The sequence below is a fragment of the Paroedura picta genome, chromosome 1, assembly GCF_049243985.1.
Source record: "Paroedura picta isolate Pp20150507F chromosome 1, Ppicta_v3.0, whole genome shotgun sequence".
Taxonomy (NCBI): domain Eukaryota; kingdom Metazoa; phylum Chordata; class Lepidosauria; order Squamata; family Gekkonidae; genus Paroedura; species Paroedura picta.
The window spans coordinates 5,843,636-5,909,896 of NC_135369.1; the positions used below are offsets into that span (position 1 = coordinate 5,843,636).

The 66,261-nt window shown below is 50.4% G+C and overlaps 2 protein-coding genes, 1 long non-coding RNA gene and 1 other non-coding gene across 9 annotated transcripts; 2 read left to right on the forward strand and 2 right to left on the reverse strand.

Annotated features, from left to right (window-relative positions):
• Nucleotides 1–7,905: 7,905 nt before the first annotated feature.
• Nucleotides 7,906–24,009, reverse strand: LOC143829566 (acyl-coenzyme A thioesterase THEM4-like). 6 transcript variants are annotated; one of them, XM_077320751.1, is made up of 7 exons: nt 23,872–24,009; nt 22,793–22,987; nt 20,218–20,377; nt 18,862–19,030; nt 16,252–16,362; nt 15,146–15,270; nt 7,906–8,674 (listed from the first exon to the last, which is right to left on the reverse strand). In XM_077320751.1, exons 2-7 carry the CDS (start codon nt 22,901–22,903, stop codon nt 8,616–8,618), a joined length of 735 nt encoding a protein of 244 aa, XP_077176866.1. In that variant the 5' UTR covers nt 22,904–22,987; nt 23,872–24,009; the 3' UTR covers nt 7,906–8,615. The 6 variants fall into 6 exon arrangements, with proteins under 6 accessions (XP_077176866.1, XP_077176856.1, XP_077176847.1 ...); XM_077320741.1 differs by lacking the exon at nt 23,872–24,009 and adding an exon at nt 23,736–23,859; XM_077320732.1 differs by lacking the exon at nt 23,872–24,009 and adding an exon at nt 23,545–23,834 and having other exon boundaries at nt 22,793–22,984.
• Nucleotides 24,010–26,874: 2,865 nt separating this feature from the next.
• Nucleotides 26,875–38,101, reverse strand: LOC143829595 (acyl-coenzyme A thioesterase THEM4-like). Its single transcript, XM_077320761.1, has 4 exons — nt 37,936–38,101; nt 29,820–29,930; nt 28,729–28,853; nt 26,875–27,271 (listed from the first exon to the last, which is right to left on the reverse strand). Exons 1-4 carry the CDS (start codon nt 38,073–38,075, stop codon nt 27,219–27,221), a joined length of 429 nt encoding a protein of 142 aa, XP_077176876.1. The 5' UTR covers nt 38,076–38,101; the 3' UTR covers nt 26,875–27,218.
• An 11,586-nt stretch (nt 38,102–49,687) lies between these two features.
• Nucleotides 49,688–49,851, forward strand: LOC143827919 (U1 spliceosomal RNA). The gene has a single exon (XR_013227440.1). It is a non-coding gene; the product is annotated as a U1 spliceosomal RNA (small nuclear RNA).
• Nucleotides 49,699–55,793, forward strand: LOC143830136 (uncharacterized). Its single transcript, XR_013228365.1, has 3 exons — nt 49,699–49,738; nt 51,757–52,191; nt 54,918–55,793. It is a non-coding gene; the product is annotated as an uncharacterized LOC143830136 (long non-coding RNA).
• Nucleotides 55,794–66,261: the final 10,468 nt, after the last annotated feature.

Sequence of the window (66,261 nt, forward strand, 5' to 3'; positions counted from 1 at the left end):
CAGATCCTCATGAAGATACGTATGTAAAATGGTTGTCCCCCATCAGGAGGGAACAACGTCATGTATGACAAAAATATTTCAGGGTTAGTACAGAAATGGTGTTGGAGATGAATGCTGCAAATACCATGGACAGCCAAAGTTACCAACAAGACGGTTTTAGAGAGGAGCAAACCAACTGTGTCATTAGAAGCCAAGATGTTACAGCTAAGGCTCACTTACTTTGGGCACATCATGCGATCAAACTCGCTAGAAAAATCATTAATGCTCGGCATGGTCAGCGGCAAAAGGAAATGTGGTCGCCAAAGGATCCGCTGGCTAGACACGATCAAGGCCGACACAGGGATGACCATGGACCAACTAATAGAAGCAGTCAGAGACAGAGACATACAGTGAAGATTTTCCTATAGAATTGTCCGAATGGATGACATCATCACAGAAATTCCCAGATTTGTGCTATAAAAATATCTAAATAATTCAATAATGGCGCTTTACTTTATTCAAATGGGAGTCCCTTGTAAGCTTGATGGCATGGTGACAAAGAAAATTAGTGCCACCTTCTGATTGATCATACAGTTATTAAGGATTGGCTATAATTCTACATCCTGGTCCGTCCTGGTTAAAGTCTTACCAGGCAGAGAAAACAGCCTGTTCCTCTCTGGAAGTTAGTTTTTGATGTTCTCTCACAAAAACAAACTTTATTTCATAGTTGAGGTAAAGGTAAAGGTATCCCCTGTGCAAGCACTGGGTCATGTCTGACACTTGGGGTGACACGCTCTAGCGTTTTCACTGCAGACTCAATACAGGGTGGCTTGCCAGTGCCTTCCCCAGTCATTACCGTTTATTCCCCAGCAAGCTGGGTACTCATTTTACCGACCTCGGAAGGATGGAAGGCTGAGTTAACCTTGAGCCGGCTGCTGGGATTGAACTCCCAGCCTCATGTGCAGACAGCTTCAAACAGCATATTGGCTGCCTTACCACCCTAGCTGAGATAGTCCTTCTCAAGGCTAGAGAAATGGGTGAAGAGTGTGTCATTACTGCTTATTGGAGGCTGCAGGGGAAGCATGCTAGCCACCCTTCCTCCCCGCCCCGCTTTCCGAGACTGGTGAGGACAGAGAACCCGACAGGGGCTAGGTCTTTAAGGGCGACAGTTTCACCCTCCCTGGTCCAGGTTTCTGTCACGCACGCCAGGTCCGCTCTGTGTTCCGCAAAGTAGTTTTGCAGAGTAGAGGTTTTGTTCCTTATTGACCTGGCATTGCACAGCACCAGTGTCAGAGGCGGGTTGTTTGCCTTTGCCTCCACCCTAGTGTCACGAGGGATAGGGCAGAGTTTATAAGGGGCCAGGAGTATGGTTGGTTTTTGGGCCCCTTGCTTCTGTGCATCTCCATCACCTGCTGTCTCTGCCTCTGCCCCTTATTATTATATTTCAGGGCCCCTGCAATTTCCTCTCCCTCAGTTCCTTTTTCTTGCTCCATATTTGATGGTATATTGTTCTGTTTCGGACACGGTTGGCTTAAGTTCTTAGTTCCTGTGAATTTGGCTAGGGTTATTACAACCCTGGTTCTATGCTTATCGGGTTTTTTTGTTTGTTTTTGGTTTCTAATTTGTGTGTTTTTGTTTGTGGAAGGTTAGCCCTGATAACTATTTAAGGCATCTCAGGGCTGCCCAATTCCAGCTGTGGACAATTATGTATTGCGTGTAGGGTGTGATTCGTTTTGTGAAGTCTGTTAGGATCTGGAGGAATAGCCCTGGTCGCATATTGTGGCATCTCAGGGTTGCCCACTACAGGAGTGTGTAGTGTATATAGTGTATGTGCAATCTGGTGTTATTTCATATTTGGTTTGGGATTGCAGAGGTTTGTTTTATTTGTTTTAGTTTTATTGGGCTGTGGCTAGATAGAGGAATTGTCCTTCCTTCCCTCTCCTCCTTTCTTTGGTTGTAGATTTTTCTTCCCTTCTGCCCTTTCCCTCCTCTTTTTTTGTTGTTGGGTAATTGATTTCCTTATTTTTTTTCCCTATTTCCTTCCTAATTTTAACAGCAGGGTTGGATGGGAGCCAACTCAGGTTGGGTACAGGAGTGATAGGTTGGATTTGATTGGGTAGGAGGCTGGGTTGGATAATAATCAATGGTTCAGACTAATTAAGTAGAGGAGTGATAGCCTGGATTAAGTTAGGTAGGTGGTTAAGTTGATTAGAGGGTAGAACAGGTTAGGGTAAGGGGGCAGTTGATTTGGGTCCAAATGGGTAGGTGGTTAGATTGATTTATTCAGGCTACCTGAGTAAGTGCTTGATATAATAAATCAGATATGGGTTAGTTAATTGGTAGGTGGGCAATTTGATTTCGTGATTTCTCCTCCTTTTCCCTTCCCTTTTTTCTCTCCTTTACCCCTCCCTCCTCCCCCTTTTTCCCCACCTTTTTTCCTTCCTCCTCCCCTTTTCCCCTCCCTCCCCTCTTTTTTCATACAGTGTTTCCTGTTTGATTTCTTCCCGCTTAATTTACTGTTCCCACCCAACCACAGTGTTTCTTGTCTGATGTTTTCCCGCTTAATGTACTGTCCCCGCCCAAAGTTTCTAGTAAACTGTCTCTAGTCCCTTCTCCTTCTTGGAGTAATTGTCCGTCCTTAATAGTCTGTCTGACGTCCTTCCCCCCCCCCTTCTTGGAATAAATTATGTTTATTGTGCCCCCCCAAGACTTAGTACTTCTCTTTTTTCTTTCCTTCTTTTTGGTAGTAATCCAGAAGTCTTCTGGGTTGGTGGTGCGGTGAGGTGCGTCACGGGCTGAGCAGTAATTGGGTTGCGGAGCTGGCAGGCCATGGCAGGGCTCCAGCCGTGAGGTTTCCTCGATCAGTAGCGCAGGCAGGTCTTGGCAGGGGCTCCAGCCGTGATGATTTCTCCAGTCGGCCAACGGTTGCAGCATGGGTGGAGAGTGTGAACGGAGGGCACTGGATCGGCGGAGGCCACAGAGATAGCTGGTTGCAGCAGATGGCAGCGGTGGGCACGATGGCGATTGAGGCCACGGGGCTGCGGAGGGTGGTGGGCGCGACAGTGATGGAGCTGTGGCGGTGGCTGGCCGTGAGGGAAGTCCAGCCTTGATACGCCGTACGGGCAGATGCAGCAGCAGAGGACGTTGCGGGGATAGCTGGTCTCAGTGACGGGTCCGGCTGCTGCGGACGGTGCAGGTGACTGGCAGTTGCTGCCAGTCTGGTGGTTGGTCTCCCTCTAGTCGGGCTCCTGGTCGCAATGGAGACCAGCAGGTAGCCGTTGGGTAGTTCTTGTATGGGCCCTGACGGCGATCTTGGAGTCTCCGCTTGTGTCCCACAGTTGTTGATGGATTAATTTATTTTCTCTTTCTCTCGGTTTTGTTCTGGCTGGTTCCTTTCCGTTTCTCTGTTTTTCTTAGTTGGCACTACTTACTTGCTCTTGCTTTCTGCTTGGACGTTGTTGGGTCTCTGGTCTTGAGTTTTCAGTCTGTTGCGTTCTTTCAAGTTTTCTGTAGTTTTCATTAGTTGATTCAGGCAATCAATGTAGCTGTTTTTTTTGTTTCTTTTTTTGCTTTAGACTGGCCAATTTATGGTGATTTTTTTGGCCGCTTTTCTTGGGCTGAGCCTATTTAGTTTCGGGAGCAGTCCAATTCTGGACAGCTCCGGCCGCCATCTTTGCCAGACAGACATTGGAAGTTGGCGATGTCATGTGAAACGTCAAAAATGTAACATCTCCATCAGGTAAGTATGACACTACATTAATGGCATGTGGAAAGGCCTGAAGATCTCCACCAGAGTCTGTTCTCACCTCCCCACAGTATCAAATATTAGATCCAAATGGAAAATAAGGACTCCAAAAGAACAATCAGTTCATGTTGAACTTCAGAAGTCATCAAACAAAGGCTGGAACTATGAAATTGTGACTGGGCTTGATCCCCCATGGTCTGAAGTAGTCTGCGTGAGTGGCAGGGGAAAATGATCTTGAAATCTCTGTTAACACTTTAGACCTTCTATCATGGAACGTAGCCAGCTGGTACAGATATCTTGCGGAATGTTCTAACATCCCCTTCTAGAGGAAGAAGCATGACGTCAGAGCGTTGCAGGAGTCATGGACCGATACCTCTCTAATTTTAGATGGCTTCCATACTTTTGCTTTGGCAGCCACCCCTGGGAAAGGCCCACGCAGACTCAAGGGAGGGCTGGGAATCTTGATTTCAACTTAGCTAAATGTAAAATGCTCAGAAATAGCTGCTCTCAAACCATATGCATTGTCGGTATTGCTATGTTGGGAGAGAGGGTCTGTCCGAGTGATGTTTACCTCCCCCGCACCCTCCCGGGGAAAAAGGAAAGCAGAGGTGACAGAGATTTGGGCTAAACTAGAGAATTATGTATCATCTTTGATGCTGAATTATCCTGACGCTAGAATGCTAATGGTAGATTTAAATAGACGCAAGGAACCTAATGATCCCTTCCTTGAAAAATAGTATACAATGATCCCGCCAATTATAGGCTTATTAGTCTGTTAAGCGTCACCAGCAAGTTGAACGTGAGACGCAAGACAAATTTATTTCTTGGCTAGCAGAGGAATCATAGTGCCAGCAGAAGCAGATTTTAGCGTGGGTAAAGGGAGCATTGTTTGGTACTACAACAGCTAATAGAAAAATAGAGTGCTAGATCTGTAACTTCATTGGATGCATCCTTTGTTGACTTCAAAGCTACTTTTGATTCTGTCTCAAGGGCATGGCTATGGGCTAAACTGGAGGCCTCTTCAACAGATAAAGGACTCCTCTTTTTGATACAATCCCTGCGTGAGCAGACCTCATTCAGAGTCAGATGCAGCAGACAAGGCCACCTAACCGGACAGAATAAAAACTTACAAAAGTGTCAGATAAGGCTGCCTACTAGCCACTCTATTTTTCATCCATTATATTAATGATCTACTAATCTGTTTTTAATCTGCAGATTACCTGCCACCTAGACTAAAGGTAAAGGTATCCCCATGTCTGACCCTTGGGGTGACGCCCTCTAGCGTTTTCATGGCAGACTCAATACGGGGTGGTTTGCCAGGGCCTTCCCCAGTCATTAAAGTTTACCCCCCAGCAGCAAGATGGGTACTCATTTTATCGACCTCGGAAGGATGGAAGGCTGAGTTGACCTTGAGCCAGCTGCTGGGATCGAACTCCCAGCCTTATGGGCAGAGTTTTCAGACGGCTGCCTTACCACTCTGCGCCACAAGAGGCTCTCACCTAGACTAGTGGGACAGTTTACATCAGTCCTTCTCCTGAGGACATTGTAACCTGCCACCAGCCATTGTATGGGAGTGGTGGGCAATAAATCAAATAAATAAATAAAAAGGGTCCTTGGGGGTTGGATCTGGGGGACCTTATGGGAGGTGAACAGGAGATAAAATGGAAATGTCACGTAATGCAAAATGATAGACACTATTGCTGGCTTGCCGGTTTTTGGTGGTAGCCAGCAGTTAGCTTGTTCTACAGCAGGGGTAGTAAAACTGCGACCCTCCAGATGTCCATGGAATGCTGGCAGGGGCTCCTGGGAATTGTAGTCCATGGACATCTGGAGGGTCGCAGTTTGACTACCCCTGTTCTACAGCTTATTCCCTGGGAATTGTAGTCCATGGACATCTGGAGGGGCACAGTTTGACTACCCCTGTTCTACAGCTTATTCCCACAGTAGGCAACCTGTGAGGTCGGGGAGCTCTGAGAGAGAGAGCTTTGAGAGAACTGACTGGCCCAAGGAGACTGTCGGTATGTGAGGAGAGGGGAACCAGACCCTGTTCTTCAGATTAGAGGCCACTGCTCTTAACCACTACACCGAGCTGGCTTTAAATAATATGGATAAATAAAGGTAATGATTATTTCTTTACAGGAACTGGGATCCAACCTGGGAAAGTGATCAAAGGCTATCGCTTCACCGTATGTTGCTTGCCCCATCTGTTCCCATATCTGTGTGAAACATTCTTACAAGGTAATTGCAGGTAACTATCTTTGGGATAAGATAGTGGATAAGGGATCAAAGGGATAAGCCTTTGATCACTTTCCCAGGGAGTTTTATTTCTCCCATGTTTGTGTGAACAACAACTGAATTTCAAGGGGATTGATTGGCTGTTTTGGCAAAGAATTATCATTGTCTGTATTTGGATGCGTGACACAGATTACTAATGTAACAGAATTAAATTTTGCTATATATTCCCACGGTCATGTAAGGAGTCTGATGAAGAGTGCTTGCATTCGAACGCTCACGCCCTGAATAAATCTTAGTTGGTCTTAAAGGTGCTACTGGACTCTTGATTCTATTGTGCTGCTTCAGACCAACACGGCGACCCATTTGAATCCACTCACAATAGTCACCTTGTGAGGGAGGTGGAGCTGAGAACGTTCAAGGAGAACTTGGAATGACCCAAGATAGAATCATAGAGTTGGAAGGGGCCATACAGGCCATCTAGTCCAAACCCCTGCTCAACGCAGGATCAGCCCTAAGCATCCTAAAGCGGTGGTCCCCAACCACCGGGCCGTGGCCCGCTGCCAGGCCGCGAAGGCCCTGGCAATGGGCCGCGGCTCCCTGCCTCCGCAGGGCTGTGCCCGGTCGCGAATGCGCATTTGCGCCATGCATGGCCGCAAACGTGCATTCGCGGAGCTCCTGCGCACGCTCGCAAGATCACCCAGCTGGCTGCATGTCAACTGCCTACTTGAGCTGAATCCTAGTAAAGTTCTGGGTGGTGGGGAATATGGTGACTAAAATAACCCCCCCCCCCTTTTTAGAGGTCTAGGCTGACCCCAAACCAGCGCTACGCTGGCCATTTCTGCTTCAAAAAGGCCCTATGCCCAATTTTGATGAATAATCTCAGGTAAAGGGGGGGGGGGGGGAATCAGTCCTAAGGATGACAATCTTGGGAACATTCAATTTCCTGGGGCTAAAACCTCCGATGAAACTGCAAAGACGTGTCTGAGCCCCATCTGAGAATTTAATCCCAGCTCAGTCGGGCAAGTTCTCCCAGCAGGAGCTAAACAATGTTGTCGAATGCAGGCAGGAAAACTCCTGGAGATTTAGTTAATAGAAAGTGCCTCGGCAGAGTGGAATGCCACATTCTCTCCCCTCCCCCCCCCAAAAAAAAAGCTCCAGGGGAACAGATCTCTGTTGTACGAAGACCATTTATAGTGCTGGGTGATCACCAGGCCCTGCCTTGAGGTTGACATCCAGACTACCTGAGTGGTGACATTCTTCATATGCTCGAGCCCACACTTTCCATGCGTACAAGCTGGGCTCAGCATCCCGTGTTAATACAATACTACTACCACTATTCATAATAACAGTTGGATTTTATACTTTACGTCACTCAAAGGGGTCTCAAAGCAGCTTACAAACGCCTTCTCTTCCTCTCCGCGCAATAGACACCCTGTGAGGTAGGTGAGGCTGAAGGACTGCTCTGCAAGAACAGCGCTATCAGGGCTGCAACTTGCCCAAGGTTACCCAGCTGGCTACATGTGGACGAACAGGGAATCAAACCTGGCTCGCCAGATTAGAAACTGCTGCTCTTAACCACTGTACCACGCTGGCTTAACAGAAGCAGCAAATGAGAACTACATACCTGTAACAGCAGTAAGCACCTTTTCTGATACTGTAAACCAGGGGTAGACAAACTGCGGCCCTCCAGATGTCCATGGACTACAATTCCCAGGAGCCCCTGCCAGCGAATGCTGGCAAGGGCTCCTGGGAATTGTAGTCCATGGATATCTGGAGGGCCGCAGTTTGACTACCCCTGCCGTAAAAGAATGTCCCTGAAGCCTTTTTGAATTCAGCCTCTTGCTTTCAAGGCTTAACACTCCCAGGCAAGGCTTAACACTCTTATATTGCAGTGAAACTCTTATATTGCTTGATGAAGTTACCTGCCATGAGTCTTTCGAGAAGGGTGGGTTAGAAAAATAAAATAGTTTATTATTACCATATGACTGTCCTTTTTTGGAATTTTCTCAGCAGGCCTAGGCAAATTTGTCTTTCGTGCACAGAACTCAACTTCTTCATCCACACTTGAAGCAGCCAGATCAGGAAAAGAGCTTAGCAAACAAAAATACTTTTCGGGCCAAAGGATTTTGGGTCAGAAAGTGTGGGTTGGCTCCACAGACGGCAGATTTTCCTCCTTTGCCTGCTCCTTAACCTTCTTGCAACAGAGGAAAGCTCCTTGCAGAAATAACAGCGAAATGTGGAAAACTTCTGAATGCTTAAGGTACCTGAACTTACAGGAATGGTCTTCCTGTATTCCCCCAGAAGGCTGGGAAAAACAGTATCGCTTCCTGGGAGAGAAACCCTATCTCTGAAGGGGAGAAAAGTGCAGGCAAACTAATGGAGGTGGAACCAGAGATGCTCCCAGGAAACCACCCCGCTGGTCGGACATGGCATGCCAGAAACGGGACTCCAGCTCCAGGAATGCTCGCTTTGTATAAAACCTGGAGGCCGGCTGACAAAAGAGGCACGGACGGTCGGGATCCAAGGCATCTTCTTTGCCACGCCATGCAGGGTCGGATCCGGGAGGACTTCTGCAGGGGCAGAGATGCTGACAGAGAACGTGCCTCGGTCTGTTCACGACCACCTGTTCCTGGTCCCTCCGTTGTACTCGATTGGGTTACTTGGAGCGCTCTGGCGGCTGGGGACTCGCCTGTGAAGCTAGCTGGATGAACAGTGCTAAAATCAGAGAGAAGAGGCAGAAAGAAAAAGTGTGATGGTCTGTCCCTAGCAGTGGAAAAGAGCAAGAATCCAGCAACATCTGGCTTTCTCAACCAGGGTTTTGTGGAATGAATGAGTGGGAGTTAGTTAATCCTTATCCATGGTTCCTCTATATATTTGTGAAACAGCTGGGGGGGGGGGGGGTGAAATGTATCCGGTTGTCCAAGTCGGAATAGGGCTAATCAGGGTGCAGCCAGCTTTGCCCCTGCAGCTCCTGCCCCCCATCCCTGGACTCTAGCCTCTTTGCTCTCAGACGCATCTCAGTGCCTGGAGCCAGCAGCAGGTAAGGGGAGAAGGCCCTGGGCACTCATGGTGGAGGGCCTGCTAACGAGGGCCTCTTGGCCTACTAAAAAGGGCCTCCCAGCCTGCTGATTGCCTGCTAAGGAGCTCTGTCCCGGCCCTGCTAACAAGCTGGCCAGCCCCTGCCCGACCCACTTGATCTGGCTGTGAGCTGCGACCCAAAGCCACCTTAAGCTGCCTGACCAGGGAAAGGGACCCATTTCAAGGCCCGTTCTTAGGAATGGGCTTTGAAGCTAGTTTTTTATATATTTTAAAAATCAGAATCCTAGAATCCTAGGGTTGGAAGGGGCCATACAGGCCATCTAATCCAACCTCCTGCTCAATGCAGGATAAGCCTGAAAATTTTAAAACATTTATTGGGTGAGGTGACCATATATGGTTATGTCGACCAGCCCCCCCCCCCAATGGCCAATTTGGGGTATGGAGGGGGTGGGGAGGTCCCAGGTGGGCATGTACACAGCTATGCTTCCCAACCATATTATGCATGACTAGTAATAAAGCCCGCTGTATGCCGAATACAGCAGGCGCTAGAAACTGACCTTGTCGGGCGGCGGCTCTCTTGGGCGGCTCTCTTTTGGGGCAGGCGGCGGCTCTCTTGGGCGGCTCTGCGCGACTGCCGGGGGTTCCCTCGGGCAGCGGCCTGACGTTATGCTAAGTAGGCAGCCCTGCCTAGCAACTGAAATCATTGGTGCCCTGCCATCCATGGAGGGACCATCCAAAATGACTGGTACCCTGCCATCCGTGGAGGGCCTAACCAAAGGACTGAGATGATGTCCATCAGCGGCCACACTGGAGAATTTTATCTGGCAGTTCCTATCAAGTGGGATTCATATGGCACTCACCTAGGCTGTTTCTAGGAGCAAATAAGATAACTGAGCTCAAAATGAAGTGTGACACCCTGCTCAGCGCATGAACCAATGTCAGCGGAACCCACCACTTCTCAGGATGTCTTGTTTTCCCCAGACTGTTCTAAGGACGATTCCTCTGGCACTGCCACAACTGCTAGCAGAGATGCACTGGTTCCTACTGGCTGGCTCATCAATACAACGTCACTGTTTTCAATGGGTGTGCTTGCAGCCACAGCACCTTCAGTGTGGATAAAGTTTCATTTTTACTTATGAGGGGAAGGATATATTCTAAGGATATGCACGTGAGGCCTAGACCTGGATTCTAAGGCCGCTGTTGTGATTCTCCAGAATGACTAAAGGAACCAACCATTCGAGCGGTATGACCCAGTCCCAAACATACATTATAAACAATGGAGTGTTGATTAACCAAGTATTTCAGGCCTAGCAGTTCTGCCTATTGCAGTCCAGTTCTTTTGTGTGCAACTGAGCTGCCTTGTGGTTTGGAGCTGGAGTGTCCGTGTCTGAACCCAGAGACTTAATGCAAGCAGAATTAGAAATATCTTAACTTGTATTTTTGGAAAGAAGACCTCTCTGGCTAATAGTGCTCAGAGGAAACTTAAAGAGCCGTTCTGTCTCACTTGGGAGAATACTGGGGAAAGTGCAATCTTCAGCGGGGCATTAGGCTTACTGTAAAACCGACCAGGCTGTCGTCTCTGTGCAGTCTGTTAATGCAGTGGTCCCCAACCTTTCTGAGGCTGGGGACCGGCAGGGCACGCCCGCGCATAGGGCCTGCGAACATAGCCCTGCGTCTGCCCCAAGAGGGGTCCGAGTAGAGGCTGGATTACAGCGGGGGTGAGGGGGTGGGGCCGCCGGCGGACTGTTTCTCCCCGGAACCTTGTTGGCTGCACGATCAAGCGATAGGCGGCGCCACGGAAGCCTGGGCAGGAAGCGAGCCGGGAGCGGCTGCGAGGACATGGCGGAGACCATTGTAAGTTGGGGGCGAGGGGGCGGCGCGCGGGGGCTGCGGCCGGCGTGGGAAGAGCGGGGCCCCTTCCTCCAGGGAGTCCGAGCGGCGCCCCTTTGCCGTGCGAGTTTGCGGTCCCTCCTGGGCTTTGCCGTGCCCCGAATCCTCCGCTGCGTGGCTGACACTTTTGCCCTTCTCTCCGCTCCAGCCCCGGGAGAGAGGCGTTTGGCTCCTTTGGCTCTCTTACCCCCATGGCCATTCTAGGGAGGAAGGGATCTTTCACACTCCTTGGAGGGTTCTGGATTGTGAAGTCCGCAGCTCAGTTTTGTTTTTCTTTCTGCGACGGTTCGAGCGGGCTTTAGGCAGAGAGGCTGTTTGCCTTTCGCCCCCCTCTCCCCCCCCCCCCAGTTTTAAAATGCTTTAATGCCTTAAAGTCAGCAATGTGAGGAATGTTGAGTTGCCGGAAAACACAGAGGACATCGCTTGCATCTCTTTTGGCTGTTTTGGGGCAGGCGGTGGCTCTCTCAGGCAGGGAGCCCCGGGCAGCCGCGCTCCGCGCGGCTGCCGGGGGTTCCCTCGGGCGTCAGGCCAGGAGCAACTGCGAGCCGCGCACAGCGCAGCTCGCAGTTGCTGGGGCTGGGAATCAGAGGGACCAATCGGCAGGCGCTTCGATTAGTCCCTCCGATTGTCTGTCATGAGAAAGGGTCCAATCCGGATCCTTCCTCATCCTGGACACATCCCGCCCCAGAATGCCTTACTCTTTTATTTAGTCCGTGGCGCCCGCGGTTTCCTGAACCCTGAAGAACATTTCAGGGGCTTCTCAATGGTAAAAAGTTCTGAAATAAGGTCAGGAATGTAGCAGTGGAAATGACCAAGAGTCTAGGAGCACCTTAAAGACTCATCAAATATATTTTGTGAGTCTCCGTTCATGTCTTCAAATTCAAACTTAATCTGTTCCAATTCCTTTTGAAGATTCACTGCAGGACTAACGCTGGTACTAGTCAACCTGCTGGTTCTTGGCCAGTTTTGTCTCCCTCCTCTCACGTCCCTCGGCAAAATACCCCCCACCTCGGGCCTCAGTAAAACTGTCAAGCGTTGACCGGTCCCCGTTGATAAAAAGGTTGGGGACCGCTGGTCTACGATGTCAATATGAGGGTCTATTAACAAGAGACGGTGTGTACCTCACAAGGGACAGAAAAAATATTTTTGGGAGAACCCTTGCACACTTGGTGAAGAGGGCTTTAAACTAAAGAGAGCCAGTTTGGTGTAATGGTCAGGAGTGTGGAGTTCTAAAGGTGGGCTTCCAATCTGGTGCGCCGGGTTCGATTCTGTGCTCTCCCACATGCCGCCTCACAGGGAGGTAGAGAAAAGGGGCATTTAAGAACCAAGTCTTCTTCTTCTTCGAAATCCAAAGGGGGAGTGAGACGTAAATTCAGAACCTGGTGTGATGGCAGGAACTGAAGATGGGAAGATTGCAAAGCTATAGAGAACAGCACATAAGCAGGGAACTACTAGCTTACAGAAGAGCCTCTTGTGGAGCAGAGTGGTAAGGCAGCGACATGCTGTCTGAAGCTGTCTGCCCATGAGGTTGGGAGTTTGATCCCAGCAGCCGGCTCAAGGTTGACTCAGCCTTCCATCCTTCTGAGGTCGGTGAAATGAGTACCCAGCTTGCTGGGGGGTAAACGGTAATGACTGGGGAAGGCACTGGCAAACCACCCCGTATTGTGTCTGCCATGAAAATGCTGGAGGGCGTCACCCCAAGGGTCAGACATGACTCGGTGCTTGCACAGGGGATACCTGTACCTTTACCTTTACTAGCTTACAAGGAAGTTCAAAAACCAAAACCATGGGGCACACAAAGGATGGACTACGATGTCTCTACAGACACTGGATACCTACTGACATTTCACAAAGACCTCACCTGTGTTTGAGAAGAAAAAAACCTCTTACTGGCTTTTGAGGTGATCTTTAAACAGTCTAAAACTCATAATAGGGCCAGAGACACCGGATACCTACTGACATGACATCACAAAGACCTCACCTGTGTTTAATTGAGAAGAAAAAAACCTCTTACTGGCTTTTGAGGCGATTTTTAAACAATCTAAAACTCATAATAGGGCCAGAGACACTGGATGCCTCCTGACATGACATCACAAAGACCTCATCTCTGTTTAATTGAGAAGAAAAAAACTTCTTACTGGCTTATGGGGTGATCTTTAACAGACTAAAAGTAAGAAAAGGGGCCAAACTCCAGAGAGACACAGAAGACCTACTGAGATGACATCACAAAGAGGTCACCTGAGTTGCCTTGACAGGAAAAAATCTCTTACTGGCTTTTGGGGTGATCTTTAAACAGACTAAAAGTCAGAAAAGGGCCAGAGACACTGGATACCTACTGACATGACATCACAAAGACCTCACCTGTGTTCAGTTGAGAAGAAAAAAACCTCTTACTGTCTTTTGAGGCGATCCTTATACAGTCTAGGAGTCAGAAAAGGGGCCAAACTACAGAGAGAGACTGGAGACATACTGAGATGACATCACAAAGAGCTCACCTGTGTTGCCGTGACAGGAAAAAAAAGTCTTATTGGCTTCTGGGGCGATCTTTAAACAGACTAAAAGTCATAAAAGGGCCAGAGACACTGGATGCCTACTGACATGAGATCACAAAGACCTCACCTGTGTTTAATTGAGAAGAAAAAAACCTCTTACTGTCTTTAGGGGGCGATCATTAAACAGTCTAGGAGACAGAAACGGGACCAAACTCCAGAGAGACACTAGAGACAGAGTATGGGGAACAAGCAGGAGGAACTAGTAGTCCTAATAGAGAAATGGGACTGTGACCTAATAGGAATCATAGAAACTTGGTGGGATAATATTATTATTATTATTATTATTCGATTTATTACCCGCCACTCCCTTGCGGCTCACAATTGAAATACTAGAATTGAGAGGTACAATCTGTTCAAAAGGGACCAACAAGTAAAGAAGGGGGGTAGCAATATATGTTATGAATCGTTATACTTGTGAAGAAATACCGGTACCTGAGCATGGAAGTTCAGTTGAATATAAAAGAAGTAGGAAAGCAGAGTGGTATTATTGTGGGGGTTTGCTATAGACCACCAAGCCAGTCAGAGGATTTGTATGAGATACTCCTAGGCCAAATTACACAATCCTCAAAGAGGGGGGAAAGAGTGGTCATGGGTGACTTCAATTACCCAAATATCTGTTGGAAGACCAACTCTGCTAAAAATACAAAATCCATTAATTTCTTAAATTGTCTTCCTGACAGCTTCATTTCCCAGAAAGTAGACTTGATTCTCATCAATAGGGAAGAACTGGTAGAGGAGGTGGAAGTAGTGGGCACACTTGGTAGCAGTGACCATGTGCTTTTGGAATTTCCAGTCGTGGGAAAGAGAAAACCTTTACGTAGTTAAGACATATAGATTGGACTTCAGGAAAGCAGACTTTAACAGACTTTCATAGAATCATAGAGTTGGAAGGGGCCATACAGGCCATCTAGTCCAACCCCCTGCTCAACGCAGGATCAGCTTTCCTGAAACACAGGGCAACGCTATGTCTTAAAGCTTTCCCTGCCGGTAATTTTACTAATCAGCGCTCAAAGTTTGGTTACTCATCAGGCTTGTTAAAAAATAATGAACTAATGGGAAAAGTGAGCAATAGTGGAATTTGTGCACCAATTTTGTGTGTGTGTGTGTGGAGGGAACATTCATGTTCCGCTAAGATGGCAACCCGAGAGCAAATACACATTGAGGAATCTATCCTGTTATTTAAAAAACTCTCCCAGTGCGAAATTGACCAATGCGGAGAGACCAACCACGGTGAACAAAAAGGGAAATTTTGGTGTCACAACACAAAGATCTGGTTTTTCTCATGGATACGCAGAATATAGACTCCCAGATGCCTAAGCATTCAAAATACATAAAATACACAAGATCTACACACACAGACACAAATTGGAAGCGTCGTTGATGACTGCTAGTAAATTAATCAAATAACACTGTCTTTGATTGCTTCCAAAAGCAGAAAAAGAGGGGGCTCAGCAAACTTCTCTGGGGAGGTTGTTCCCCAGTCATGCGGCTGCCACCTAAAAGGCTCTTTTCTCCTACGCATGCCAGATGAGGATGCTTTGGGCTGATCCTGCGTTGAGCAGGGGGTTGGACTAGATGGCCTGTATGGCCCCTTCCAACTCTATGATTCTATGAGCTTCTCTGATAGGTGGAGCAGTCGGGAGGTCCTCTCCCTGTGATCTTAATACCCATCCAAGCTTGGGGGGGGGGGAAGTCAAGCACTTACCTGTGGCTTCTGCGTGAAGGGTGCCTCCATCGACGCTCCACATCTGGCCGGAGACTAACACTTTCCTCCCCTCCACCTTGTCTAGTTTGCCCTCAGTCCGGATGACCGAACCCAGCGGGACGGGACTGCAAAAGGAAGACATTCCCTGGTCAAGAAAACATGGCTTCCTGCCCTGGTTGGCACAGGGATGGACAAGAGGCACAAGCACTAGAGGAGGAGAAAGAGAAGAACATCCAGGATTGGGGCCTGGGTTTAGCCAGGAACATCAGCTCAGGAAAACGCACAAAAAAGTCCGGAAAAAAAAGCACGCGTCCGTTTTTGATTCTGCATTGCGGCAATGTTTTCGGCATGAAAAGCCATCAGAGTATTTTTGACTATGCATTGCACTCATCCCTCATGGCATTTTCTGTGTCGTTTCCTCGCAGTATTGTAAACTTAATATGCCACAATTCTTTCCTGTAAGCTGCTCCCAGGGACGCTGTTTATGGCATGCAGAAACGTTGCTGCATTTTCTGTCTCCTCCCCTGAGCTGTCTTACACCAAGGGCTAAACGGGAAGCCCGTGAACTACAATTCCCACGAGGCTCTGCCAGCAGCGTGTGCCGGTCAGGTGACACTGCTGCTGACCACCGCCTACCAATGAGCTCCAAGAACGAGGGATGAAGCACTCTCCCACTTGAAGAAAGCTGTGTTTGCACACCACTTCACGCTCATGCATATCCACAAAAAAGCAGGGAAAGATGCTTTAGGATGCTTAGGGCTGATCCTGCGTTGAGCAGGGGGTGGGACTAGATGGCCTGTATGGCCCCTTCCAACTCTATGATTCTATGATTCTAAGATGGGCTGTGTTCAGGTTTTGCTGCTGAACTTCCAATGTACACTGAATGCAGCTCAGTTGGAGCTGGTTTACAAAAGGCCGTCCTTCCTCATGGGCAGCCTCTCTTGCCACAGTGACCCAACAGGCACAATGGAAGGTTTTTGCCACTAAGAGCATTGAGAGAGGAAATTCGGAAAGCTGACCGAAGCAGCTCTTTCCTCACTCCTTTTTGCCTGGTGTGGCCCCAGTTCTTGCCTCGTCTTGGCCCCCTTCTCCCCAAAGGCACTTACTTTTTGTAATTTATGTTCAGGTTTGCAGTCATCACACGGCCCATCAAGGACATGGCGCAACCCCCAAGGGTGGTGTCCAGAATGGTTGCAATGGAGCCCCCGTGCGCAAACCTGGGAGGGGGGGGGAGGAGGAGAAAAGAACAAAAAGGAAGAAAAAGAGCATCTAAGAAAGAGAAAATATCATACCCTAAAAGCCACCACTGGGGCAACATGTTTAGTAAACACTCTGGGGATTGTCGCCAACCCAAATGGCAGTACAGCATACTGGTACACTATGTTACCACATTTGAACCGCAAAACGGAGGATCCCTTTGTTGTTGTTCTGGTCTGTCCCTCTGGGGCAAGATAGAACAATTCTGCTCCGTCCTCTATGTTGTTGTTGTTTTTGGGTGCAAAGTCGTGTCCGACCCATCGCGACCCCATGGACAATGAACCTCCAGGCCTTCCTGTCCTCTACCATTCCCCGGAGTCCATTTAAGTTCACACCTACTGCTTCTGTGACTCCATCCAGCCACCTCATTCTCTGTCTTCTTCTTTTGCCCTCAATTGCTCCCAGCATTAGGCTCTTCTCCAGGGAGTCCTTCCTTCTCATGAGGTGGCCAAAATATTTGAGTTTCATCTTCAAGATCTGGACTTCTAAGGAGCAGTCAGGCCTGATCTCCTCGAGGACTGACCAGTTTGTTCGCCTTGCAGTCCAAGGGACTCGCAAGAGTCTTCTCCAGCACCAGAGTTCAAAAGCCTCAATTCTTTGACAATTGGCCTTCCTTATGGTCCAACTTTCACAGCCATACTTTGCAACTGGAAATACCATAGCCTTGACTAAACACACTTTTGTTGGCAGGGTGATTTCTCTGCTTTTTAGGATTCTGTCTAGATTTGCCATAGCTTTCCTCCCCAGGAGCAAGCGTCACCCACAACAATGCAGCATCTCATGTGAACATGGACACTGGTACTAAAGCTTGCAACAAACCCAGATGCCAATTTTGCTGCCATATACACTCCAATGCCACAATTACTGGACCTAAGAACGTCACCTATACCATCAAAGGCTTATACACCTGCTCATCTTCAAACTTGGTATATGCCATCAAGTGCCAACAATGTCCCTCTGTTCTCTACATAGGGCAAACAGGTCAAACCCTCCGCCAAAGAATTAATGGACACAAATCTGACATCAAAAGCCACAAGACTGAAAAACCTGTCGGAGAACACTTCAACCTTCCAGGACATTTTATAAGGCACTGGTCCCCAACCTGCGGCCTGGTGATGGGCCGCGAAGGCCATGGCGCTGGGCCGCGGCTCCCTCTCCCCGCCCCCCCCCCCGCAGTAAAAAACCTCCCAGGCTGCAAGCTTGCAGCCCGGGAAGCTTCTTACTGCGGGAGGGCGGGGAGAGGGAATCAGGGCTGTGCATGTGCGCATGCGCGGCCGGGCACTTGCCCTGCCGGTCCCCAGCCTCAGAAAGGTTGGGGACCACTGCTATAAGGGACTTAAAAGTAGCTGTTGCATTACAAAGAAACTTCAAGAACAGGCTAGAAAGGGAGATTGCAGAAATGAAAGTTATTACAACACTCAATACTTTGACATACCCTGGACTCAACAAGGACAAAGGTTTTTTAATCTCACTATGCATGCTAACCTTATGTAACTTTTGATTCCACATTCCTCACAATTTATTTTTATTGGGATTATGTGACTGTTATTACAAAACTCTATACTATGACCCAGGACTCAATAGAGACAAAGGCTTTTTTTATTCATGCTAACCTTGTTCAACTTGTGTATCCATATTCCTCACTATGTATTTTATTTGTGATAATATGATTGTAAAGGTAAAGGTAAAGGTATCCCCTGTGCAAGCACTGAGTCATGTCTGACCCTTGGGGTGACGCCCTCTAGCGTTTTCATGGCAGACTCAATACGGGGTGGTTTGCCAGTGCCTTCCCCAGTCATTACCGTTTACCCCCCAGCAAGCAAGCTGGGTACTCATTTTACCGACCTCGGAAGGATGGAAGGCTGAGTCAACCTTGAGCCGGCTGCTGGGATTGAACTCCCAACCTCATGGGCAAAGCTTTCAGACAACATTTCTGCTGCCTTACCACTCTGCGCCACAAGAGGCCCTGAATATGATTGTAAGATATGGCATTGTAATGGATTTTTGAGTTTGACTCCCTGGCCTTGGGAAGTGACCAGCAATTCCCTGGGAGGAATGACTCACAGTTGTATGGATAGCTTTTGATCTCTCTACCAGCAACACTTTGGTTTGTCTTTGTAAAGTACACTGAATTCTAGGGGATTCATTGGCTGTTTTGACAAAGGATTATCATTGGCTGTATCTGGTTGTGACACAGATGTAACAGAACTGATTTTTGCTATATATTCCCTGTCATGTAAGAAGATCATAGTCTGACGAAGGGTGCTTGCACCCGAAAGCTCACGCCTTGATTAAATCTTTGTTGGTCTTAAAGGTGCTACTAGACTCTGATTTTCTTATGTTCCTAGGTTGACTTGCATATATATCACATTGTGAAATCATTGCTGCAGTATGATGTTTCAGAAATAATTCCCCCCACCCCACACAAATAAGGAATTTCAGGCCATATCAAGACTTACCCTGGGGGTCCTTCCAGGTAGGGTCCCAGCTGGAACACAGAGATTATCTTATTCTCCGAGGGGTTCAGGAACATAACGTACTCAAACCCCTTGCCTTCTTCATCCAGGTTTCGGAGGAACATCCTTCTTTCTGTGCTCTTCTTCTGTGTGTGTTCTAGCCTCACCCTTTCTGTGGAGGCAATAAGAAGTGACAACAGTGAGGTGTAACTGGACCTCCTGATGGCCCCTGGGTTTGGGCTACTGTGTGACACAGAGTGAGGGGCTGCATGGGCCACTGGCCTGATCCAACATGGCTTCTCTTATGATCTTATATTTGGGGCAGCGATGCTCTGTCTTCTTAGTGCTTGGGGGGTAGGAGTGGGAGGGCTTCTGGAGTTCTGGCCCCACTGGTGGACCTCCTGATGGCCCCTGGGTTTGGCCACTAGGTGACACAGAGGGAGGAACGGGAGGAAACAATGGCCTGATTCAACATGGCTTCTCTTACATGATGCCTGGGCCTGGGTGGGCCATTGGCCTGACTCATCTATGCTCACCTATGGAAGCCTGATAGGTGACCTACAGCCCATCATGATCTCCTCGTTTAAACTACCCACACAAGATAGCTGTTATGAGGATTAGGTGGAGGAAGGGTGAGGGATGTGAAAAGTTGCTCCGGATCCCTGGCAAGGGAGAAAAGAGGGATACAAATTAACCAAATAAAGAAAATAAGACGTGTAGCATATAGGTGGGAAGAAAAAGGGCACGTGGGGCAATCAAACTAACCTCTAAGCTGAGGGCAATTGGATTCCTCGGACCAGGGAGAGAGTCATTTGACCCTTGCTGAACAGGGGGAGTGGTTGGTATTTTATTATTCGCCATCTTGTTATTATTTCACCATGTTATATTTATATTAATGGGGTATTTTAGGGCAGCGGTCCCCAACCCCTGTCGGTACTGGGCCGCGGCTCCTCCTCGTCCTCCTCCCCGGCTGCTGCCTCGGGGGCTGCCTTGCCACTGCCGCCAGCTCATCTTAGGTGCTCTCCGGCAGCCGCCATGGCTGCGGCTCCCCCTTGTCATGGCACTGCACAGCTGCTGCTGGCAGCGCCCCCCAGTGGGTGGCAGAAAGTCAGGGGCGCCGGCGGGAAAGCAAGTGGAGCAGGGGCTCAGGCGGCGGCGACATCCCTCGACAAAAGCCTAACCCCCCCCCCCCCGGGGCTTAGTAAAATTGTCAAGCGTTGACCGGTCCCCAGTGATAAAAAGGCTGGGGACCACTGTTTTAGGGGGTTTCATTGTATTTTATCGATTTTGTCAACCGCTGCGAGACATTTGAGAGCGGCGGTATATAGATATATAAACAAATAAATAAATGGTCCTTGCCTGGCATGTGATCGAGAACATCCCTGTAGGAGGGCACTCTTTTCCACGTCCTGTCTTTGGACAGCTCCGTGTACTTCTTGTACTGAGCTATCAGATCCGGGCTCCAGCTAGAGTTGGGGAGGGAATAGTCCTTCGACTCTTTGGACTCACTGAGATGAGCCTGAAAATAAAAATTGGGGGTGGGAGAGAAAGGACAGGTCAGCACTAACAAGAGCTGGACGGGAAGGGGAAAGGGGGACGAGGCTCAGCACGTTTGAACACAGCGTGCTGTCCTGAATCCGACCACTGGTCTATCGAACTACTGTCTATCCAGACAGGGAGCAGTTTTCCAAGGTCTCATGTCGAGGTCTTTAGCTGGAAATGATGGGGATTGAACCTGGGACCTTGTGTATGCCTTGAACATGACCTACCATAAGCTCCCTATACAGCCAAGTGTTGTTTGCTACATAACTGATTCACTTGGCTTCCCTTTCCTCACACTTCACCAGTTACTCTGCATTTGTTCGAAATTCCTTTCTTTTATTAATACATGCCACTGGTATGCCAGACATCTGTATTATTTAGCATTCTGTTAATCTTGGTCTCGTGGTTAAGAGTGGCAGCTTCTGCTTTGGCAAGCTGCTTTTGATTCCCCGCTCCACCACATGCAGCTAGCCGGGTGACCTTGGACCAGTTGTCCTGTTAGAGGTGCTCTCACAGAACAGTCCTATTAGAGCTCTCTCAGCCACACCTACCTCAGAGGGTGTCTGCTGTGGGGAAAGGAAAGGAGGGCGACTGTACTCCTTCTGGTAGAGAAAAGCGGGGTATAAAACCCCAGCTCTTTTTCTTCTATGATGGAGGGGAAATAATAAGACCAAATCATAAAACTGATAACGTTCTGATATATTCTGTCTCCTGGGCACGTTCTGAAATAAATCTAATCTACTGATAATGTTTTTCCAGTATCGAAGGTCCATGGGAGTCTTAAGCAATAAAACATGCATGTGTACTGAGTGTGCTAATTATGGTCATGTACTGCTGTCCTGTTCCAAATTTTGCTTCTAATATATATATATATATCTTATATTCTCTGCAAGCCCTTGCTTCACTATCTCCCCCTCACATCCTGGCTTATAAAATGTGAGATACCCCATTGAACTATTTGATTGTATGCAAAGAAGCAATTCCTTTTTGCACATCAGGAATTTAACACTAATCTTTTTCTTTATTTAAAACATTTCTGTCACCTTTCTAGCCAATAGGGTCTCTGAGAGAGTGTACAACATACATTAAATCATATGCCTGCTACAGATTGACTCAGGGATCCTAGAGGGTTTTTTTGCCTTCCTCTGGGCATGAAGCAGGGGTCACTGGGGGAGTGTTGAAGGGGGGGGGGGAGCAGCACGTGAATTTCCTGCACTGTGGAACAAGTTGGACTAGATGACCTTTGGGATCAATTCTGGCTCTTAGTTTCTAATTCAACATTCAAATGTTTAAAATAATGTATATGTACAACAATTAAATACAAATATAAAAAGTCAGTAAACTAGTCTCTTTCTCTCTGTGTGTATGGGTGTATACATATCACCAAGATGAGTTGGGTTTTATACCCCGCTTTTCCCTACCTGTAGAGCCTCTTGTGGCGCAGAGAGGCATGGCAGCAGATATGCAGTCTGAAGCTCTGCCCATGAGGCTGGGAGTTCGATCCCAGCAGCCGGCTCAAGGTTGACTCAGCCTTCCATCCTGAGTCAACCTCAAGGTTGACTCAGCCTTCCGAGGTCGGTAAAATGAGTACCCAGCTTGCTGGGGGGTAAACGGTAATGACTGGGGAAGGCACTGGCAAACCACCCCGTATTGAGTCTGCCATGAAAACGCTGGAGGGCGTCACCCCAAGGGTCAGACATGATTCGGTGCTTGCACAAGGGATACCTTTACCTTTTACTTTTCCCTACCTGAAGGAGTCTCAGCTTATTTCCCTTCCTCTACTAATGACACCCGGTGAGGTTGTTGGGGCTGAGAGAGCTCTGACAGGACTGCTTTGTGAGAACAGCCCTATCAGGGCTGTGACTGGCTCAAGGTTATCCGACTGAGTGCATATGGCCGGGAGAATTAAACCCGGCCCGCCAGCTTAAATTAAGCTGTCTGGCAACAAATTCACAAGAGACAGACAAAAGAAAAGACTTCTGCAATGCTATTGGAAGCAAACAAATAAGTAAACTGCAGCACTATTTATTTTATTTATTTATTTGGATTTTTATACCACCCATTCTTTACGGCTCTGACCTCTCACACCCATCCCAGAACTGCCCCCCCCCGCCTGGAGGATGAGGCAATGGTGTGATCAGGTGACCACATTCTACCTTCAAGCCTCATTGATGCAGGAAGCCCCCAGTGACCAGAGGGCCATCAGGAATTGCTGTCTTTCCGCAGACTGCCAATTCTCTCTTTTCTATGATTAAAGTAAAAGCGTGTTGCCACAGTCCCTTGCTTCACTGAGATGCTTGGACCACCCAAACCCATCAACAAAACCCTTGCCTCTGGCGAAACACAGCCCTAGTCTACTGCTTAGAGCCCTTGTGCACATCCCAATACTTACTGTGTTGCTGGAGGTCCTCTGACAAACCAACGCTTGAGGGCCGCATCTAGTGACTGCCTGGCAAGCCAGCCTGGTTACCATCCGACTGCAGCTCCCGAGCACAAGATGCATTGTGAAGAGTTTGGAACGGCAGTCTCCTGGGACCGGCTTCAGCTGCTTTTCTGGCCAGTCGTGGTGCGGCTAGAGGGAATGCTGCTGTGGGAAGACATGCCTGTCAATGAATGCAGAAATTAGAAAACCACCCTTTCCGGTTGCAGCAAAGGAACTGCAGCTTGGCAAACAGCTGTTTCGTGGAATGCTGGGAGGTTCTGAGTTCACCTTGGCTGGGTATCAGTGAAATTAGAGCTACCAACTTCCAGGTGGATTCTGCAGAGCTCCTGGAATAACAACTGTGCTCCGATGAAAATGGTTAAAAGATTCCAGAGATGAATAGGGAGGGAAAGCAAGTTGGATTTCTGTACTGAGATTAAGTAACCAGTGGGAAACATTTTAGGTGCAATATTTACTCATTATTTTTCCTATGTAGACATCTTACATGCTTTTGCAATACAACAATTCTGACAGACAAGCAAAAAATAAAAAGAAATATGGAAAGGAGCCAAGTTTACACTCCGGGGGGGGGGGGAAGTGCTAGCCTCTTCCTGCCCCCCTTCTGCTACAGACAGTCAGGCCGTCCAGCTAATTAAAATGATAGACGTAATAATAATAATAATAGTAATAATAATAATACCAAATAAACCAGCCTGGCCTACCTGGCAGGGATGTTGTGAGAAGAGAATGACGTCAGCCTCTTGGGGAGAAAGGCGGGGGGGCTACAATAAACGGGGATGTTTAAAAACGAACTAAAAAGGCCCTCCCAAACAACCCCACAACTTTGGAGTGACCTCTGCCTTCCAATGTGCCCTCATTTAGTGTGACCTTTGACCTCACACCGTCCCCCTACCATGTGACCTCGCAAGCGCCTTCTTTTTCTCCTCCAGAGGAATCGGCTTCCAGTTTCCGTTTCCGGGGCGAGGCTGTCACGCGCCCCCGTGCCGAGTGGAAGGAGCTTTCGCGCTCTGCGCATGCGCCCAATCTACCTGAGTTCCGACGCTTCGCCTCTCTCCCACCGCACTCGTCGCCATGACAACGGGAGCGGTCCGAGCGTTTTTTCCCCACCTTGTGTCAATCAAAATATAGCCCCCTACGGAATTCTTTCCCGGCTCGACTTCCTTCGACACACTGTGATTGGCTGTCTCGCGCCTTTCAAATGCTTCATTTTGATTGGACCAAGGAATGTCACTCCCTTATATCCCTGCTCTGATTCGCGTAGATTTCGTATACCGGTTAAGGACCGCCTTTTCCAAGGGATGCTTGTCGCTGATTGGGCGACGCGACTTGCAAAGTCCTTTGGAGCCGCCCCTGTGCTGCAGCCCGGGTGCGGCTGATGCGGAGCCTGGATTGGCGCAGGGGAACTCTGCACGTTCTCAGAGGCACTCTCGCCATTGCAAAGTACCCGGCCTCTGTCTGCAAGAATAATTCCACGCCCTTCCCATTGCAAAGGGCAACGTCCCGCTGAGCTTCCCTGGTGCGGAGGGACTCACTGTGAAAACTGCACCTGACGGGCTGCAGCCCCAGCCCCCTGCCTGCCTGCTTTAAAAAGCGCATCTATTTGGCCCCACGTTGTATAGGGCGTGCCTGCTGGGTGCAGCTCTGCCACGCGAGAAATGAAATGGAGCACCTTGCCAGGGGGACTGCCAGGATCTATTTTGTGGCCATCCAGATGTCCATGGACTACAATTCCCAGAAGCCCCTGCCAGGGGCTTCTGGGAATTGTAGTCCATGGACATCTGGAGGGCCGCAGTCTGACTACCCCTGATTTCCTCCAGGCCAGGCTGGATTCTGGAAATTTGAAAGATCACATGGGCATGAAATTGGGTGGGCAAATAGTTGTGAGTTCCTGCATAGTGCAGGGGGCTGGACTAGATGACCCTGGAGATCCCTCCCAACTTTGATTCTAAGGAGAGCTGCACCTGGTGAAGTGGTGGTGTCAAGGTGTCAGAGCTGCAGAGTCTCTAGTCTACTCAGTAAAAAAAAAAAGTTGCCAGTTCGAGGTTGGGAAATACCTGGAGATTGGGGAGGGGGGGTGGAGCCTGAGGAGGACAGATGTTTGGGGATGGGAAAGGCTTCAGGGGAGGTATAATGCCACGGGTCCACCTCCCAAAGTGGCTGTTCGCTCCAGGGGAACTGGCCCCTAGAATCATAGAATAATAGAGTTGGAAGGGACCTCCTGGGTCATCTAGTCCAACCCCCCCTCACACACACACACAATGCAGGACACTCACAACCCTCTCACTCATCCACTGTCACCTGCCACCCCCTTAAGCCTTCACAGGATCAGCCTCTCCGTCAGATGGCTCTCCAGCCTCTGCTTAAAAATCTCCAAAGATGGAGAACCCACCACCTCTCGAGGAAGCCTGTTCCACTGAAAAACCGCTCTGACTGTCAGGAACTTTTTCCAGAGATTTAGACAGAATTTCTTTTGAATTAATTTCATCCCATTGGTTCTGGTCCGTCCTCGGCATGGTACCCTGTCACCTGGAGACCAGTTGCAATCCCAAGAGATCTCCAGCCACCATCTGGAGATTGGCAGCCCTGGAAACCAGGTCTCTCCTGCAAAAGTTGTCTTTATATCCAAACATTTATGTCCCTGAACACAAGGTGGCTTACAGTTAAGGTTGCCAAGTTCCAGGTGGGAGCTGGAGACCTCCCAGAATTACAGCAGATCAGCAGACAGTAGAAATATCAGTTCCACGGCTGCTTTGGTGGGTGGGTGTGGCTTCAGTGGCATTATACCTCTCTGAGGTCCCTCCCCTGCCCTCAGCATTCCACAATTAAGGAGGCATCTGCCCATTAACCCCCGATTTTGACGGATCTCCTGAAGGGCCCTCAGCTCTTCTGGGATCTCATTCCACCTGTCCCTAGTTGGGTGTGAGGGAGCGGAGGCTGAGAGAGCCCTGACATTACTGCTGGGCCAGAGCAGCTGTATTAGGGCTGTGACTGGCCCAAGGTCACCCAGCTGGCTGCATGTGGAGGAGGAGCAGGGAATTAAACCCAGCTCGCCAGACTAGAAGTCCACACTCGCAACTACTACACCAAGCTGACAGTATCCTTCACAGAAGTCCTTCCCCTTCCCAAATCAAGCCCTGCCTAAGACCCCTCCAGATGGAGCTTAGCAGCCCTAATGTTAGGACACCGCCCCCCTCCCTGTGCGAAAGGAGGGCATTGTCTGCAAACCTCCCTTTTTCATGATATTTCTGGTACAGCTTAGTAAGGTATGGCTTGTCCAGGGAGCTTGCTCAGTTGCGTTTCTTTGCCAGAAATAGGACAAGAGTGCTCTAGTGCAGGAGTAGTCAACCTGTGGTCCTCCAGATGTCCATGGACCACAATTCCCATGAGCCCCTGCCAGCAAATGCTGGCAGGGGCTTATGGGAATTGTAGTCCATGAACATCTGGAGGACCACAGGTTGACTTCCCCTGCTCTAGTGAGTTGCCATGTCCTACCAGAAGGATCTTGGCAATCACACCGTAACCCAATTAATTGCACAAGGTGCAATTTTCTTTACCCTGGAATACCTCCTAGCAGTTAGCTAATTCTGGCCGCTAGCTAATCGTCTCAGGTGCCCCTCAGTGCTATCCCAACACCTGGAATTATGCTTTTCCTAATTTCTTCCCTGGTTACATTATCTACCCCAGCTTTTTCTCCATCCACAATCACCCAATCATCAAGCCCATTTTAGCAAAGTGGATCCACCCCCTCCAAACACCTATTGAGGTAAGAATGCAAATACTGTAATTGCCTAAGAAACCCCCTTTTTGTATTATATCACTCCAGAAGTTTCCCTTTAATTCAGTCAAGGTTTCTTTGTCACAGACTTGTTAGAAACATGAAAAACAAGGAACCTATCCAAGGCACTATTCTTGTTCTAACAATTTATATGTTCAAATTTAATACAATTCTTATATACATAAAGAATCAACCATAATGGTTTCTAGATAAAAACTGCCATCAGTAAGTGTGAACTTTCCTTTTTTCGTGTCGTTAGAAACATCAGCTAGTTTCTGTTTCTTTATTTTTCACGGGTGAACACATTGTTTTAGAAGCAAACTGTTTTGGACACGTTTTAGAATATTGACCCCTACATTGAACCCAGTCTTGTGTGTGATGTTTATGGATCCACAAAACAGCTCCTGACCAGTTAAACTGGAGGCAATCAGGTATATGAGGCAAAGATGGTCACATTCCAAGGTGTCTTCTTTGACATGACATGCAGGTTTGGCTCAGGAAAGACTTCCTTGGGGAGAGAGATGCTGACAGAGAACATAAGCAGCCCTCTTCAAGATGCTGTGTTCCTAGTCCTTTCTGGTATACTTGGGTAGGCTACTTTCAGCACTCGGCTGGTTGGGGATTCTCCTGTGAAAGTGGCTGGATAAACAGTGCTAAAATCCGTGAGAAGGGACAAAAGGAGAAATTTGTGATTCAAATAGCTTAAGATGGGTGGCTGTGTTTGTCTGTAGCAGCAGAAAAGTGCAAGAGTCCAGGAACACCTTAAAGACTAACCCAAAATATTGTGGGGGGTGAGATTTCGTGAGCCGTTACTCACGTCTTCAAATTCATACGTAAGCTGTTCAGATTCTTCTTGAAGAATCACAATCAGGTTTGTACTGTTCATTTAGACACCCAGACACAAAAATGCTTTAAATCTGAATCAAAACCTGTTGGGTGTTGATCTTTCTTCTCTTACCTCCCATCCTCCTTTTTTCTACCCAAAGAAAGCTCTAGCAGATTTTTTTATGTGGTTGGTACTTGATTATGCAACAGGTCATTTTACTTTTAATACAATGCTTTATTGATTTATATATATTTTTAACTAAATAACCATTCTTCATGAGAGAACACAGTAATGGAGCTGCATATTATATATTACAGATTCCCCTGGAGAAGGTCATTGGTGAAATGTTTAGGGAAATGTTTTCTATCTTTGAATGGTGTAGCACTTCTGTTTCAAGAAAATTAGAAGAGCCCTGCTGGATCAGACTAGGTCTGGAGGGCCAAAATCAGAGTGCAGAGGCTAAGGCCTTCATGAGGACATACAAAGAGATCTGCTGGATCAGACCAGTGGTCCATCAAGTCTGGCATATTATTTTACCAGTTGCTGTGGATGACCAACAAGATGGCAGAGAGGCCACAACTTTCAGCTAATGTTGCCTCCTGGCTCTAGGACTCAGGGGATGACTGCCCCTGAACATGGAGGTTCATAGAATCATAGAATCATAGAGTTGGAAGGGGCCATAGAGGCCATTTAGTCCAACCCCCTGCTCAATGCAGGATCAGCCCTAAGCATCCTAAAGCATCCAAGAAAAGTGTGTATCCTAAAGCATCCAAGAAAAGTGTGTATTGAAGACTGCCAGTGAGGGGAAGCTCACCACCTCCTTAGGCAGCCTATCCCACTGCTGAACTATTCTGACTATGAAAATTTTGTTCCTGATATCTAGCCTATATCGTTGTACTTGAAGTTTAAACCCATTACTGCGTGTCCTTTCCTCTGCAGCCAACGGAAACAGCATCCTGCCCTCCTCCAAGTGACACCCTTTCAAATACTTAAAGAGGGCTATCATGTCCCATCTCAAACTCCTTTTCTCCAGGCTGAACATTCCCAAGTCCCTCAACCTATCTTCATAGGGCTTGGTCCCTTGGCCCCAGATCATCCTCGTCGCTCTCCTCTGTACCCTTTCAATTTTATCTATGTCCTATGACTATGGAGATTGCTCCATGGTCACGGGGCTGTGACAAAAAAAGGCCCTGTTGTGCTTTTTTGATGGGTGGGGCAGTCGGAAGGGCCTTTCCCTGTGATCTTAATACCTGTCAAAGCTTTGGGGAAAAGTCAAGGACTTACCTGTGGCCTCTGCGTGCAGGGTCTCTCCATCTCCGCTCCGCACCTGGCCAGAGACAAGCATTTTCCTCCCCTCAGTCTTGTCTAGTTTCCCCTCTGTCACGACGACTGAGCCCAGATGGACAGGGCTGCAAGAGGAAGACACCCCCTTTTCAATGAAACCTGGCTTCGTTGTTACTCGAAATTGATCTCATGTGGGAGACAGCTTGGTGTAGTGGTTAGGAGCACGGACTTCAAATCTGGCGAGCAGGGTTTGATTCCCTGCTCCTCCACATGCAGCCAGCTGGGTGACCTTGGGCTCACCGAGCAGTAATAACAGGGCTCTCTCAGTCTCACCTCCCTCACAAGGTGTCTGTAAGCCGCTTTGAGACTCCTTTAGGTAGAGAAAAGCGGGATATAAGAACCAACTCTTCTTCTTCAGTAATATCAAAGTATGCCGTTATTAGTTACCTTTGTGGATGAGGCACAGATCTGGACTCACACCCCTTTGAGGTTTAAAAGAGACAATCTTTACTGGAAAGATTATTGACAGAAATATATCACATTCATCTGCCTCAGCCTCCTTACTGAAGCAGAGTACAAAAGCTTAAAAGATAGTTACAAAGAAAACACGCTTAAAGCCTCTTGTGGCTAGGCTGCAGGTAGACTACATCTCACGCAGCAGCAGATGGAGAGAGCTAAGAACCTAAATGGAGGATACTGCTAATTGCTTCAGCAAAGCACATACATTGATCTGCTCTTTCTCTTCCTGAAGAAAGAGGAAGTGGGCAGGATCGTACCTTATACAAAGGAATACCCAGGAAATGTGCCCAGGTTTTTCCATTGCAACCCCACCTGTGACCACTTGATGCCACTAGTGAGCACACACGTATAATTCAGCTGCTTAAATAGCTTAATAACAACCCTTCAAGGCTGACTTTATCAAATTACTTGCTGATTGCAATTCTAACACTTCTGCAGCCTGGAATTTTGACAGAGGAAATTAAGAAAGTTTACTAAAGTGATTCCCTTCTCACTCCTTTTCACCTGGTCTGGCCTGAAGTCTCAGCAGAGCACAATATATTGACTGCTCCCCCCCCCCCCAATGAACTTACTTCTTGTAGTTTATGTTCAAGTTTGCAGTCAGCACATGGCCCACAAAGGACAAAAGGCAACACACTAGGGTGTTGTCCAGAATGGCTGCAATGGAGCCTCCGTGCACAAACCTAGAGGTTTTTAAAAAATAAAGAAAGGATAAATAAGTGGGAATGAAAGCTGCAGGTCAGAAGGCGCCAGCTCCATATCAGTAGCAACAGTATGAGGTTGTAGGAGAAGGACTGAGAGGTGCTGAATGTATTGTTAAAAGCAACCAGCAAGGGAGGGGCTGTGCTGGGACTCTTGGACTAGAGCTATGGAGTAATAGAGCATTTTAAATGTTTGCAATATTCTTTGTGGATGAGGCACTGATCCAGACTTTGAGGTTTAAGAGAGAATCTTTACTGCAATGATTATTTACAGACTATATATCATATTCATCTGCTTCAGTTTTCTTACTGAGGCAGAGTACAAAAACTGAAAGTGTAGTTACAACAGAAACACATTGCAAGCCTCTATGGCTGACTCAAGCAGACTACATGCCATACTTCAGCAGAGAGCCTTAATGGAGGACGCTGCTCCTTGCTTCAGCAAAGGACTGGCAGATCTGCCCTTTCTCTTCCTGAAGAAAGAGAAATGTAGGATGGAAAGTAGGAATCCCTAGGACATGTGCTCAGGGTTTGCCCATTGCAACCTCACCTGTGACCACTTGATGCACTAGTGCAGGGGTAGTCAACCTGTGGTCCTCCAGTTGTTCATGGATGACAATTCCCATGAGCCCTTGCCAGCTGGCAAGGGCTCATGGGAATTGTAGTCCATGAACATCTGGAGGACCAAAGGTTGACCACCCCTGCACTAGTGAACACACAGGTACAGCTCAGCTGCTTAAACAGCTTAACAACAGCCCTTCAAGGCCAACTTCACCAAATTACTTGCTGATTGCAATTCTCATTTTGCAGCCTATATCTTGATCTGATTATCCTGTCTTGGGCTTCGGCCTGTGTTTTGGAACTCTCCTATTGGATCTCCCCCCCCTCCAAGTGATGCTGTGAGTTTGGATTCTCTGGTATTTGCCCTTTGGACTGTTATCCTGACAAACTCTGGCAGCTAATTACTACCTTTGTCTACATGCTGTGTCTGTAACAATATGGCAAAAAAAGAAAAGGATGGAGTACATGACGAGGCAGCTATGCAACGCCTTTTTGAAGGAAATGCAGAACACATGGGGAGGGTCAGATCTGTATTCAACAAAGGGGATACCACAAAGTTGGAGCGTCAGCTGGAGATTCGATCCACTGGAAATAGCTCCAACACCAAGGTGGGGAACAGGTATGTGAAATCCTTGAAATGATTTAAAAGGCTGCCATGTAGAGGATGGAGCAGAGTTGTTCTCTCTTGCCCCGGAGGGACGGACCGGAACAAATGGGATGAAATTAATTCAAAAGAAATTCCGTCTAAACATCCGGAAGAAGTTCCTGACAGTCAGAGCGGTTCCTCAGTGGAACAGGCTTTCTCGGGAGGTGGTGAGTTCTCCATCTTTGGAGATTTTGAAACAAAGGCTGGAGAGCCATCTGACGGAGAGGCTCATTCTGTGAAGGCTCAAGGGGGTGGCAGGTGACAGTGGATGAGCGATTGTCGGGGACCCGCTTGCTAACTGAAAAAACAGGGTGCCCCTTTGAAGAAAACGTCACGCCAGGCCTGGTGAACGATACAACAGGAACAAGCTTTATTTCAGCAACGTGGAGTCCGCTGGTATGGAGTAAGAGCTTCCACCGAACTCCAGGTGGAAGCTCCCTTTTATACAAAACCCACCTCCTTAGGCTGTATTGCCCCACCCAGTACTTGCGGAGGGAACATGCTGATACAATCATGACTCATGCACATATGCGAGGTTTTCCGGGGTTCCTGATGGCCCATTTTCCTGGAACAAAGGGCCATCTCCGGGCCCTTGTCAAAAGGTGGAGGGGGACATTGAGGTTCTTTAGCGGCCATTGCCACCTCAACGATCGGGTGGGGCGCCCAGCTGCCGGCTTGCCTATGATCACCATGCCCTACCTCCGTGATCGCGGGCGCCTCTGATGGCGGGGTTCGGTCCGGTTCCCAAGCCACCAAGGACCGAACCACGACATTCTGCCCCCCCAAAGGTCCATTCTCCAACCCCCCGGGACGGCCAGGATACCGCTTGTGGAAACGTTCAGTGAGTCGGGGCGCACGGACGTCCGCTGCCCAGACCCATTCCCGGTCCCCCAAAGCGAAGTCCTTCCATTCCACGAGGTACTGCAACTTCCCCCTGTGGAGTCTAGAGTCCAGGATATCCGCCACCTCGTGGTGCTCCCCCCCCGGCAGGACCTCGGGCGCTGGCGGGGAAAACACGGGGTGCCAAACGTCACCGTCCGGAGTTTTTTTTAGAAGGCTCACGTGAAAGACGGGATGGATGTGCCGGAGGTTCTTGGGGAGCTTGAGCTTGACCGAAACTTCGTTGATCGGGGCCAAGACCTCGAAAGGCCCCAAAAACCGAGGGCCTAGCTTCTTGCTGGGCAAATTCAACCGTAGGTTCCGGGTGGAAAGGTAAACTCGATCCCCCGGTCGGATCTCCTCAGCTGGTCGTCTCTTCCGGTCGGCGTCCTCTTTCTGCGCTGCCTTGACTTTGTGGAGCTGCTCCTGCAGCGACTTCCAGCAGCTCCCGGCACGCTTCCCCCACTCGCGAAGGTCGGCCGATTCCCGGGCGGGGACCTCTCCAAGCTCCGGGAAGTGTCTCAGGTCTGTCCCGTAGACGACGGCAAAAGGCGACATCTCCGTGCTGCTGTGGTCTGCGTTGTTGTACGCGAACTCGGCCAGGGGGAGCAGGGGCACCCAGGTGTCTTGATGATAGGAACCGAAACACCGCAAGTACTGCTCCAGTACTTGATTAACCCGCTCGGTCTGCCCGTCCGTCTGGGGGTGGTAAGCGGAGCTCAGCCCTTGCTCGATGTCTAACAGGCGCAGGAAAGCTTGCCAAAACCGGGACACGAATTGTGAGCCCCGATCGGAAATCACCTTGTCCGGCAGCCCGTGCAGTCGGAACACGTGATCCAGGAACATCCGAGCCAACTGTGAAGCACTGGGGACACTGGCGCAAGGAATGAAATGGGCCTGTTTGGAAAATAGATCTACCACCACCCAGATCACCGTTTTCCCCTTGCTGGGAGGCAAGTCTGTTATAAAGTCCATGGAGATCACTGACCACGGCCGGGTCGGGACCTCGAGCGGGTGCAGCAGACCTTTCGGCTTGCCAACCCCCGGCTTGCAGGTCAGGCAGACAGGACAACCACTGACGTAAGCTTTTGTGTCCCGCCGCAGACTGGGCCACCAAAACCGCCGCCGGGCCAACTTCCAGGATTTTACGAAACCGAAGTGCCCGGCGGTCTTAGCATCGTGGCAGAGGCTGAGGGCTTCCCGTCGTAGCCCTTCCGGGACGTAGACAGCCTCCCCCCTCCGCCAGAGACCGGAGTCCAAAATCAAAGAGTCCCGGAGCTCAGCCAGCTCCTCGTCTGTCCCGTAGGCTGCCACTAGGCGGTCTCGGAGCGGGGCGGTCGCCGGGTCGGGCTCCCATTCCTCCCTGGCCCGACGCCTAGTGACGACCCCCCGTCCCAGCTGCTCCTCACCAAACACGGACCTGGTGCAGGGAGCGTACCCCTCCCCATAATGCGGCAGACGGGAGAGGGCGTCCGCGAGGAAATTCTCTTTGCCGGGAATGTGACCAAGCTTGAAATTGTACCGCGAAAAGAACTCCGCCCACCTCATCTGCTTGGCGTTCAGGGATCGCGGTTGCCGGAGCGCCTCCAGATTCTTGTGATCTGTCCAGACCTCGAACGGCTCCTCTGTTTCCTCCAGCCAATGCCGCCATTCGGTGAGGGCGAACTTAATCGCAAACGCCTCCTTCTCCCAGGTAGACCAGTTCCGCTCCGTTTCGGCGAATTTTCGTGAGAGGTAGGCCGCCGGCCTCAGCTGTCCCGCCTTGTCTCGCTGCAGGAGAACCGCCCCGGCTGCTGCGTCGCTGGCGTCGACTTGTACCACCATCGGTTGGGTTGGGTCGACGTGCAGTAGCGTGGGCTCAGACGCGAAAGCTTGCTTGAGGGCCAGGAACGCTGCCTCCGATTTCTCATTCCAGCCGAGCGCTGCGCTGGGCCGCGTGGCGCGAGGACCTCTCCCCTTGGTACCTAGCAAGTCCGTGAGGGGAGCCACTACGGAGGAGTATCTGGGGATGAAGCCTCTAAAAAAGTTAGCAAACCCCAGGAAGCTTTGTAGCTGTTTCCGGGTGCGGGGCCTTTCCCAGGCCAGCACCGCCTGCACCTTCTCGGGGTCCATAGCTATGCCCTGGGCTGAGATGCGGTAGCCCAAATAGTCCAGGGAGGGACGGTGGAATTCGCACTTAGCCAGCTTCACGTATAGGTGGTTTGCCAGCAGGCGCTTTAACACCTCCCTCACCAGGGTCACGTGCTCTTGGGGATCTTGGCTGTAGATCAGGACGTCATCCAAATAAACAACCACCCCCTGAAACAGAAGGTCCTGCAACACCTCATTAATTAGACTCATGAAAACCCCAGGTGCCCCGCTTAAACCGAACGGCATCACTTTAAATTCGAATTGTCCCAATTGACAGTTAAACGCTGTTTTCCACTCATCCCCCTCCCGGATGCGTACCCGGTAGTACGCCTCCCTTAGGTCCAGCTTAGTGAACAGAGTCCCTTTGCCCAGCCGGGCCAGCAAATCCGGGATCAGCGGGAGGGGGTAAGCGTTCCCCGCTGCGATGGCGTTGAGGCCCCGGTAGTCCTGGCACAGCCGTCGGGACCCATCCTTTTTCCGGACGAACAAGACTGGAGCTCCCATGGGACTGGAAGCGGGCCGGATGAAACCTCGGGCCAGATTTTTACCCAAAAACTCCCGGAGGTCCTTGAGCTCACCCTCACTCATCTTGTAGATGCGCCCTTTGGGTAGTACCGCCCCCTCTGGGATGTTGATAGCGCAGTCCGTGCGGCGGTGTGGGGGTAGCTCGTCCGCTTCCCGCTCGCTGAACACGGCTGCGAGGTCTCGGTACTCTGGCGGGACCTCGGGCTCTGGTATCTCCTGCTGCGCCGCCGCCGCTCCCCTGGGACGCGCCGCCGTCCTCTTGTGGCTGGAATTCTCGTGGGGGACCCGATGCCGTGCACCCACCGTCAAGTCGAACTTCAGGGTCCCCGCCCGCCAGTCCACCACGGGGTTGTGTTCCTTCAGCCAATCCAGGCCCAACACCGCCCGATATCCCGCTACGGGGACCTGGATCAGCCACCGCAGCTCTTGGTGGTCCCCTATGTGGATGGCGATAGGACCCACCTCCTCCCCGAAAGGTCCCCCCTGAATCGGGCTGCCGTCCATCTGGACGAAAACCAGGGGAACCTTCCGAATGCGCTTCGGTAGCCCCAAAGCCCGGGCTATCTGGGGGTGGACCATGCTGTGGTCGCATCCAGAGTCCAAAAGAGCCTCCCCCACCCAACTTAGTCCGTTCTCCGGGTTCCGGAGCTCTAAAATTACCACGTTCGGAGGTCGCGCCTCATGCTGTAGGGGTTTTCCCTCGCACCGCGGGACCTGCTGCCCGGCGCCGTCTACAGCAGGTCCTGGCCGTTTCCCGTCGCCTGGGCGCTTCCCGGTTCGTTGCGGAGGTCCTCCGCCCGGCGTGCCTGCTGGGGGCGTGTCGCACCTCCCCCCTGGGAGAGCCCGCGGTCCTCCCCCCCTTGCCGTTGGCACGCTGCTGCGAAATGTCCTGACCCCCCGCATTTCAGGCACAGACCTTCCCGGCGTCTCCTTTCCCGCTCGGGGTTCGGGGGTCGTTTGGGGCGAGAGTTGTCGGGGCCCGGTCTCGGCGCCTCGGCTGACCCGCCTTTGGCCTCCCGGGGGGGTGCGGCGGCCCAACCCAGGCTGGCTTCCAGCTTGGCGACCACAAAACACCACCCCTCCAATGTAGACAGATCTTCTTCCGTCCCCTTGATCACGGCCCATTCCCTGAGCTTCGGGTTAAGGCCCTCCCGGAAGTACTCGATTTGGGTCTCCTCGTTCCAGGAGAACACCTTGCCTGCTTCCCTCCGGAAAATGTCTATATAGTCCATAACCCCCCTAGTACCCTGTCGAAGTCCCTTGATCCGACTCTTTGCCTTGTCCTCAGCCTGGGGGTCCTGGAATCGTCGGCGGAGCGCGACCACGAAGTCCTGCAGGTCCCGAGTTGCCGGGTCGCCGCGCTCGGCCAACCCTAGGTACCACTGACCCGCCTTGCCCTGGAGACACGAGGCCACCCCCCAGACCAAGTCCTCGGAGTCCTCATACCGGTCTCCATACCTCCGGGCATGCGTCAGCGCGTGGAGGAGGAACTGCGGGAGGTCGTCCGGCGTCCCATCGAAACGCGCCTTAAGCTCTGGGGGGGAACGTTTTGGAGAGTAGTCCGACCCCCTCCGGATCCGGGATTCTCGGCGTCCGCCGTCTCGTCCTGCTCCGCTCCACCGGCTACCAACTTGCCCAACGACGCCGTGCCGCTCCCTGCCTTGCACGTCGCTCCTGCGTTGGTCCGGCTCTCGCCGCCCCGTCGGCTCACCCGCTCCCCCGAGATCCTCTGCTGTCTCGCCTCTCCGCTGGCCGTCTCGCCTACTCGGGACTGAAAACTGCTCCGGGTCGGGGTCCGGGGCCCGCTCACCAGTGCCGGGCTCGTCCTCGTCGCTGGAGACGTCCTCACTCGACGCGATCCCCTCCGCCGTTGTATTACCAGTCCCTCCGGGCCCGGCCCGAGCTTGCTCACGGGCTTCAGCTGCCTGCAAGCGCCTGGCCAAGTCCGCCATGGCCCGCCGCAGGTCCTCTAGGGATTCCTCAGGTCCTACCGGGCGAAGCGCCTGCCTCAGCTGGGTGTCCCAGGTTGGGGCCAACCCCCCAGACCTCGGCGCGCTCCCCGCCGTGCTTGGGAACCCCATGGCCCGGCGCCTTCCCTTGGCCGCCGCTGCCGAGGGTCTCGGGGTCCCGGACAGCTGCTCCTGGCCCCCCGATTTTCGGAGGAAATCTCCCGGGGACATTAAACTCATGTTCCCGGGGTTCGTGGGGGTCGAGACCGCCCCGTTGCTTGAAAACGCCATCTCTGGATCCGTCCCGATAAGCGCTCGGATGCGATGCCGACCCTGGAGTTCGGTGGGAAGCTCTTACGATGTCGGGGACCCGCTTGCTAACTGAAAAAACAGGGTGCCCCTTTGAAGAAAACGTCACGCCAGGCCTGGTGAACGATACAACAGGAACAAGCTTTATTTCAGCAACGTGGAGTCCGCTGGTATGGAGTAAGAGCTTCCACCGAACTCCAGGTGGAAGCTCCCTTTTATACAAAACCCACCTCCTTAGGCTGTATTGCCCCACCCAGTACTTGCGGAGGGAACATGCTGATACAATCATGACTCATGCACATATGCGAGGTTTTCCGGGGTTCCTGATGGCCCATTTTCCTGGAACAAAGGGCCATCTCCGGGCCCTTGTCAAAAGGTGGAGGGGGACATTGAGGTTCTTTAGCGGCCATTGCCACCTCAACGATCGGGTGGGGCGCCCAGCTGCCGGCTTGCCTATGATCACCATGCCCTACCTCCGTGATCGCGGGCGCCTCTGATGGCGGGGTTCGGTCCGGTTCCCAAGCCACCAAGGACCGAACCACGACAGCGATAGGGTTGTGACTGTCCTGCATAGTGCAGGGGGTTGGACTAGATGACCCAGGAGGCCCCTTCCAACTCTAGGATTCTATGATTCTAAATTCCGTCTAAACCTCCGGAAGAAGTTCCTGACAGTCAGAGCGGTTTCTCAGTGGAACAGGCTTCCTCAAAAGGTGGTGGGTTCTCCATCTTTGGAGATTTTTACACAGAGGCTGGAGAGTCACCTGACGCAGAGGCTGATTCTGGGAAGGTTCAAGGGGGTGGCAGGTGACAGTGGATGAGCGATAGGGTTGTGAGTCTCCTGCATAGTGCAGGGGGTTGGACTAGATGACCCAGGAGGTCCCTTCCAACTCTATGATTCTATAATTGCTGCAGTGTGGTAGATCAGGGAGGAAACACAGACCTCCCACCCATGAACACATAAGGAGTTTCAGGATTTATCAAGCCTTACCCCGGGGGTCCTTGCAAGTAGGGACCCAGCTGGAATACAGAGACCACCCTTTTCTCTGACGGGTTCAGGAATGTGGCGTACTCAAATCCCTTGCCTTCATCATTCAAGTTCCGGAGGAACATTCTGATTTCTTTGTTCATATTCTCCCCGTGTTCTTGTCTTATCCTTTCTGCGAAGGCAACGAAAAGTGATAATACTGTGGTGTATTGTCCAGAGGGTTAAGAACATAACAGAGGCCATGTTGGATCAAGCCTGTGGCCCATCCAGTCCAATACAGTATCACACAATGGCCAAAACCCAGGGGACATCAGGAAGTTCACCAGTACAGCCGGAAGTCCGGAAGCCCTCCTACTGTGGCTCCCCAAGGAGACAGAGCAGCCATGCCCCAGACAAAATTCCATTTATATCTTGTGACCAACACCCACTCATGGACCTCTGCTTTTAAAAACATAAGAGAAGCCAGGTTGGATCAGGCCAATGACCCACCCCAGCACTCTGTGTCACACAGGGGCCAAAACTGAGGGGGGCATCAAAAGTTCACAGTGGGCCTGAAGTCCAGATGCCCACCCACAGTTGCCCACACCCCCAAGTACCAAGAAGACACAGCAACACTGTACACTGTACCTTATCTTTTTCTTCAGTAATATCAGGGCTCTCTCAGCCCCACCCACCTTACAGGGTGTCTGTTGTGGGGAGAGGAAAGGGAAGGTGATTGTAAGCTGCTTTGAGACTCCTTTGGGTAGAGAAAAGCGGCATATAAAACCAACTCTTCTTCTTCTTCAGTAATCTCAGGGCTCTCTCAGTCTCCCCTCCCTCACAGGGTATCCGTTGTGGGGAGAGGAAACGGAAGGCGACTGTAAGCTGCTTTGAGACACCTTTGGGTAGAGAAAAGTGGCATATAAAACCAACTCTTCTTCTTCTTCAGTAATCTCAGGGCTCTCTCAGTCTCCCCTCCCTCACAGGGTGTCCGTTGTGGGGAGAGGAAAGGGGAGGCGACTGTAAGCCGCTTTGAGACTCCTTCGGGTAGAGAAAAGCAGCATATAAGAACCAACTCTTCTTCTATTCAAACTAACCTTTGTATTAAACGCCAGTGGGGTCTATTGCTATATGAAGTTGCAAGAGAGAAAAGAGTCCTCAGGGGACCCAGAAGGATTCTCTGGTTCCTCACTGCCACCTCGTGGGTGATATCTGCCACAACAGTCAAAATAAGGAATCTGGCAGATAGTCAGAAGGGATCCCCACCCTCCCCAGCGTCATCTGGTCCAACCCCCTACAGAACCCAGGAAATTGACAGCTACCTGCCCACCTATGGTGACTCTAATCCCATGCCCAGGTGATTCCCCGAAAACCAAGAATGCCTTGTCAGTCTGCTTGAGAGCCAGATTGGTGTCATGGTTAGGAGTGATGTAAAATGTCTAAAAAATTGATTCACTTCCACCCGTTCGGGAAACCCTTCCAGGGCCATTACGAAACCCCACGGTTTCCCAAAACCCTGGCTGAAAAAGCCTTGGGTAGATGAAAGGAAGCAGAGTCATGAACACCTGGACTTCACTGCCCCAGGTAGATGGTTATTGAGGAGACGAGATGGAGAAGGAGGGAAGCCGCTCAGAGAAAAGAGGGACTCCAAATAAAATTGAAATAATAAATGTAGCTTTTAAGTGGGACAGGAACCGGGCGGGGTTGGTTGATGACATCAAGCAGTCCTTGCCTGGCATTTGATCTGCAGTGTCGTGGTAGGAGGGAATTCTTTTCCACGTTCCGTCTTTGGACATCTCCGTGTACTTCTGGAATTGAGCCATCATGTCCGGGCCCCAGCTGGAGTTGGGGAGGGAGTAGTCCTTTCTCTGCTTGGATTGACTGAGGCGAGTCTGAAAATAAAAATCAGAAAGAAGAAGAGTTGGTTATTATATGTCGCATTCTTCTACCTGGAGGAGTCTCAAAGTGGCTTCCAATTGCCTTCCCTTCCTCTCCCTACAACAGACACCCTGTGAGGGAGGGGAGGTTGAGAGAGCCCTGAGATTACTGAAGAAGAGTTGGCTCTTATATGCCGCTTTTCTCTACCTGAAGGAGTCTCAAAGCGGCTTACAGTTGCCTTCGCTTTCCTCTCCCCACAACAGACACCCTGTGAGGTGGGTGAGGCTGAGAGAGCCCTGAGATTACTGCTCGGTCAGAGCAGTTTTATCAGTGCCATGGCGAGCCCAAGGTCACCCAGCTGGTTGCATGTGGAGGAGTGCAGAATCGAACCTGGCATGCCAGATTAGAAGTCTGCACTCCTAACCACAACACCAAGCTGCCTCTCTGAGATACCCCTGAAACATTATTTTGCTTTTCAAGAAACCCCAGCATGGGCGCAATCGGGCAGAATACGGTTAGGAAGCAGAGCTGTGTACATGCCCTGGTTGAGAAAGCCAATATACATGTATGTATGTACATATATATGTACGTTTGTACCTATTGTTCCCAAACAGGCCCATAACAGTTCACTGCCAGATTATAAATTAAGCTGGCAACATATCAACAACAGAGGGGAAAGAAGACATTGGCAATCCCACTCCGGTTGCATTTAGAAGAACACACAAACAAGCACATTGCGGCCCCGTCCCTGAAGAACCCACAAAGAGGATTGTGTAACAGTGTGGTCAGGCTTCGAGCGCATGGACAACATGCTCTGCACCCATAAACAGCTGGAGTACTTCCCAATTGCCTCAGCCTTGCTAATAAGGGCAGCCCAGGGGCCAGGCTCCAACCCAAGATGGCAGGCCTCTGTCCAACGGCCAGACGTGGTTGATTTATTGCAGGGTGCATGTGTGATGCAGCCAGGAGATTTTAGGATGGTGAACAGTACCAGGGGCTGCCAGATGACCTCGTATGGCTGCCAGAAGTATCTAGTTCCCGAGGCTGCGTCTCTAATAGGTTGGAAAGTTTAAAAGAATCATAGAATCATAGAGTTGGAAGGGGCCACACAGGCCATCTAGTCCAACCCCCTGCTCAACGCAGGATCAGCCCAAAGGATCATCCTAAAGCATCCAAGAAAAGTGTGTATCCAACCTTTGCTTGAAGACTGCCAGTGAGGGGGAGCTCACCACCTCCTTAGGCAGCCTATTCCACTGCTGAACTAGAATCATAGAATCACAGAATCACAGAGTTGGAAGGGGCCATACAGGCCATCTAGTCCAACCCCCTGCTCAACGCAGGATCAGCCCAAAGGATCATCCTAAAGCATCCAAGAAAAGTGTGTATCCAACCTTTGCTTGAAGACTGCCAGGGAGGGGGAGCTCACCACCTCCTTAGGCAGCCTATTCCACTGCTGAACTACTCTGACTGTGAAAAACTTTTTCCTGATATCTAGCCTATATCGTTGTACTTGAAGTTTAAACCCATTACTGCGTGTCCTCTCCTCTGCAGCCAGCAGAAACAGCATCCTGCCCTCCTCCAAATGACAACCTTTCAAATACTTAAAGAGGGCTTTCATGTCCCCTCTCAACCTCCTTTTCTCCAGGCTGAACATTCCCAAGTCCCTCAACCTGTCTCCATAGGGCTTGGTCCCTTGGCCCCAGATCATCTTCGTCAGATCAAAAGCAGTAAGCTGAGCTTCGTTAGAGAGCGGAAGATGATGCGGAATTTTGTGGAGGAGTGGAAGTTGCTTCTGGGCGCCCCCAAGTCAGCAAGAGGCTCATAACAAACTGATGCCTGTTATGTACACAGGGAAATCTTTCTTTTCGGTGATTAAAGTACAGGTGTGCGGCCACAGTCCCTTGCCTCCCTGAGATTCCTGGGCCCCAAATCCATGAACGTAACCCTTGCCTCTGGGTAAACACAGCCGTCATCCACCGCTCTTGATAAGGCAATGCTCCAATACTCACTGTGGCGCTGCAGGCTGGGGGAAGGGGGGGACCCACCAAGGCCCTGTGGCTGGCCAGTGCTCGAGGGCCGCGTCTAGGGGCTGCCCAGCAAGGTAGCCCGGCCACCGGCCACCAGCAGGTCCTGAGCATGAGATGCATGGTGGCGATCGTAGAACAGCGTGTCCATGAGACGGACTTCAGCCGCCTACCCAACTAGTCCTGGTGTGGCCAGCGGGAAGACACGCCTGAAATGAATATGAAATGGAGAAACCAGCCCGTTTCATGCTGTACTTTTTGGGCAGGGCTTGGCAGGGGATCGTGGGATCCTGGAGGCAGCCTCAGCGATAAAGTGACCCAGGTGGGTTTTGGCAGAGCTCCTAGAAGACTGGCTCCAGACGACAGAGATCAGTTGAAGAAGATGACTGCTTGGGAACGTGGCCTGGAAGGCATTGTACTTGCACCTCCCCAGGGTTTGCCCTCACTGAGTTCCCTAGAATTGGCCACCCCTGCTTCAAACTGATGAGCCAGACTTGATTTTTCAGGTTCTTGCGATGATGGCTGGCCAGTGGGAGCGAACAAGCGAGGTCAGGAGCTTGGGCATGGAGCTAACCGCGTGCGTTGGTCAAAGCTACTCAAGAAGTAACTACACAGAGCTGGCTTGAAGCGGCTGATGATCGCCTTCCCTTCCGCTCCCCGTAAAAACCACCCTGTGAGGTAAGTGGAGAGCTCTGGCAGGGCTGCTCTGGGAGAGCAGCTCGAAAAGAGCTGTGTCCAGCCCAAGATCACCCAGCTGGTTGCATGGGGTGGCAGAACAGGGACTCAAACCCGTTTCTCCAGATTAGAGACCACTGCTGTCAACTACAACACCTAGCAGGTTTGACGTCACATTGGGATCTGTGAGGAACAGAGGTGAGAGGTGATCCAGAAGTCCAGATGTCCTGGGTAAGGTGACCCATCTAAGATTTTTTTCCTGAATTGAAAGTTTTTAAAGTATTGGTTTGCAATTGAAATGAAGGAAAAAGTCCCCCCCCCCAAAAAAAAACAAAAGAAGAGAGAAAAAGATGAAAGAACAAATTTGTCCATTTCAAATCAAAGATGCAGGCGGAAGGATGGATTCCTTCCCGCTGCCATCCCAAAATTCCAGTGGAATGGCCGGGGATGCTGGTACATCTGTCAAGGTAGAATAGAAGAATTGTAGTGCTCAGAAGCACCGGTTTTGGTTGCTGTGCCACATTTTCCTCTGCTGGTGTAGATTCTCCATTTTCCTTTATTTCTCCATCAATGTACACCACATTTCAGATCTTGTTTCTCTATCTGGGTTGAGGATTCTGTATTCTTTGCATGCTGTTAGGTAGAAAACAAAAATGCCTTTTCCTGCTCCAAGATCCATCTGCTAATCTTTAGAGGCATGAAGAAGAAGAAGAAGAGTTGGTTCTTAGATGCCGCTTTTCCCTACCCGAAGGAGGCTCAAAGCGGCTTACAGTCGCCTTCCCTTTCCTCTCCCCACAACAGACACCCTGTGAGGTGGGTGAGGCTGAGAGAGCCCTGATATTCCTGCTCGGTCAGAACAGTTTTATCAGTGCCTGTGGGGAGCCCAAGGTCACCCAGCTGGTTGCATGTGGGGGAGCGCAGAATCGAACCTGGCATGCCAGATTAGAAATCCGCACTCCTAACCACTACACCAAACTGGCTCTCTGGGATACATGACCTTGGGATACATGCCCATGAAGACACGAAAGCCACTCGGAACTCTTTGCACCAAGGAGTAAAAAGTAGCTTTATTTCCAGGTCATTAGCAATCAAGCCCAGCGTATTGGGGAACAACTGCAAGAACTTTACATTACAGGGCAACATTGCTGAATAAACCTCATAAAGAATTTCAGGAACAGATACACTCTCAGCCCTCAGTCCCCTTTTCTCAGGATTTGAATGCCAAAAGGCATTCCCATGGAAAGACAGTTTAATTGAAATACAAAGTGAAACCATTCTTCAAACGTCTTAGCACCCGGACGCAAAGAGCCAGGCAAGGTTGTTTACAGTCCTTACAATAATAAACACTATCAGCCATAAAAGGTAACAGGAACAACTTCAGAAGTTGGAAGGAACAAGGGAGTGGCTAGAGAGGCTGGGAGAGTCCCCCTAGGAAAAGCAGGACCCCTTGCAGGCCCTCTGAGCTGAAGACATGTTCCCAGGCATTAAGTACATGACATAGGAATGTAAATGTAGGCCTTTGATCCAAATACTTTTAGATAATTCAGGCTGGGTGTGTGCCCATTCCACAGTTTAAATGGTGTACAACTTGTACCTATAATAGGCAATCTGTTTTGCAGGTAGGCAGTAATACTGGTTGCTTCACCTCAGTACTTGTCAGGTAGCTCTGTTTCAAGGAGCATGCGTTTGCACATTTCAGCGAGAGAGCAATTTTTTCATTTCTTCTACACCATTGTTCTCTGGAGTGTAAGGGACTATAAAATGATGCTTTATACCAGCCTTTCTTAACTTTTTTTACCATTGAGAAACCCTAGAAAACTTCCTCAGGCTCTGAGAAACCTCAGACATGACATGATAATTCAGAATATGGTTGGGATATAGAGCTGTGTCCACACCCACCTGGGGCCCCTCCCCTCCCCACCCCCTCCAGACCCGTCATTGGAAATTATGGGGAGGACAGATCAACATGACCATATATGGTCAGATCACCAATAAATGTTTCGCAACTTTAAAAAATATATTAAAATTAATTAACCCCCACCCTTTTGCAAAACCCTTCCAGAGTCATCACAAAACCCTCACTGAGGAAGCCTGCTCAATACTTTGCTAAGCCAAATAATCCTTCATTTCATGTTCCACATATTCTCCTCCATTATCTGTGCAGATTGCTAGTGGCTTCCTTTGAAATCTGTTGCTGACCATTGCGAGATAAGTTATGGATCTGCCTGACAGAATGAGTATCCATACCGCATTTTACCAACTTGTCAACAAGAATGTCATGTGGAACCTTATCAAAAGCTTTGCTGAAATCCAGATAAACAATGTCTACAGCATTCCCATGATCCACTTTCGCGAAGAAAGAGATAAGGTTGGTCTGACATGATTTGTTCTTGAGAAATCACAGCTCTCTGTTCCAGCTGTTCTCAAGTTGGCTAATTATTGGCTTTCACATTGGCTAATTATTTCTGTGTCCCAACTGTTTCTGCCACAGCAAAGAGCCATTCTGTTGATCACAATGCTCGGCAATGTACCTTTCTGCATGCAAGTCTCAAGAGCAAAGAAATCCTCATGCAATTTTCCAGCTGCAAGGAGAAACTCTCCTCTCTGTCTTGTATAACATTTTCTTCTAAAATATACAGCCATGCCCTTCTTTGTGAGGGCTCTCACGCAAACATTTGCCTATCCAGAGTCATAAAGGCAGTCTGTAACGAAGAATGTGTCCAGAGAAGGGCATTTAGGGTGGCTGAGGGCTTGGAAACCACGCCTTAAAATGAAAGGTTGGGAGAGCTGCATATGTGTCGCTTGGAGAAGAGGAGGGCAAGAGGGGATAGGATGTTATCATTTATGAAATTTATATACCACCCTCCCATAGCTTTATATACCACCTTTTATATACCACCCTTCCATAGCTGTGTGTGAGTTTTTTTCTAAGATTTTTATTTTTATTTTCCAGGATTAAAGATAATGAAATACATGCAATCTATATTGTTAGTACAGAAAAAAGAAAGGTTATGCTCTTCATTTAATACATTTAGTTCCCCGTTTCAATCCCCTTTTGTATTATTTTCTTAAATAGTTCAGGTAAGGGCCCCATTGTTCTTGAAAGGCCTCTTCTGTTCTTCCGTGGACTATCAGTGTCAGTTTGGCCATCTTGACAAAATCAGCTAATTTATTCAGCCAGTCTTCTATCGAGGGTAGTTGTTGCGTTTTCCATTTCTTGGCCAATTCTAGTCTTGCTGCCGCCGTCGCGTAGAAGAATAAACTTTGAGTGTGAGTTGGGAGGCACTGCGGAGGAACACTTTATAACATAGCTTCAGCTTTCATAGGAAATCTAAGACCCCACATTCCATAGCTGTGTTTAGCTACGTAACAGGTAGAAATGTTGAAGACGCAGGCAACTTGCTTACTGCCGCTTTAGAGACAAGAACTAAACCCCCACACTCAAAGAGTGTTCCACTCTGCCAATGTGAACAGGTGGTGATCCCTGGCAAAGAGATGTATTTTTGGCCTCAATCCGGTCCAGGGCCTTTTGGGTCCTGGCTAGGGGTGAGCGCTTCAGCGTGGTTCAGTCGCCTCGGCGATCACCGAAACTCGAGATGCCCAGCGCCGTGGAGGGGAGGGCTGGCACCGGCATTGGTGCACCAGCTGATGCCTGCATGCAGGCACAGAGCTCGGTGTCTGAGTGTGGGCACCGGCTTCCACGCTGACCCCACTGTTCCCCTCTGTGTTGTGGCGCTGGCCACCTTGAGCTTTGGTGACCGCTGACCGGCTGAACTGGCTAAAGTGCTCACCCCTAGTCCTGGCCTGGTTCTCGTGGAAAGAACTGGAGGGCCCGTAGGAATTGGCACAGCTCTGAAGGGCCTGAAAGATGGGGCCCTTCTGCCCGGCATTTGGATGGGGCCAACGAATGAACCCAACATCATTAACAGGGGCCCTCCTCCATACCTTGTTCCATCCCGGTCCGACTACTGAGCAGACCGAAAGGATTTAACCTTTTAAAATTTTGTTTATTGTATCATTGCTATTGAAATGTGTGTGTGTGTTTTTTTAATGAATTCTTGTAAACAGTCCTAAGACTGCTGAGCTGAGAGAGGCGGTAATGGGAATGGGATAACAACTCAACAAATTAAAAGGGACAATTAGTTCAAACTACAGGAAAGTTCCAACTACACCGCTCGGCTTGGCTTAGGTTGGGGGGTTTGTGTTTTAGATGGATTTTAGAAGAAGAAGAAGAAGAAGAGTTGGTTCTTATATGCCGCTTTTCCCTACCCGAAGGAGGCTCAAAGCTGCTTACAGTCGCCTTCCCTTTCCTCTCCCCACAACAGAAACCCTGTGAGGTGGGTGAGGCTGAGAGAGCCCTGATATCACTGCCCGGTCAGAACAGTTTTATCAGTGCCGTGGTGAGCCCAAGGTCACCCAGCTGGCTGCATGTGGGGAAGTGCAGAATCGAACCCGGCATGCCAGATTAGAAGTCCGCACTCTTAACCACTACACCAAACTGGCTCTCTTATTGTATTAGGGGTTTGTGTGTGATTCTGCTTCTGCTGGGTTGCCATATCCTGTATAACATCGTATAATGCTTTTTCAAAAATGCGAGCCTCCATCCCTTCCTTCCAGAAGAGGCAATTTTGCCCCGTGAGCCTAGCTATCAAGTCATCGAGCTGTGCACCATAGTGATTAAAAGTGATGGCTTCTAATCTGACGAGCTGGGTTTGATTCCCCACTCCTCCACATGCAGCCAACTGGGTAGCCTTGGGCTCGCCAAAGCACTGAGAAAGCTGTTCTGACCGAGCAGTGATATCAGGGCTCTCTCAGCCTCACCCACCCCACAGGGTGTCTGTTGTGGGGAGAGGAATGGGAAAGCGACTGTAAGCCGCTTTGAGCCTCCTTCGGGTAGAGAAAAGCGGCATATAAGAACCAACTCTTCTTCTTCTTCAGTAATCTCAGGGCTCTCTCAGCCTCACCTCCCTCACAGGTGGGAAGAGAAAGGGAAGGTGATTGTCAGCCACTTTGAGACTCCGTCAGGTGGTGAAAAGTGGAGTATCAAAACAAACTCCTACATCTCGCTGTTCTCTCTGGCTTGTGCCAAGGACGCCTGGGAATCTTTCTACCTTTAATCAGATATCTGCTTAATCTGTGTCGCCATATCTTCTGCTGACTGTGTAATTGAGACAGTGGGGGTTTGCATAACCTGATGAAAGAGTAGATAAATGTTTACTCAGGATCTGTGCAGAGACAGAGAGAGGTTCCTAACTCTAGCTCAGGGGTAGTCAAACGGCGGCCCTCCAGATGTCCATGGACTACAATTCCCATGAGCCCCTGCCAGCATTCGCTGGCAGGGGCTCCTGGGCATTGTAGTCCATGGACATCTGGAGGGCCGCCGTTTGACTACCCCTGCTCTAGCTGAAAGACAGTGAGAGAGTTATTATGGAACATCTGAGACGAACGAATGAAACTTAACAGGAGAGAAGGTGCAGACCCTGTCCTCTCTAGTTGTGTTGGGACTTTTGAACTTTGCTTAGCCCTGAGTCCCTCCCGAAAAACATAGCTGCAGAGTATCAGAACACCCTGAAAGTAGTAGTAGTAGACGAAGAAGAAGAGTTGGTTCTTATATGCTGCTTTTCTCTACCCGAAGGATCTCCAGCTTCCAGAATGCCTCAGATGAAGAATACTCCAATTCAATTCTAAATGATTTTCAGATGGTAGATGTCACCAGAAATTGAATAACATGAATCGCAATGGATCAACCAAATGCTGGGAATGCAGAAATCAGCATGAACGTTTCACCAGTATGGTGGACTGGCTGTAGGGCCTGGAAATTCTGGATTGGAATACATATTTCCTTGCGAAGGATTGCAAAGACTAGTATGCAAATGAGAGCAATACATTGGGGCTGATTGCTAATGACCTCGAAATTATTCATGGGATTTTGTTTAGATGCAGTGTTATCGGCTAACAAACCTTTATATGCTCAGAACTAGAAAAACGACAAATTTGCCTACAGTAGAACACTGGATTGTTAAACTGTTCGAATGAGCTAAAATGGCCAAATTTGGGCATCATCAGTCAAAGACAAAACAACTTCCTTTATGATGCAAATGGGAACTTTTTCTTGACTTCCTGCAGGAAAGAGGTGAGGAAATCATTGAATGAGTTGCGGTTTTGAAGCTTAAAGAGAGCCAATGCAGATCCACCTATGATTTGAATATGAATAAATATACCTGAGGCATAATCTGGAAGAAATATACAGTTTATAGTTTATGTTTTGCAATAGGGCCGGATGCAGAAGTTAAAAGGACATGAAATCGATAATCACAATGAGAACAAAGTAATGTCATGGTGTAGTGTAAGATGCGTCTTCTTTTTTTCTGTATTCCTTTGCTGTTTTTCTTCCCTTTTCTGTATTCTCAGCCAAAATAAAATCTTTAAAACACACTGCAATTTACTTCCAGATAAACAGCTGACAGAAAGGAGAAAAGGGAATGAGGGAGAGAACTGAAAGATGGGAGAGAAGGGAGAGAACTGAAAGATGGATCTGGTGGGGACTTGTGCATGGGAACAACTTTGCTTTTAACATGTCAAAATATTCTCTCTGTTTGTTTTATTGCAGGGGTAGTCAAACTGCGGCCCTCCAGATGTCCATGGACTACAATTCCCAGGCGCCCCTGCCAGCATTCGCAGAGGCATTCGCTGGCAGGGGCTCCTGGGAATTGTAGTCCATGGACATCTGGAGGCGCGCAGTTTGACGACCCCTGTTTTATTGTAACAGAAAATAAGGCTGTGACTCTACAGATAGCTGTGGACTACAATTCCCACAAGCCCCTGCCAGCACGTGACTATGATATAGCAGCCTGGGTGGGCGGAAAGATTCCTTGAAACTCCTCCCTTTCACCCTGGAGCTCCAATAGAAAGACCGTTGAAGCAGATGCGGCTGTCTGTTCGGAAGAATTACTGAAGAAAGGAGAGGCGGGGGCTATGCAAATTAAAACACACGCTGAGCACTCTGGGAATGAGAAATAATGGAGATTGAGGGTTCCGCTTGCCCGCCCTGGGATGTACCCCTCGATGTACCCATCGAACACAACACAACGATCGCTGCCTTTCTAGGGGGAGGTGACGGAAAGGGATCCATGTCTGTCCACCGTGACCTCAAAATTAGGTCCCCGGAGAGGCGAGGCGTGTCGGGGCGGCTCCAACTCATACTTACCTGGCAGGGGAGACACCATGATCAAGAAGGTGGTTTTCCCAGGGTGAGGCTCATCCATTGCACTTCGGGTGTGCTGACCCCTGCGATTTCCCCAAATGCGGGAAACTCGACTGCATAATTTGTGGTAGTGGGGGACTGCGTGCGCGCTTTCCCCTGATTATTCCGGTTTAAAAAATAGAATTAGCTTCTCTTGCCCGCGAGTCTGGAAAGGCCTGCGGGGCTCAAATCGAATCGGGCGCAGCCGCTGAAATTCGGTTCCTCGTTCCGGGTGTAGAGCTGTCATTTCGGATCGGGGGCAGCGACGGATTCTCTTAGAATGGGCCCCTAGCGGGAAGGCGGGTGTCCTGCAACCTTGCCATTTTCGTTTCCCCTGCTGCGATTGTCGGTTATGCAGAGTCAAGGGTTCGGAACCGGGCCAGGCACGACATGCTATTGGCGGGCGGCGCAGAATTGGGGGGGGGGGGCGCCCACAGTTCAAGGCGATCTGAATGTGCTGGGAAAGTGCCCCCCCCCAAAAAAAAGGAGATGGAATTCGAAAAGGAGAAGCGCGCAAAGTTCTGCATCGCGCAAATGGGAAGCGCGCATACTGGAAAGGGGGGGGATACGGTTCTGGGGTACAGGATCTTGGGGGTATTTGTGGACTGGAAGCTAAAGAGGAGCAGACAGTGTGATGCGGCGGTAAAGAAGGCTCCTTTGTGGGGTGAGCGAACTGGGGCTCTGCGAAGGTCAGTGAACTACAATTCCCATGAGCCCTTGCTAGCACAATGCTGGCAGGGGTCTCGTGGGAATTGTAGTCCGTGGGCATCTTGGAGAGTCACGCCGCCCTCGTTGCCATGGCCACCCGGCCAGGCTTAGTCGCCGGCGTGATTGCCCCCCCTTTCTTGTGTCAATCATCGTATTGCTTCCAATAGGATGCCGCTTTTCCGATCGGGCCACTTTAGCCCCATTGTGATTGGCTGCTTCGCGCTTTTCCCCGCCCATTTCAAATGCTTAATTTTGATTGGGTCAGGGAAAGTCAGTCTATAGCGTTGCCTTCTCTGATTCGCGCTGGAGGACTGCCTTCCCCCCCCTCGAGGAATGCTTGTCGCTGATTGGGCGACCCGAATGGCAAATTTGTTTGGATCCGCCCCTGTGCTGCAGGCCGGGTGTGGCTGATGCAGAACCTGGATTGGCGCAGGGGAGCTCTGCACGTTCTCAGAGGCACTCTCGCCATTGCAAAGTACCCGGCTTCTGTCTGCAAGAATAATTCCACGCCCCTCCCATTGCAAAAGGCAGCGTCCCCCTGAGTTTCCCTGGTGCGGAGGGACCCGCTGTGGAAACTGCACCTGACGGGCTGCAGCCCCAACCCCCTGCCTGCCTGCTTTAAAAAGCGCACCTGTTTGGCTCCACGTTTTACAGGGCGTGCCTCCTGGGTGCAGCTCTGCCGCGCGAGAAACGAAGTGGGGCACTTTGCCAGGGGGACTGCTGCAAGGAGAGCTGCACCTGGTGAACTACTGGCTTTCCCTGTCGGAGCTGCAGAGCCTCTAGTCCAGGGGTAGTCAAACTGCGGCCCTCCAGGTGTCCATGGACTACAAATCCCATGAGCCCCTGCCAGCATGGACATCTGGAGGGCCACAGTTTGTCTACCCCTGCTCTAGTCAGTAAAGGGAAAAGCTAACTTTGGGATGGAAAACAGCTGGGGGCTTTGGGGGCGGAGCCTGATGAGGGTGGGAACTGAGGCAGAGAGGGGCCTCCATGGGATATAATGCCCTAGAGTTCTCCACAGGCTGCCCTTCCAAATCCCCACTGCTTGCCCAATTTGGATCAGGCACTGCACAGGCTGCTTTAAAAAACACCCTCGTTTTGTTGAGAAGAGAAGCAAACGTAAGTAAGAGAGGAGAGAGATAGTCCTAGCAGTCTAACTGACTAGTTTTTCCTGAAGGGAAAGCGTGTCGGAAATCCGCTCAAAGGAACAGGAAGTCTACAACTGAGCCAATAAAGAGATTATTTGAAAATTTATTTAATAAGTAAAATATCAGGAAGTTCCTAATCTAAACGTGCTAACAACCCATCTCTCCCAAGGCCCCCGCAGGATGGCCTTCTTCTGCTGTTGCCTTGCGATCCTGCATATTCTGAAGCTTTTCTCCTTGCAACCCAACCCTGCGAGGTAGGATAGACCGAGAGCATACGACTGGCCTAAGCTTCCATCGCAAAGGAGGCATTCGAACTCGGGTCTCCCAGATCTGACGTTGGAACCACAACACCTCACTGGCTGACCGTCCTTAAGAGAAAGCCCTTGAACCATTGCATGTGCATGCCCTGTGAAGGGAAATTAGCCCAAGCAAGACGTGCAAGTCCCAGAGAGCTGGCTCTGGAAGACCTGCTGGGGAACTGCCTGACAGGTTTGCAGAAGGAAGAAGACATCTCAGCTTGCTTAGCTTCCTAACGCAAGACGGAGTCGTCGCAGTGGCTCCAGACAGCCGGCCTCCCTTCTCTCCTGACCGCATTTCTGCAAAGGTAATTATAGCTTATGGCAAAGAGCCTTCGACCCCATTAGACAGAAATGTGATCGCGGGCCGGCCGTGTGGGGAAGGGGTTAGAAGAACATTGTGTTTCAGATGCAGGAAACGTTCCAAGGGGAGACAGGGTTTTTATCCCCCTAATGCTCGGTCCAGCCATGACATCTGCAGTTCTGGCTGGCTCCTCGCCCAAGAGGTAAGAAGGTGCTCAGTCTTCGGGTTAAACCTGGAGATCTCCCAGAATTACAACAGATCTCTACACTGCAGAGAGGAAGAGAAGAACTGGGGTATTAAACCCCGCTTTCCGCTACTCGAAGGAGTCCCAAAGTGGCTGACAAGCACCGTTCCCTTCCTCTCCGCACTACACCTGACCTGTGAGGTAGGTGGGGCGGAGAGAGCTCTGGGAGAGCTGCTCTGCTGGAATAGCTCTAAGAGAACTGGGACTGGCTCAAGGTCACTCAGCTGGCTGCATGTGGAGCAGTGGGAGATCAAGCCCAGTTCTCCGGCTTAGAGTCCGCTGCACCTAACCACCTCCCTTCCCAAAATCCATCCCACCGCTGACGGCACCTGCCCCAAATGTAGCAATTTCCCAAACTGGAGCTGGTAACCATAGGTAAATCTCATCCTTAGCCACAAGCTTCTAGCAGAAGCACTCTCAGATATGCTCCTTCGAAGGGACCTCCCTTTGTTTTAGCGTTGTGACGGGAGAAGCAGAACCTGCCCAAATTCTTCCTTCCATGCCACATTTTATTCTTGGTTTTATTAATAATTATATTGTTTCCTGCCCTTGTGGCGCAGAGTGGTAAGGCAGCAGACATGCAGTCTGAAGCTGTCTGCCCATGAGGCTGGGAGCTCGATCCCAGCAGCCGGCTCAAGGTTGACTCAGCCTTCCATCCTTCCGAGGTCGGTGAAATGAGTACCCAGCTTGCTGGGGGGTAAACGGTCATGACTGGGGAAGGCACTGGCAAACCACCCCGTATTGAGTCTGCCATGAAAACACCGGAGGGCGTCACCCGGCATGACCTGGTGCTTGCACAGGGGATACCTTTAGCTTTTCCTGCCCTATCTCTTGATAATCAGGGGGATCCCTGAGACACCCCATGATTACGCCCCTCCCCAAAGCTCTGCGGACTGCCAATTTGAACTGACTGATGATCCCTGGCCCCCAGGATGCACGCTTGGCCTCACCCAGGGCTATCTCAGCCATAGGCCAGGCGGAACTGCTGTGTTTTGAAAGCCCTGCGGAACTGATTTCATTAGGAAGAGCGTTCCCCTAGGCCAGAAAGGCCCTGGCCCTGCTTGAAGCCTGTCTGAAAATCCTTCAGGGATCCTGAGCACCTTTTGCTTCCCTAGGGTTGCCCAACTCCAGGGGACACCTGGAGATCCCTTGCTCAAGGGAGCGGATGGATCCCTGCGGGGTAGAATTAGAATTAGAGAACTAGAAATGTTATTCCGGTTTGCACCAGACATATGTGGGGTATAACCTGCCTGCTTTCCTGCCTGCTTTCCTTGCAGAAATTTAGTCCGTTAGACAGTTAGCACTATCTCTCTCCTCCCTTCTACGCAAAGCTGTTTCTCTTCTGAATGAAGCACTTTAAGTCTCTTAAACTGCTTCTGCTCTGCTGTCTTGAGTATTTAAACCCGGCCAAACACAACAACAACCCCGTAAACTGGAGAATGTCATCGTTACGGTGGGTCGGCGAAAGAGAATCGCCGAATAAATCTGCCACAGACCTCTGGATTCCTCTGACTAAATTAACACAGATTAAAGCGCTGTGTTTCTTCCTCGGGTTGCTGTTTTGCGTTTCGAAGTCTTTAAAGGAAGAAAAAAAGCAATTTATTTAACCGAGACCCGTCTGATAATTATCATTCGGTGCCTCTCTAGGGCAGATGTTGCCCGTACACAGATTTCGAGCAGAACAGTAAAAATGAGGACTAGGAACTTTGCTTTTAATTTAAACGAGAGAGAGAGAGAGAGAGAGACATTTCTGCTCTGGACCTGCTGCATAAATTCGGCCCTGTCTACACACGCCCCTGGCACAGAGACTTGTTCTAGTGCTTTTCGAGGGAGGCTGCTTGAGCGTATTTACATTCCTAACGCCTTTATTGACAGCCCAGGAATGTGTACGGCATTGTGTCCATGAGAGTGCGGAAAAGATTTTCTGAGTTATGAAGCTGAGTCTGCGGTTGGGGAGGGAGCGAGGAATGCATGGGAAGGGCCGGAATCTCAAAGGTTTGTCACAAAGGAGGAAAAGAAGGATGCCAGCTCAGGGTTGGGAAGGACCTAGAGATTTTGACGGTGGTGACTAGGAAGGGCAGGGTTTTTGGAAGGGGGGGGTTTGAACGCCACGGAGTTCACCCTCCAAAGTGTTGGCAGAGTTTATATATGTAACGGGGCACCGGCCGCTTAAAGAATATACGGTTTTACCGAGAAGAGAAACAGCACTGTAAAGAAGAGGGGAGAGAGAGATAGTCATAACTGTCTAACTGACTAAAAAATCGGAGGCAATTTTGTTCAAAGGAACAGGAAGCGTCCAATTGAGCCAATCAGGACGCAGGAGGAGAGTTTTTGAAAGCTACCTGGAAGTTCCTATTCTCACTATGCTACGCATCTCCTCCCCTGATGCTCTCTGCAGGAGAGCTGTTGAATCACGCCCACCGCAAACCTTGCCTGTTCTTCCTGTTTTTGTCAGTTTTTTAAATATACATTTTTATTCTTAAAAGAAAAGAGACAAAGATGGCTGGCACTTTACCACCTCCGCCAAGCCAAACTACTTGGCCCCGGAACACCTCGCCACAGTGATCCACGCGACGGTCACCTCTGGGCTGGACTTCTGCAACTCGCTCTACGCTGTCCTGCCCTTTGCCTTGATCCGGAAACTGCAATTAGTCCAAAACGCAGCTGGCAGGGTCCTCACAGCAACACCTCGGAGGTCCCACGTCCAGCCCATCCTCCAGCAGCTGTGCTGGCTCCCAATTGAATTCCAGATCAGGCTTAAGGTTTTGGTTATCACCTTTAAGGCCATACGCGGTCTGGGCCCAGTATACCTGAGGGATCGCCTCTCCGCCTACACCCCTCAAAGAGCCTTGTGGTCTACCTCCTCCAACCTCCTGGTGGTCCCTGGCCCCAAGGAAGCCCGTTTGACCTCAACCAGGGCCAGAGCTTTCTCCATCCTGGCCCCCACCGGGTGGAACGAGCTCCCAGAGGAGATCAGGGCCCTGACGGAACCCAAACAGTTCCGCAGGGCCTGCAAAAGGGGGCTCCTCCGCCAGGCATTTGGTTGAGGTCGACCCAAACCATCACTTCCAATTGGCCCCCAAGCCCTTCCCTCCTACCATGACTGTGAACAAATCCACCCAAACAATGGATCTCAGGACGAGTTGAGCTATGGCTCTTTGCAATTTCACCTTCCTTTAAGGTTATTGTTGTTATCGTTATCATGTTAATGTTGTTATCGTTGTTTGTTTGTTTGGATTTTTATACCGCCCGTTCTTTACAGCACTGCATGGAACACTATGACATTTTCACATGGAACGTTAAACTAAGGTTGCTACCACCTTTCTGTTACCAGAATGATGTTACCTGTACTATTTTGTTGTTTCCTGCAAACCGCCCTGAGCCTTCGGGGAGGGCGGTATAGAAATACAATAAATAAATTAAAAAATAACTAAAAATAAAAATGCAGGTTCTAATAACGCTTGCGTGTTCTACCTCAACGCAGCCGTTTTACGCGAGGGGACGGATCTCTGTCGTCCGGAGATGAGTTGTCACGGAGGGAGTGCTTCAGCTGTCGCCTGGAGGTTGGCAACCCCAGATTCCTATCCTTCACCTAGCGCAGGGGTGACCCCACTGTGGCTCTCCAGATGTCCATGGACTACAATTCCCCAGATTCCTATCCTTCACCTAACAGGGGTGACCCCACTGTGGCTCTCCAGATGTCCATGGACTACAATTCCCCAGATTCCTATCCTTCACCTAACAGGGGTGACCCCACTGTGGCTCTCCAGATGTCCATGGACTACAATTCCCCAGATTCCTATCCTTCACCTAGCGCAGGGGTGACCCCACTGTGGCTCTCCAGATGTCCATGGACTACAATTCCCCAGATTCCTATCCTTCACCTAACAGGGGTGACCCCACTGTGGCTCTCCAGATGTCCATGGACTACAATTCCCCAGATTCCTATCCTTCACCTAACAGGGGTGACCCTACTGTGGCTCTCCAGATGTCCATGGACTACAATTCCCCAGATTCCTATCCTTCACCTAACAGGGGTGACCCCACTGTGGCTCTCCAGATGTCCATGGACTACAATTCCCCAGATTCCTATCCTTCACCTAACAGGGGTGACCCCACTGTGGCTCTCCAGATGTCCATGGACTACAATTCCCCAGATTCCTATCCTTCACCTAACAGGGGTGACCCCACTGTGGCTCTCCAGATGTCCATGGACTACAATTCCCCAGATTCCTATCCTTCACCTAACAGGGGTGACCCTACTGTGGCTCTCCAGATGTCCATGGACTACAATTCCCCAGATTCCTATCCTTCACCTAACAGGGGTGACCCCACTGTGGCTCTCCAGATGTCCATGGACTACAATTCCCCAGATTCCTATCCTTCACCTAACAGGGGTGACCCCACTGTGGCTCTCCAGATGTCCATGGACTACAATTCCCCAGATTCCTATCCTTCACCTAACAGGGGCGACCCTACTGTGGCTCTCCAGATGTCCATGGACTACAATTCCCCAGATTCCTATCCTTCACCTAACAGGGGCGACCCTACTGTGGCTCTCCAGATGTCCATGGACTACAATTCCCCAGATTCCTATCCTTCACCTAACAGGGGCGACCCTACTGTGGCTCTCCAGATGTCCATGGACTACAATTCCCCAGATTCCTATCCTTCACCTAACAGGGGCGACCCTACTGTGGCTCTCCAGATGTCCATGGACTACAATTCCCCAGATTCCTATCCTTCACCTAACAGGGGCGACCCTACTGTGGCTCTCCAGATGTCCATGGACTACAATTCCCCAGATTCCTATCCTTCACCTAACAGGGGCGACCCTACTGTGGCTCTCCAGATGTCCATGGACTACAATTCCCCAGATTCCTATCCTTCACCTAACAGGGGCGACCCTACTGTGGCTCTCCAGATGTCCATGGACTACAATTCCCCAGATTCCTATCCTTCACCTAACAGGGGGACCCTACTGTGGCTCTCCAGATGTCCATGGACTACAATTCCCCAGATTCCTATCCTTCACCTAACAGGGGTGACCCCACTGTGGCTCTCCAGATGTCCATGGACTACAATTCCCCAGATTCCTATCCTTCACCTAACAGGGGTGACCCCACTGTGGCTCTCCAGATGTCCATGGACTACAATTCCCCAGATTCCTATCCTTCACCTAACAGGGGTGACCCCACTGTGGCTCTCCAGATGTCCATGGACTACAATTCCCCAGATTCCTATCCTTCACCTAACAGGGGTGACCCTACTGTGGCTCTCCAGATGTCCATGGACTACAATTCCCCAGATTCCTATCCTTCACCTAACAGGGGCGACCCTACTGTGGCTCTCCAGATGTCCATGGACTACAATTCCCCAGATTCCTATCCTTCACCTAACAGGGGCGACCCTACTGTGGCTCTCCAGATGTCCATGGACTACAATTCCCCAGATTCCTATCCTTCACCTAACAGGGGCGACCCTACTGTGGCTCTCCAGATGTCCATGGACTACAATTCCCCAGATTCCTATCCTTCACCTAACAGGGGCGACCCTACTGTGGCTCTCCAGATGTCCATGGACTACAATTCCCCAGATTCCTATCCTTCACCTAACAGGGGCGACCCTACTGTGGCTCTCCAGATGTCCATGGACTACAATTCCCCAGATTCCTATCCTTCACCTAACAGGGGCGACCCTACTGTGGCTCTCCAGATGTCCATGGACTACAATTCCCCAGATTCCTATCCTTCACCTAACAGGGGCGACCCTACTGTGGCTCTCCAGATGTCCATGGACTACAATTCCCCAGATTCCTATCCTTCACCTAACAGGGGCGACCCTACTGTGGCTCTCCAGATGTCCATGGACTACAATTCCCCAGATTCCTATCCTTCACCTAACAGGGGCGACCCTACTGTGGCTCTCCAGATGTCCATGGACTACAATTCCCCAGATTCCTATCCTTCACCTAACAGGGGCGACCCTACTGTGGCTCTCCAGATGTCCATGGACTACAATTCCCCAGATTCCTATCCTTCACCTAACAGGGGCGACCCTACTGTGGCTCTCCAGATGTCCATGGACTACAATTCCCCAGATTCCTATCCTTCACCTAACAGGGGCGACCCTACTGTGGCTCTCCAGATGTCCATGGACTACAATTCCCCAGATTCCTATCCTTCACCTAACAGGGGCGACCCTACTGTGGCTCTCCAGATGTCCATGGACTACAATTCCCATGAGCCCCTGCCAGCAGGGGCTCATGGGTATTGTAGTCCATGGACATCTGGAGAGCCACAGCCGGGCCAGCCCTGAATCCTAGGGGCTATGGCCATGGGTGGGGTTGCCGTCTTGTGTGACCTGGTGGTTTGCCAGGGGCCTGGTATTCCTCGATAGTCTCCCCTCAAAACACAGGCCGGACTGGACCCTGCTTCTCTACCAAGATCTGACGTGGTTGGAATATCAGGTCCTTTCTTACATACCATGCCCTTAGGCTAGTCTCAGTTCTCTTAGAGCTGTTCTCTCGGAGCTCTCTCAGCCCCACCTACCTCACAAGTTCGGATTGGGAAAGACCTGGTGGTTTTAGAGGTGGGGCCTGCAGACGAGGGGTTTTGGGGGACCTCAGTGGGTACAATGCCAGGAGAAGAGGAGGTTGAGAGGGGACATGGTGCTTCTCTTGAACTCGGGGTTTCGTGAGCACAGCTCTGCTTCCCAACTGTATTCTGCACTGTCACGCCGCTGCTGGGGTTTCTCGGAGCCTGAAAAATGTTTCTTGATGGTGAAAACGTGGAAAAAGGCTGGGTCAGTGTTTGACTGACCAGTTTGGTGTAGTGGTTAGGAGTGCGGACTTCTAATCTGGCATGCCAGGTTCGATTCTGCACTCCCCCACATGCAACCAGCTGGGTGACCTTGGGCTCGCCATGGCACTGATAAAACTGTTCTGACCGAGCAGTGATATCAGGGCTCTCTCAGCCTCACCCACCCCACAGGGTGTCTGTTGTGGGGAGAGGAATGGGAAGGCGACTGTAAGCCGCTTTGAGCCTCCTTCGGATAGGGAAAAGCAGCATCTAAGAACCAACTCTTCTTCTTCTTCTTGACAGATTGCCGCTTGGAGGAGACAGGGGCAGGGAGCATTTCCCGTTGGCAGCAGAGGACAGGGCCTGCAGTCACGGCTTTAAACTAGTTAGAACGGTATCAGCTAGAAATGTGGGGGGAAATTTCACAGTCAGAGTAGTTCAGCAGTGGAAGGGGCTGCCTGAGGAGGTGGGGAGCTCCCCCTCACTGGCCGTCTTCAAGCAGGGGCTGGACAGATCCTTCTCCTGGATGCTTGAGGCTGATCCTGCCTTGAGCAGGGGGTGGGACTAGATGGCCTCTATGGACCCATCCCACTCTAGGATTCTAGGAGTCCAGTTCAGCCGTGGAAGGGGCTGCCTCCGGAGGTGGGGAGCTCCCCCTCACGACCGTCTTCAAGCAGCGGCTGGACAGATCCTTCTCCTGGATGCTTGAGGCTGATCCTGCACTGAGCAGGGGTGGGACTAGATGGCCTGCATGGCCCCTTCCCACTCTAGGATTCTAGGAGTCTAGTTCAGCAGTGGAAGGGGCTGCCTAAGGAGGTGGGGAGCTCCCCCTCACTGGCCGTCTTCAAGCAGGGGCTGGACAGATCCTTCTCCTGGATGCTGGAGGCTGACCCTGCCCTGAGCAGGGGGTGGGACTAGATGGCCTGCATGGCCCCTTCCCACTCTAGGATTCTAGGAGTCTAGTTCAGCAGGGGAAGGGGCTGCCTAAGAAGGTGGGGAGCTCCCCCTCACTGGCCGTCTTTAAGCAGCGGCTGGACAGATCCTTCTCCTGGATGCTTGAGGCTGATCCTGCACTGAGCAGGGGGTGGGACTAGATGGTCTCTGTGGCCCCTTCCCATTCTAGGATTCTAGGAGTCTAGTTCAGCAGTGGAAGGGGCTGCCTCAGGAGGTGGGGAGCTCCCCCTCACTGGCAGTCTTCAAGCAGCGGGTGGACAGATCCTTCTCCTGGATGCTTGAGGCTGATCCTGCACTGAGCAGGAGGCTGGACTTGAACACCACCTCTCTCCCTGAGTCCTGCCTTGGTTGTGTTTGAGGTGATGGCTGTGCCTGGCCTAGGGTCTTGGGCGAGGGCTCCTTCTCCTTGTAAGAAAATGTTAGCCATGCTCCCCCCCCCCTCCGGCGCATGGCGGATCCTCCTTGGAGCAGGTGCCAGCTGCAGACCGTGATCCGGGTGGGACGTGATGGGACTGCGGGTGGAATGCAGAGGCTTCGTCACGGCCCCAAGCCCACCCTCGGCTGGAATTCGGCTCGCCTCAGCCTCGCCCCCCTTTCCACCTGGGGTGGGGACGTTCCACGGTGAGGCGGTCGGCCTCCAGGTGGGCTTGAGAAAATCCCAAGAGCGGCAAAGATTAGGGGGGATATGTTGGTTGGAACAACATTTATTCGGACACACAGGCCTTTATTTAAAAAAAAAACAAACCCTAACTTTGAAAGATGTTCTTCCAAAAGGGCTCTAAATGGCTACCCGTAGAAAAGCTATTTGCTGGGGATGCAATTCTGTTCTTCAGAAGACATATCTGTATGAAAACAAGAAAGAAGAAGAAGAAGAGTTGGTTCTTATATGCCGCTTTTCCCTACCCAAAGGAGGCTCAAAGCGGCTTCTAATCGCCTTCCCTTCCTCTCCCCACAACAGACACCCTGTGAGGGGGGGGAGGCTGAGAGAGCCCTGATATCACTGCTCAGTGAGAGCAGTTTTATCAGTGCCGTGGCGAGCCCAAGGTCACCCAGCTGGCTGCATGTGGGGGAGTGCAGAATCGAACCCAGCATGCCAGATTAGAAGTCCGCACTCCTAACCATGACACCAAACTGGCTCTCGAAGAAGATCTGAACAATGGGCTAAGTCGGTTTAGTGGCATGTGTAAACTCTGCCAACACAGTCCATGTATCTGGAATGATGTTCTAATAGTTTACACCCTGTCCTACTCCAAGGAAATGCAGGGTATACTCTATGCCGTCTGGAGCCAATGTTTTAAGAGCCAGCTTGGTATAGTGAGTGGTTAAGAACTGTAGTTTCTAATCTGGACACCTAGGCTTGATTCCCCACTCCTCCTCCACGTGCAGCCAGTTGGGTGACCTTGGGCTAGTCACAGCACTTTTAGAGCTGTTCTCACAGAGCAGTTCTGTCAGAGCTCTCTCCGCCCCACCTACTCCCAGGGGTGTCTGTTGCGGGGAGAGGAAGGGACGGCAATGGGAAGGTGCTTTGGGACTCTTTTGGGTTACAAAAAGCAGGGTGTAAAAACCAACCAGCTCTTAATCCTAGAATCACGGAGTTGGAAGGGATCTTCAGGGTCATCTAGTCCAACCCCACTCGGAATGCAAGAAACACACAACTACCTGGCCACGGTAGTAGTGAGTAGGATTTCTTCTGGTTTTAATGCAAGGTTCGGTTTCAGGGTTTTTTTCCTAACCCTTTTCTTTGCGTGTGGTTTTAAAGAGCGAGGATTGGAACATGATTCTCTCAGCAACTGCAGCCCTCTGACCGCTACACCACACTGCTGCTCTCCTTGCAATCTTCTCTGGTTTGCTGTCAGGAAGGATGAGTCAGGGGCTTACTCACGGGAAAGCCAGGGTGTTGGCGTGTGACCATGAAAACGGTCACCAGGTTCCTGGCACTGCTCCGGGTCAACCGCAAAAAGAGCCTCTCCCCGTTCTCAACCAAGTCGGGATGGCCAGAATTTCACCCAGTTGGTCAGCCGCCAGATTATGAGTCGTAAAAACTTAGCTTGCCATATTAGAAGTCCACACTGTTAACCACCACACCAAACTGGCTCTCTAACTTACCTGTTGGATGGTGTTGTTTATCTACCCTGCACAGCCCTGGAAGGGCAGGCTGGAAAAAGGAAAGCATTTATTTGTTAATCACCTGCTAACCGTCTGGGGAAGGCACTGGCAAACCACCCCGTATTGAGTCTGCCATGAAAACGCTAGAGGGCGTCACCCCAAGGGTCAGACATGACTCGGTGCTTGCACAGGGGATACCTTTACCTTTTTAACCTTCTAGCAGGTTTCTGAGAGCCAGTTTGGTGCCGTGGTTAGGAGTAGTGGTTAGTTCTAATCTGGCATGCCAGGTTCGATTCTGCACTCCCCCACATGCAGCCAGCTGGGTGACCTTGGGCTCACCACGGCACTGATAAAACTGTTCTGACCGAGCAGTGATATCATAGAATCATAGAGTTGGAAGGGGCCATAGAGGCCATCTAGTCCAACCCCCTGCTCAACGCAGGATCAGCCCTAAGCATCCTAAAGCATCCAAGAAAAGTGTGTATCCAGCCTTTGCTTGAAGACTTCCAGTGAGGGGGAGCTCACCACCTCCTCAGGCAGCCTATTCCACTGCTGAACTACTCTGACTGTGAAATGTTTTTTCCTGATATCTAGCCTATATCGTTGTACTTGAAGTTTAAACCCATTACTGCGTGTCCTCTCCTCTGCAGCCAGCAGAAACAGCATCCTGTCCTCCTCCAAGTGACAACCTTTCAAAAACTTAAAGAGGGCTATCATGTCCCCTCTCAACCTCCTTTTCTCCAGGCTGAACATTCCCAAGTCCCTCAACCTATCTTCATAGGGCTCTCTCAGCCTCACCCAACTCACATAGGAGGAAATGGGAAGGCGATTGTCAGCTGCTTTGAGACGCCTTTCAGTTAGTGAAAAACAGCTCTTTTTTTATTCTGCGCAAGGCCCACAGCCTTCCAAACCCCCGCGCAAGCAGCACAAGGCGCCGTGAATCAGCGATGGGGAGGGGGGGAACGTGGAGGCAGGAGGTGCCACACCCGGCCTGCAGCTCCCCGCCATCTCCTGGGCAACGTGAAATATTTGGGCAACAGCGCTCGACGCAGGAACCGCACGGATGAATCACACCGACCCAGAGGGGAGCATGGAGATGCGGGGGAGTGCCCTGACCGCATGCGGAGAGCCTGTTTCCCATTAAACAGAGGAGTGCTTGTAACCAGGCCCCACCCAGGGGGAAGCTGCCAGTTGCAGTTCCCAGGGGATAAACTGCAAGCCTGCCGGGAAGTCGGGTTCCCAGTCTCCAGGTAGGAATGCAGCAAACGACAGTAAACGGAAAGCACCAGTAAAAAGAATCACTGAATCATAGAGTTGGAAGGGCCCTCCTGGGTCATCTAGTCCAACCCCCTGCAGTATGCAGGACACTCACAACCCTCTCGCTCATCCACTGTCACCTGCCACCCCCTTGAGCCTTCACAGAATCAGCCTCTCCGTCAGATGGCTCTCCAGCCTCTGTTTAGAAATCTCCAAAGATGGAGAACCCACCACCTCCCGAGGAAGCCTGTTCCACTGAGGAACCGCTCTAACTGTCAGGAACTTCTTCCGGAGGTTTTGACGGAATTTCTTTTGCATGAATTTCATCCCATGGGTTCTGGTGTACGCTTTGTGATAGAAGCTCTAAAACGACAGTCAACCATGCCTCCAAAAGTGCAAAATAGTCATTTGGAAAGTGTCGTAAAGACAATAATGAGTAATAACCATACAGTGCTGTAAAATTGTGTGCAATGTTTCAGGAAGGGGCTATTTTTATTGCCCACCGCCGTTTCTTGTGAAGGCATGTTTATGGACTTCTATTGTGTTTTACTGGTTTTATTGTGTGCACCGCCAGCGAGTCCATGGCGGCATATAAATCTGAAAATAAATAAAGAATAAATAACAATGGGGAAAACTGCTCAGGCAGAAGTCCAACAGGTGAGTTCCAACTGAAGTCCAAACGAGGTTCCGGTAGTTCCCTGCTCATAGAATCATAGAGTTGGAAGGGACCTCATGGGTCATCTAGTCCAACCCGCTGAACTAGGCAGGACGTTCACAACCCTGGAGGCTGGTATCCCTCCGTGAGGCGCTTCCTGTCGCCCGTCTTCCTTTGGTTTCCCTCTCTCCCTTCCACTCCCTGATGGCAAAGATGCAGGAGGCCAGATCTTGAGAGGTTAATGAGTGACCAGGTTGGCTTTGCCTTGAGCAAACCTGGGTGACAGCATCCCGGCCCAGAGGGTAATTAATCTCCTGGAAACTGCTCAGGTTGATAACTGGCTCATACTTTTCCAAAGAGGCCCCTGAGGAATCCATTGTGTACATAATTTACGTCAGGCCCAAGGAAGTTGATCAAGAACACTCCCGAAATGAGGGATGCCAGCCTCCAGGTGGGACCTGGAGATCCCTTGGAATTCCAGTTCATCTCCAGACAACAGAGATCAGTTCTCCCTTGAGATAAGAGATGCGTTGGAGGATGGACCCCACGGAAATCCCTGTCCTCTCCAGGACCCCCAGAAGAGCTGGCCTCAGCTTCTGAGAGATCTGCCCTCCAAGGAGTTGACCTTCCCCAACCTAAACTAGTTGGGGGGCTACTGAAATATGTTTTACAGGGATTATATTCCGACTGATTATTTTATGTTGCTACCCGCCCTGAGTGTCCAGGAAGGGCGGGCTACAAAAAGAAAGATTTATTTATTTAACTCTCTGGATCGAAGTAAATTTTATCACAGAGGTTTGGCCCAAAGCTAGAACCCCGCCCACCCCCAACCTCCCGCACCTTTCAGCACTCTTCCTGCCTGGAACGTTAGCCAGTTAGACAGTTAGGACTCTCTCTCTTTCCTCTCTGACTTACAAAGTTGTTTCTCTTCTCCCTAAAATTATTCTTATTCTTTAAGCAGCTGCTGCTCTGCACTTTTGCGTACTTCAGCTGTGCCGACAGAACTGAAGGCTGGGGGCTGCAAGCCAGCAGTTTCAGGGCACGGAGGGAAAGCTGAGTCACCAACAATTTACAACTTGGAAACAAAAGAATGGCTGAGCAAAGGGAATGCATCTGACTCCTTGTCTCTAACCCGCCCCTCCCCAGTGGCTAGGCAGAACGCAAGCCAGGCGGTTGGGTTTCGGTATTCCTGTTCATGGTTAGCAGGCCTGGGATCCTGGCATACTTTTTGTATCTGAGGCGTGCCAATTTAGAATTTGTCAGGAACCATCCCTTCAGGTAGCCCATTGATGAACCAACTCTTCCCTTTGAAGATTTGATACCCCATTTTTCACTACCAAGATGGAGTTTCAAAGCGACTTCCCTCCTCGCGCCATAACAGGCACCCTGCGAGGTAGGCGAGGCTGAGAGAGCTCTGACAGAACTACTCTGTGAGAACAGCTCTGGAAGGACTGTGACGAGCCCGAGGTCACCCTGCTGGCGGCACGTGGAGGAGCAGGGAATCGACGTTGGCGCGCCAGATTAGAAGGCCACACTACTCACCACTGCACCAAGTTGGCTCCCAGCTTCTTCTCACACAGGTTATAACTCCTGATGGGGCCTGGAGCTCTCTTGGGGTTATTACTGATCTTCAGATGACGGAGATCCGTTCAGAAGAATGTAAAAAGAGCCCTGCTGGGTCAGACCAGTGAGGGCCCCTCTAGTCCAGCATCCTGCCTTACACATTGGCCAGCCAGTTCTTTTGAAGGTGGTTGGAATTGATTGGTTTTAATTATTTTAAACAGATTGATTTTTGAAATCTTAATATTTAATTTTAATTCACTTGCATTTAATGTTTTCGTGAGCTGCCTTGAGCCTCTGGCAAAAGGTGGGCCGTACATGCAAAAATAAAAATTATGTAATGCCTGTTAGCCTTTTTTCTGCAGGTTAAACCTTGGACGTCAGGCCCCCAAGTTGGACGCCGTGCTTCATTCCGGACTCCCTTCAGTGTAGCCCAGGTCTGGGTTCAAGTCGCGACACGACAGTGCACTTATCTGTTCCACTTAATATTTCCGGTAA

Bases quoted from the DNA above. Each gene is read 5' to 3' on its own strand.
- LOC143829566 (XM_077320751.1), bottom strand. From the start codon at position 22,903: ATGCATCTTGTGCTCGGGAGCTGCAGTCGGATGGTAACCAGGCTGGCT. The intron at 20,378-22,792 runs GTAAGTATTGGG...TTTTATTTTCAG, and splicing joins AGAGGACCTCCAGCAACACA to GCTCATCTCAGTGAGTCCAA. The intron at 8,675-15,145 runs GTAAGTGCTTGA...CTCTGATTTTAG, and splicing joins CCTTCACGCAGAAGCCACAG to CACTGTTCATCCAGCTAGCT.
- LOC143829595 (XM_077320761.1), bottom strand. From the start codon at position 38,075: ATGAACAAAGAAATCAGAATGTTCCTCCGGAACTTGAATGATGAAGGC. The intron at 29,931-37,935 runs GTAAGGCTTGAT...AAAAACCTCTAG, and splicing joins TACTTGCAAGGACCCCCGGG to GTTTGTGCACGGAGGCTCCA. The intron at 28,854-29,819 runs GTAAGTTCATTG...TTCCTCTTGCAG, and splicing joins TTGAACATAAACTACAAGAA to CCCTGTCCATCTGGGCTCAG.